The sequence below is a fragment of the Populus euphratica genome, unplaced genomic scaffold, assembly GCF_000495115.2.
Source record: "Populus euphratica unplaced genomic scaffold, PopEup_1.0 scaffold46.1, whole genome shotgun sequence".
NCBI classification, from domain to species: domain Eukaryota; kingdom Viridiplantae; phylum Streptophyta; class Magnoliopsida; order Malpighiales; family Salicaceae; genus Populus; species Populus euphratica.
Window position 1 is genome coordinate 1,497,764 of NW_011499852.1, and position 56,192 is coordinate 1,553,955.

Sequence of the window (56,192 nt, forward strand, 5' to 3'; positions counted from 1 at the left end):
GTTGTAAGCATAAGTGATTCTACCCCACCTAATGCCATAGATTTAATAAGACTTAATGTTCATTAAAGGCAACGAAACTTGAACAATAGAAAATGAAAGAGAAAAAAAGAATGCAGGAGGCTCATCTAATCGAGGAAACTGCATTGAAGATAGTGAAATGGAAGAAGCAAAGGCTAAGGCTGCAAATGAAGCAGCTTAGAAGCGTGAATGTAATCTGTAACTGTGTTCTCTAATTCTTGTAATATGTTTGGATTTCTTTTGCTTTCCTGTAAAATAATTTTACTGAATATCTATCAAGTTTTAAGGCTACTAGTAGATTTTAGTATTTCAAGCATGGTTTTCTTTTCCAAACATAACATTTTATGAGACTTGCATTGTAGTGAAGAAGATGTAAATATCATAATCATCACATTTTTTTCAATCTAGCTACAATAGAAGCATATTGCATGTGGCTTTGAAAAAGGAAAAAGAAACAAACTCAATTAAAAAATGTATAAACGTCTGAAATAGAAAAATTCTTTGATTAACAATTATATCTATGGATTCCAACAAGTTTCATACAACATCCACTCTCCATTACACTAAACTTCTTAAGAAAAGAAACTTATGACTATATATGAAGGTTTAGCACTACAACTCAAAGAATCTTTCAGATAAAAGAAGTTGGAAAACCTAAATTTTAATGGAAGTGAACAAAGTGGAAAATTAAAGATAAATGGTTGTACCTTTATTGCATTAGTGCTCTCTAATTTAATGATTTTACCATCTTCTTCATGATTTTCATGCAATGGCTCTTCATCAGCAGGCATTATAATTTCATCCCAACACTGATTGATCTATGTCATGTTGTCCTTTATTTTCTTCAGCCATTTTTGTTAAACATAAATTCTAAATTTTCATTATAATTAGACCTAATTATCTTAAAGAACAATTAAAATTAACCCAAAATCCAAAAAAGTAAAAAAAAAAAAAACCCACATATCTACTTCTCTATAATTATTTCAAAAACCCATTTTAACACTTTAGTTTGAGCTTACAACCATTAAGCCTTTAACTGATGAAGCAATAAATAGAAGGACAATGATTTGTTCTTCTTTATGTAAGGATTTTAGATAAAAGATGCAGGGAGTAAAAACAAGACAGAAAAAACCAAAGGCAAGATAGAAAAAACAAAGCTTGGGAATAAATTTTTACCTTATTCTCGATAACAAGCAAAACCAGAGGCGCTAAGAGAGTGGAGAGTGAAAAGTAGAGAGTGCAGACAATTAAATTCAGAATTTTAGATTTTAAATATATAGCAGACAATTAGTAAAAGTGGAGAATGGGAACTGTGGAAGGGGATTGGGGGAACTAAGGAGTGGAGATTGGAGATTTCTTAATCTGCTGATGATTTGGGGAAAGGGTGAACCGGGGAAGCGGAAGGGGAAAGAATGGAGGCGCTGCAACTTTTTTATATTTCATATGAAATCGTGAAATCGGTCCAAGTTTAATGTTTTTTACAAGTTGGACTAACTTTACACGAGTTTGACTGATTTGATTGGTTTTTGAGTTTTAAATCTAGTTTCGCATATTTTGTATGTTTTGACTCGTAAAATCATATGATTTTACAAGTCAAAACTTGATTTTGATAACCTTGCTATAAAAGGAAAAAAAATACAAATTGCAATAAATAAATAAAAGTGTAAAGAAATTGTATATAGGGTAGCCCTTGTTTTTAGTGGCTAGAAAACTTATTTATAATATTACAAACATCGAATTTCACATAAAATATAAATTTTAACCATGTACAAAGGTTGATTGCAGATAAGGATTTTACCATAAGAATCATAGTATAATTAATATTTTTTATTTGTGCGCCTCCTCCCAACAGTTGTATGTGTTAGAAGTCTAATTATACTACAACATTTACTAGCATTAATTGCTAGTTTTAATCGTAAATCAATAACTTAAATCCTTATCTTTTTTTTGTTGATAATCGATCTCAATCATCTTCACTAATTTGCTAAAATACACATAACAACAATTATTAATTGTCCTGAATTAATCAATACATGACTGTTTACTTGTAGTATAAGGCTATAAGCACCTCCATATCAATCTTTCTCTCTCGGAGCTAATGGTTTTGCATTCACTGCAGGTAATAAGTATCTTTCCATCTTTCTTAGAATTTTTCTCGAATGTATAAAGTAGATTTTTCTCTTTTTTGCTGCAGTTCAAATTGCATCTTTGCATGTCCTCGCAACTTTGGAATAAGATGGGAATTAAAAAGAATATCAGCTTCCTGTGGGTTTGTGGTAAACTGAGGAGAACCAGCAGAAAAGGTAAAGGTATCAGTTGAGGTCGATGTAATTTTATGCTGTATGGGCTGCCATTCGTTAATGAATTGTATGTAAAAGGCATCATTTTACAGGTGTCACAGCTAACGTGGTTCCTGATTACTTTGGCTTTTCTATTTGGAGAGGAAATTAAGCATGTGGACAGAAAATCATGGATGCACAATTCATGGCAGATTTGTGATCTTTTGATTCGGGGTTCCACAGCAATAGTGAAATGAATCTGAATGTCGAGATAATGAAAAACTATAAACCAACGTATTATAGGCCTAATTTATGGGTCTTCCCAGCCTCGACCATTGATTGCCGACAAACCTCATTGGGAATAAGCCATGTTGAATATTCTAGAAAAAACTTTTCTAAATCCAATAATTAGATAAAAAATTATAATTATTTTTGTTAGATGAACGTACCTCAATACTTTTTTATTATGCTTCTATTTGTTTAAAAAGCCTATTTAACACGTCATGTTAATATAATTTATGGGTATTAATTTCTAATCTCCTGCAAAAAAATTAGCCTAAATCAATAATGAGATTAAAAAATTTGATTGCTTTTGTTCTTGAGAAATGTTCCATTTGTTTATCAAGTTTGCAGTGACCATTTTTCGTGCGCGTCCATGAAAAGATGCGCATCACTATCTATCAATTTATTTAGGTTAGCATGAAATTAGAAAAGTAGGAGTGACATGAGGTGATTGGAGAATTAGGAATAGAGGATGCCTTCATTGATTAAGACAAAGTAGAGAAGCACAAGGAATTTGAGGAAGATGAGATTAAAAAAAAGGAAAAGAAGAAGAAGAAGGTGTTTTCTTGTTTGATTAGGAAGTGGTAGCAAATAGGAATCGAATCATCTCTCCGTCTTTTTACGTAGTGGTGGCTATGGGGAGGGGATATTTCTATATTATTATGAGGAGTGCAATGGCGGAATGGTTCTCCCTCCACTAAAAACTGAATAGCACTACTGCAAGTTGTTGGTAGCTAGCTAGTTGCACGTCGCTATCAAAGCACAACCCTTAAGCGTGTCTTCTCCCCTCTTATTTTCCTCCGTTTCAACGCCTCCCTTCATCGCACTAAAGCCCCCTTTTTCTTCTTCTTTTTATGGCCATAAAAAGCTAGAAACTCCTCCTGTTCATCGCCCATGTAGCGTCGACTACAAAGAAAGCAAGACTGTGGAGTATGAACTGAGCAGGCATCTCAAGCATGCTCTAGTCAAAACCCTAATAATCACATGCATTGCATTGTCATGAATAGCCGAGATGAGCCTGCAGGCCCTACTTAGCCAAAACCGAGAGGCTACCGTCCAAGACAATTGAGAGTAATGTTTTATACATATATGTGGGGGTGTGTTTATATACATACATACATACAGACATACATACATTGTGTTTATATATATATATAGCAGAATATGCACCATGTCCGCAGGTGCTATTTTGTCGTGACTCCTCGTCCACAAGCTTGTGAATTGGAATCAGAAGGAGATGGATCCTCTTTCATGTGACCTTTGACAGAGCATGTTATCGATTTTTAATGGCGCCATGGGATATCAGAAGCCTCGTGTCCTTTCGATGCTCGATCCTGATAATATATCAAAAGGCGATGAGGACTGAGGATAAGGACCTTAGAGTTTAAAATAGAATTCGCAAGGCCATCCTCTTTCTCCACTCTGCCAGCCAATGCGTGTCTAGATTGCACAACTCCAACTAAAATCGAGAGACAAATCTCGACATTATGTCGCTGTAAGCTTGAATTAATCAGAATTTATCCATATAATTAAAGAGTTTTAGTACATCTACATCGATCCTAAGTTAATAATAATAAGCTGAGGAAAGTATCTAAATAAAGAAATCAAATAAAAAACAAGAGGGTCAGAGGTATTCCTCATAGAAAAATGGCTCCGGGGCGACTGATGGAGTAGTAGCATAAACCGCCCCCAGCCAATCGGATTGTAATGATTGTGACGTAAACTCTAATTAATGATTGGATTAGCTTAGACTATTGATAATTCCCATACGTTGTCGTGGAGGATTTTTTTTCAAATTAATCCTTATTTATTAATTATACAATAAGTACAGAAAACAACTAATGATTATAGAAAAGAAATGTGTTTTTTTTTTCAAAATTTTTTTTCTAATTTTTTTTTTAATTCATGACAACAAAACATCATATAACCTTCAATAATCATATTTCAAATACCAGAAAAAACTTATAATCACTCTAAATTTTTTAACATCCGGTAGAATAACAAACAACTTTAAAGGTCTCAGTTTATTTTTTATGACTTGTTCCAAGAAAAATCACCTTCATTAAACATCATTTTCAAATATAAATTTATTGATAATAAAATTGATCTTTTGATAACTAGAACGTGGTTGACCGGGTACTTTGTCTCTTCTTTTTTATTTTTAGATTAATCTTTTTTATTTTTAAAATCTAAAAATCAAAACTTAAAATAAATAAAATTTGAGATTAAAATGTGAAACTCTCAAAACACAAGAACTAAAAAATAAAAAATAAAAATTTTGAGAATCAAATTATAGTTTTGAAACCTGAACCAGTCATTAACCTAGTCAAGTGATCCGGTCAGATAAGTTGACCCGGTAAAAAAAAAAAAAAAAAAAACCAAGCCGATGCACCTCCATAGTTAAACTCCTTCTAAAATTTTTTATAAGAAAGCAACAAAAACTACTTCAAACCGTTGTCGAATATATATTTTAAAAGCTCAAACACTCGGATTAGCACGTTAACTATTCCACACAATACAGACACCTCCACAATTAATTGCTTATGATCAAATGAGCAAAACCCAGATTGTGTTTTCAATTTAACAATTCCAGATTGCTTTTGATTAAGATTCAATGCCTAAGTCTAACAGTGATATGAGACAAAAAGAATGAAAGAAATAGTAGTTGAAAACTTGAAATACTAACTGGAAGAGGCAGCCGGCGCAATAGGCTGGGACGCGGAGGTCAAAGGAAGAGAAGAGGCAGCAGCAGGAAGTGGCGGGAAGGTGACTAACTGAACACAGGCTAGATAGAGAGATGGGTGCGTACACTGTAGAATGAGACTACAAAAAACGCTGCATTTCAGAAGGAGATTCAAAGACATCCTTTGCTCCTCAACGATCAATAGGTCGGGACGTCATTTGCTCATCTGCGTCCTCTGCTCCTCAGCGATCAATAGGCCGAGACGTCCTTTACTCCTCAGCTGGGTTTCAAAGATAATTAGGTTTGCCAATTGTAACTGATATTGCTTCATTCTTTGAAAGGCCAATCCTTCACTAAGAGTCTTCATCGTTTTGGCCTTTGAAAAGGCCAAAACGGCGTCTTCTAATGACTGTAATAAAAAAAAAATTGATCGAGTTTCACCCGGGTTTGACCGGGTCGACCGGGTTTTATCGGGCCAATTTCCAAGCAGGTTTTAGCCTCCACCGGATCAGTCACAGGCCTGGGTTCCAGATTGACTCGCTGGACCAGTCCGGGTTTTAATACCCTAGATCAAACTATAGTTTTTTTCTCCATGTAAACAATAATAATAAAAAAAAAATTATGTGTTAGATTTAATATTGATAAAATTAAATTCAATTTACAATGATGATCAATTTAATTTCAAGATAGTTTTTTATTTTATAAATACAGCATTGCACGTCTAATGAAATAAATTGAGATTTGAAACTTTATGAATATAATGTGGTCTTTATGAATATAATGTGGAAGAATGAAAAAATAAAAAATAAAAATTGAGTGACCATATTTAAATAGTTTTTCAATAACAAAAAAGAAAAAAAAATGAGGCTGACCCGGTTTCATTGTAATAATTCATGGTTGGCATATAAAAATCAAAATAAATTACCATTATTTTTTAGTTTTATTATTATTATTATTATTATTATTATTTGACTTGACTTGGTATAAGCAGGACACCCCAAAAAAAATATCTCTGGGAAGAGTACGGGTGTCACTCCTAGCACCGCTAATTAGCCCTCAGCCACAAGTTTACCATATAGATTTTTTTTATTTATTATATATAGGCACGTATGTGTGTATGTATGTATGTATGTATGTATAGTATTTGTTTGTGTACTTGCTTGCTTGGTATTCCATGAGTGATGATTATTATTTAATTGGCTTAGAAGAAAAGATAGCGTGGGGCTGCAATTGTTAAAGACTGAATTCTTATCATTGGTGTTGATCTACAATTAATTAATTAATTAATTAATGATTATCAAGCACATTACTTACCACCAACCCCATCGATGGAAGACTTTTATTTTTATTTTTTTAAGTGGTAAATAACTTCATAATCTCTTGCTAGAAGCTAAGAGATCGTTTTTTAGTTTAAAAAAAAATTATTTTTTTACTTTAAATTAATATATTTTTTATGTTTTTAAATATTTTGATACATTAATATTAAAAATAATTTTTAAAAAATAAAAAATATATTTTTAAATAAAAATATATTATCAAAATTATATAAGATTATTGAATTGGTTTAAATTAATATTTGAATTTTTTTTTAATTGCTTATTTTGCTCTAACTTCATTTTTTTTATTGTAAAAAAATGGGTTATAATCTGAGATATCGTGAGTTATCTCTATAATAAAAAATTATGAGTATATTTGTTTTTATGTTTTAAATATATTTTTGAATTTTAAATTAATATTTTATAATATTTTTATATTATTTTGATTTACTAATATTAAAAATAATTTTTAAATAATAATAACATATTATTTTAATATATTTTAAAAAATAATTATTACATTAATTTTTAAACGGACAGCCTTTCAATAACATGACCCAACCATGGTAGCACACCGATCCATTAAACCACCGGAGCGTCAAAATTACCCTTACATCTAATTCAAAATAAGAGCAAACCCACCTACTCAAACCCGAAAAAAAAAAAAAAAAAAAAGCCAGCCGATGCACCTCCATAGTTAAACTCCTTCTAAAATTTTTTATAAGAAAGCAACAAAAACTACTTCAAACCGTTGTCGAATATATATTTTAAAAGCTCAAACACTCGGATTAGCACGTTAACTATTCCACACAATACAGACACCTCCACAATTAATTGCTTATGATCAAATGAGCAAAACCCAGATTGTGTTTTCAATTTAACAATTCCAGATTGCTTTTGATTAAGATTCAATGCCTAAGTCTAACAGTGATATGAGACAAAAAGAATGAAAGAAATAGTAGTTGAAAACTTGAAATACTAACTGGAAGAGGCAGCCGGCGCAATAGGCTGGGACGCGGAGGTCAAAGGAAGAGAAGAGGCAGCAGCAGGAAGTGGCGGGAAGGTGACTAACTGAACACAGGCTAGATAGAGAGATGTGTGCGTTCACTGTAGAATGAGACTACAAAAAACGCTGCATTTCAGAAGGAGATTCAAAGACATCCTTTGCTCCTCAACGATCAATAGGTCGGGACGTCATTTGCTCATCTGCGTCCTCTGCTCCTCAGCGATCAATAGGCCGAGACGTCCTTTACTCCTCAGCTGGGTTTCAAAGATAATTAGGTTTGCCAATTGTAACTGATATTGCTTCATTCTTTGAAAGGCCAATCCTTCACTAAGAGTCTTCACCGTTTTTGCCTTTGGAAAGGCCAAAACGGCGTCTTTTAATGACTGTAATAAAAAAAAAAAAATTGACCAAGTTTCACCCGGGTGGACCGGGTCCCGGGTCCCGGATCCCAGGTTAACCGAGTTTTGCCGGGTCAATTTCCAAGCGGGTTTTAGCCTCCACCGGACCAGTCATAGGACTGGGTTCTAGATCAACTCGCCGGCCGGTCCGGATTTTAATACTCTAGATCAAACTATAATTTTTTTCTCCATGTAAACAATAAAAAAAATAATATTTTTTTATATTAATAAAATTAAATTTAATTTACAATGATGATTAATTTAATGTGAAGATAGTTTTTTATTTTATAAATACAGCATTGCACGTCTAATGAAATAAATTGAGATTTGAAACTTTATGAATATAATGTGGTCTTTATGAATATAATGTGGAAGAATGAAAAAATAAAAAATAAAAATTGAGTGACCATATTTAAATAGTTTTTCAATAACAAAAAAGAAAAAAAAATGAGGCTGACCCGGTTTCATTGTAATAATTCATGGTTGGCATATAAAAATCAAAATAAATTACCATTATTTTTTAGTTTTATTATTATTATTATTATTATTACTTGACTTGACTTGGTATAAGCAGGACACCTCAAAAAAAATATCTCTGGGAAGAGTACGGGTGTCACTCCTAGCACCGCTAATTAGCCCTCAGCCACAAGTTTACCATATAGATTTTTTTTATTTATTATATATAGGCACGTATGTGTGTATGTATGTATGTATGTATGTATAGTATTTGTTTGTGTACTTGCTTGCTTGGTATTCCATGAGTGATGATTATTATTTAATTGGCTTAGAAGAAAAGATAGCGTGGGGCTGCAATTGTTAAAGACTGAATTCTTATCATTGGTGTTGATCTACAATTAATTAATTAATTAATTAATGATTATCAAGCACATTACTTACCACCAACCCCATCGATGGAAGACTTTTATTTTTATTTTTTTAAGTGGTAAATAACTTCATAATCTCTTGCTAGAAGCTAAGAGATCGTTTTTTAGTTTAAAAAAAAATTATTTTTTTACTTTAAATTAATATATTTTTTATGTTTTTAAATATTTTGATACATTAATATTAAAAATAATTTTTAAAAAATAAAAAATATATTTTTAAATAAAAAATAACCAAAATGATACATTAATATTAAAAATAATTTTTAAAAAATAAAAAATAACCAAATTATACCTCTACACAAACAGTAAATAAACTCTTTTTAAGATTTTAAGTTTGAATTTCACTAGCGTCCGCGAACCGCAAAGCTTAACCTAATATTAAAACTGATATATAATCGTAAAAACGTAGTTGATAGGCACAAACTAATCAATACCCTACGTTTTAAAATAATAATAATAATAATAGCTAGGGGGTTGCTTTTCGTCGTCATACACGTCATGCAATTGAGGGGTCAGGGTGTGGGGAGGGGTGGCGCACTCTTGGACTTTCTTTTCACAATCGTGCGCCTTTAGGTGTGGTGATCTGATTCTTTGTCAAGGCATCCTTTATAATATTTTTCGATTTGTTTGGACACCTCGGAACCATTAATTAGCCGTAGGAATATTAACCTTTCAAGCCTCACCCCTTGGCTACCTCTTGATCTTGTTACTACTACGGCTACTATATATATATATATATAAGGGTGAGTGTTGAATATACGGCTACTATATATATATATAAGGGTGAGTGTTGAATATATATCAACTTGCCATAAACAACTCAAAGAAGAGAAACACGCCCCTCTTCCTCACTCTCCTTTTCCTCTCCTCTCCTCTCCAGGACAGGGTAAAGTTGCGAGGCTGGAATCGATTACTCCCCGCTTAAGTTCAGCGATGACAAAAGTATACCCTAACGTTGCTCCCGCCACCGCCGCCACCAATGAGAAGCAGCGCCAGCTGCTCAAGCTCAAGTCCTCTAACAATGCCTTAGACGCAGATCACACGGTTGTTTTAACCGTGTGGAAGAAGTCTTTGTTGTTCAACTGCAATGGCTTTACTGTCTTTGATAGCAAGGGCAACCTTTTGTTTAGGGTTGACAACTATATGGCCAATTCCGGTAGTAATGGTGAGATCGTTCTTATGGATGCTGCTGGCAAGCCTCTCCTCACCATGCGACGCAAGGTATATTATATATATATGTGTTCATACACCAGCTTGAATGATATTAATGGGTTGCTTACTTAGGCAATTATATTAATGGTCTTACTCGTTTTTATCTGATGTAATTAATAACAGAGGCTGAGCTTAGGAGATAATTGGTTGGTGTATGATGGAGAAACAGCCATCAACCCCGGGTTTTCTGTGAAGAAGCATGTTAGCATCCTCAACAAAAAGTGTTTGGCTCATATTAGCCAAGCCGCAGGTAGTAACAAGAACGTTATGTATGAGATAGAGGGATCGTATGCACAAAGATGCTGTGCGGTGTATGATGAGAAGAAGAGAAGGGTGGCTGAGATCAAGCAGAAAGAGAGAGTTGGTGGGGTGGCTTTTGGTGGAGACGTATTCCACCTCCTTGTTGGCCCAGAAATTGACAGCTCTGTGGCCATGGCTATTGTCATCCTCCTCGACCAGATGTTTGGTTCAACCAGACGACTTTCTACCTAATTATAACCAGCTAGCTATGACACTTGCCTCCTACATATAAAGGGGATTAAAGGGTATATATAAACCGTACAGTGCATAATTAATTAGCAAGGAATGGATCATCCCATTCTGATTTTGAATTTTGATCTGCTGCTTGAACGCTATGGGAACTGGAAAGTGAATAATTGCAACACCACATCCTCCCTGGCGGCCTTTTCCTTCATCGATTATAGCCCGACTTGCGTCCAAATCCTCACCTTTTATTTTCTTCTTCTATTTTCTTTTTACCGGTATGTCGAGCTTGGTTTTTTCCTTTTAAATAAAAAGCCAAAGCTTCATGTGAGGATGCAACTATCTATTTCAATAGAAAAACAAACTACAATAGCTTGCTGTCTCATCTTTTTTTTTTTTTTGCCCTTTGTTGGGCAAAGGGTACGGAGGTTAAGTCGGGGTGATGATGATCATCTGCTGTGGTTTATTTTTCTAATTTCCCCTGTAATTTTTGTTTTCCTTTCTAAAAATAAAAATAAAATTATATATATAGAACAATCAAAGAAAAACTAGTAGTTACATTTTGAGAATCTTGGTATATTATATTTATGTTGCTGTTTTAATGCTTGATATTTGAGCAAACTCTAACTTTGATCATTATAATTAAGTATAAACTTGAAAGAATCAAGTGAAATTAGGGGTCTAATGTGAGCTGGGCCCCTCAGCTATAAGGTATGGGTTTAGGCCATCAACTTGCGGGTTCGAAGGTCTACTGGGTGGCCTGACATGGACTGGTATAAGGTGCGGGTTTGTCTTTCAACCTGCAGTTTAGCATATTGTCTTCTCAGTGTGACTAAGAAGATATACTCGATTTTAATAGTTTTTTGAGTTTAGATCTTCAAATCGAAAGAATTTAATAAAAAAATTAATTGCATCAAAATAATATCGAGAATATCTGCTTAACATCATCTAATTAAGATTTCTAACTTAGTAGACGCATAAACTCCTTGTTATCGAATAAAAAAATAATATACCAAATTACCATTTAATGAACAAATCCCATAGGAGGGTATGCCATCCAATGCCTAATTAGAATCTAGATCCATACTAGCTAGCTTCATTGTCCGCGCTCCGCTATACTTTGCAGTGTTTTACACTGGTTTCTGCAATCTGACATTTGAAAAAAAAAAAAAAAAGATGCAAGCCTGTAATTTTCAGTAAGGGAGTGATAGTTTTAGTTGGCACAGTGCCTTTCAATATACTAAATTCGTGAATCGTTAAGTTACAACACTAGCTTAGTATAGTGGCATTAAGAAACATGTTTGAAACAGAGAACTAAGCAAGACAAAAAGGCTCCATGGATTCTAACCAAACTAATGTTATCCTAGTATTTACACGTGTTTTTTAGCATATTCAGTCCACCAACATTGAAAGAGTTGTGGCAGCCTACATGGTTAGCGGCAAAATGGAATCCTGGTGGACATCGTAGTTTGTCAAATGGCTTCACTACTTCTGCAAAAGATAGTTGGAGTTGGTTCTAGACACCAATGACAGGAAATACAAGGAAACAATATCTGAATATTGAAGAACTTGAAATGTGGGCTGAACGGAAAGAAAAGAATGCAGTCACGACTAAAATTTTTGAATCTGTTGCAAAATATGACTGAAATGCAAGTGCATAGCTTGAAAAAAAAAAAAACAGAAAACCATTTGGGAGATAGCTTATGATAATCATCTAGTTATTTGGGTTTTTTTGCATAGGAACATGCAGTCATGGAGCTGAGTTATTGTATGAACCATCGTATGTGATGCTCTAGACATGGTCAATATGCATGAAAGCTCAAAAAAAAAAAAAACATAGAACAGATGCCATATTTAAACATCAATCAAACAATGTGCAGGACCAATATGAAAAATAAGGAGAAAAAAATATGAACTCAAGAGTACGCTCATTGTGATAGTCACAAAGGTGTCAATTGTAGGCTTTAGAGCAATCGAGGGTTCTTCGCTTTTTCAAAGAGCTTAAATAGTCAGTGCCAAAAAAATCAAACACAAAGAGTGCTAACCCAAGGAGGCGGCAGCCGAAATAACTCATTCTAAAGTCAACAGTAAAAAACTACATAGATGAAAGTTCACGAAGTGGTTGAAGGTATTTTACATCTTGGAGTTTCCACCATTTTAAAGGACTGTTGTCGTAATATTGTATGTGTAATTTCTTAATTTTTTTTTGGCATTGCTACATGGAACCATTAGGCTTACAGTAAATACATATGAATCTTAAATGTGATATTGTATGTGTAATTTCTTAAAAAAAAATTGGCATTGCTACATGGAACCATTACGTTTACAGTAAATACATATGAATCTTAAATGTTGAAACTAAGCTTCCATAATCTCAATTAAACATCACAAACCTTTGTGTTCATGCAAAGATGCCTCGTAGACAATTCTAGTCTAACGCATAAGAACTAACAAAAAGGTTTTTTTTTATAAGAGAGAGAGATGTGTGAGAAGTACTAGAATCAATCGAGATAAACTTCTATGAACTTCACTTCAAAAAATACAACAATCTCTCAAATTCATGATATAATTAAATTTGGAAAAGCAGTTTGAATTTTGGGTTATCCAAAGACATAAAACCATCCTTAAACCAACCAAACAAACAAAGAATCTAATCTAGAGCTACCGAGAAGGCAACATCGCACCCAACACTTAATACACAACATCAATCTCATTTTGAAAACTAAAAAAGCATAACAACATCTCCGCAACTTCAAAACAAGAAAAAAGTGCGAAGAGAATAAGAAAAGTAGTATATATAGTTGCAAAAAAGATCCTGCAATCACCACAATGATGTAAAAGAAACAATGCGTGAAAAATCAAGAAACCATTGTACTTTGTACATAATCTCAACAAGCTTTTCAAAAATAACAATCCTCTATGAATTTGTCCAGTGTGAAATGATATAAGCCAAAGAGAAACAGAATCACAGAGCAAACCTTTAAAAATAGAAAAGGTAGCAATATCAGGATCAATTGTTTGAAACTCTAAACAAGATCTTTCTAAAAACAGTCATCACCTCTCAAAGGCGTGATGTAATTGAGCCTGGAAAAAGATTCAAAAAATCAAGTTATTCAAAGGCCTTAAACTAGCACCAAACTAAATAAACAAAGAAATCATGACGGTTTTAAGCAACATGCAACATTGTATTGAGCATATAACACACAACTTATATCTCATTTTTTGTTAAAAAAAAATCATCACATCTCTCTAAATGCAAAAGGACAAACACAAAGCAAATTCATCTAGAACAAACATACAACTGCAGGACTACAAAACAAGAGACAACACAATCTTACCTAAATAAACAGCAGAAGCCATTTGAGAAACCAAAGGAAAATCCCGTAAACAAAAACACAGGGATGTAGATGAAAAATCAAAAGATAGCACAAACAAACAAATAAACAGCTCAAGCTATCCAAAACATCAAAGGCCCAGCTCGTAAACAACGACCCCTTACATATAATTGAAAAACAAAAAAAAAGTCAATAGTCATAAATTCAAAAGGATGAATCTTGTAACATCAATTTCCATCTCTAAGAAAAGAGCACAGACAACACATACACCTAAGAAAAACCAATGACTTCAATAGTAAAAATTGCAAAATGAAATCAAAACCAAGCGAAGTCAAAATGATAGAAAAAACCAACACAAAACCAAGTTGACTTCACAGAATATCGTGTGAATGTCAATAAGAAATCAAGCAAGAGTACTAAAGACTATATCATAGACTATCGTGAAAAAACACGTAAAGAAAGCAGCTCCAAGTAATGAAAGGAAGACCATAAAACTCCACTAACCTCCAATATAGATCAAAGGAAACGGAAAATAAAGCGACAGTGGCAAACAAAAAATAGAGACAATATTTCCAAAGAAAAAGAAAAGATTCAATAATTGTTCTCACAACAACAGAATCAAAAACCATCATGAAAGAGTTCAAGCACGAATCTAAATAAAAAATCAAAATTAAATCAAACCATTGCAACGGAGAAGGAAAATTCACATTCATAAAAAGCAAAACATAAATTCAAAAAGCCAATAGAGGAAGAAAATCTCTTCCTTTAAAAGCCATTTTATAGGCAAAATAGCTAGTGTCCACGCCATAAAAATGCATCAAACCAAGACAAAAATAAAAGACAGTGAAACAGAGAAAGTCATCATTATAAAAATAATTAAAGCTGCCTAAAATCAAACCATAATAAAGGAGAAACTTACCCGATTACAATCCCCTCCCCTCCTAGGAGAGGTGTTGGAACCCGACGCTCCTAGTCAAGATTGAACTAAAAACTCCAAACAATAGAGCAGCAACCCTCTCAATATCGCACAATAGTGTGCGTATTAAAATGCACAACGATGCCTCTCTAGCCTATGTCGCATAGCAGGGCACCAAAGACAACTACAGTAAGGAAAGCATGGCCCATAATTGTCAATCAAAAGAGTGAGAGACTGCTGAACAAATGTAATAAAAAACCCACCTAAAACCCAGTGGCCAGGAATAAATTGCAAGAGACTAAACTTGATGCCCCTCACAGTACACACACTTAAAACCCAACCCAACTAGAATCAAAGCCCAACAAGTTGTGCATCCGCTCGACTATCCTATACTCTCGCTCTTTGTCCAGATCATATAATAATCAGGCAGGGGTTGTAGTTGATCGATCGAGACGAAGTTGGGAAACAAATAGAAATGTCTGAATCCACGGTGGTTTTGAGTCTGCATGCACAGCAGAATAAACAATGGCATCCACAGTAGTATTAAAGTTTCACTGTGTAATATTTATTAATGTCTAAATTTAAAATATTATTCTTCATTTCAATATTTAGTGATATCAAAGTTAAGAATATTAAATCTTTTTTAATATAATATTTCATTAATATTAAAATTAAAAATATTATTTTCAGTTTAATATTTTTTAACATCATAGTCAAAAGTCAAAAATATTAGAACTATATATAACAAGTAAATCTTATTAGACTCATTTTATGGATCTTTCTTATAATAACTAGGTTTAAACTTCAAACCATTAATAAGGATTTAACTTAGCATAGTAAGTAAACTTGTTAACACCATATAAATATTTTACATGTACATTATATGCAATAAATTATTATTAATTTAAAATAAAATTAGTAATACAACTTATGTAAGATATTTTAAAATAATAATATCTTTTTTTTACATATTATTAACTATAATACGAAGTAACAGATCTTTTTCACAAAGTTAAAACATTCCCCCCCCTTTACACATAAAAAGATGAATTAAAATGATGGTATATTTCCTCTAACATAACAAGTCCGTTATATTAGATCTCTAAACATCATCAATGTAGCTTATTTCAAATATAATGTTTTGGGATGATAATATTTTGCATATTTAATATAACTAATTTCTTATCTTAATTCTTTAAACATTAGTTAAAGATTTTCTGTGATTATAATATAAAATGACAACTTCTTTTTACAAAATTAAAAACACTCACCCCACCAAAAAAAAATCCTTTCTTCTTTTATAAAAAAAATAGGATGATACGATGTTGGGTGTGATAATGCTGAGTATGGAAAACATATTTTAGAGGTTTTGCATTGTTTTTCAATAAAGTTTTTCACTATTTTTTAAATTAAAAAAATGAATAATACGTTTTTTTCCTTTTACATACAAGCACTTTTTAGAGGTTCTGCATGCACAGTAGAATGGACAATGGCATCCACAGTAGTATTAAAGTTTCACTGTGTAATATTATTGTGATATCAAAGTTAATGTCTAAATTTAAAATATTATTCTTCATTTCAATATTTAGTGATATCAAAGTTAAAAATATTTAAAAAAAATAATATAATATTCATTAATACTAAAATTAAAAATATTATTTTTAATTTAATACTTTTTAATATCATAGTCAAAAATATTAGAACTATCTAACAAGTAAATCTTATCAGAGTTATTTTATGGACCTGGTTTAAACTTTAAACCACTAACAAGGATTTAACTTACTATAGTAAGTAAACTTGTTAACACCACATAACTATATTATATGTACATTATATGCAGTAAACTATTATTAATTTAAAATAAAATTAATAATACAATTTATTTCATGTAAAGTATTTTAAAATAATAATATTTTTTTTAACATATCAGTTCATTATTTTAGATGTTTAAAAACCAGTTAGTTTTTTTATTAATTATAATACTGTAACAAATATTTTTCATAAAGTTGAGATATTTCCACCCCTTGCACATATAAAAAAATGAATTAAGGTGATGGTATATTTTTTCTAACATGACAAGTTTTTTATGTTAGATTTTTAAACATCATCAATACAATTTATTCTAGATATAATGTTTTGGGATGAGAGTATATTGCATATCTAGTATAAATAATTTCTTATCTTAATTCTTTGAAGATTAGTTAAAGGTTTTTTAAAATTATAATATGAAATGGTAACTTCTTTTTACAAAATTAAGAACCCCCACCCCACCCTAAAAAAAAAAAAATCCTTTCTTCTCTTATAAAAAAGAATAGGGTCTGGAAAATATATTTTAGAGGTTTTATGTTGTTTTTCAATACAAGTTTTTTGCTATTTTTTAAATTAAAAAAATGAACAATAAATTTTTTTTCTTTTACATACAAGCACTTTTAGCATGTACAAGATTAAAATATATTTTTTTAATAAATGAACCTGTTTTTCAATTTTATAATGAAAAAAGAATATAAAACTAGAAAAAGGAAAAGAAAACCGATTCCATGTTACTAAACGCACCCATATATTCTACAAATATATTAGCGTAAGAATATGTATTACTTTTTTAAGCAATAATAAAAATGAATTTGGTTTCCTCGTGTAAAAATTGGCTTGTCCAGCTAATGATTTTACTGCTAAAACTTCGTGGAATGAGCAAATTTACTTACCTTTAGTTTGGTACAACTTTTTTGCATGTGGTTGGAGTTTAACAAAGAATATAAATTAAAAAGAAATTATCATTATCAAAGAACATTAATAAATACTTATGACGGAAACAATATAAAATGCGCCGGGGGTAGGCGAACAAAAAGGGTAGCCTGTTAGGTGTGGAGTGTGGATGGGGGCAGGTAAGGCTTTCTATTCGATCTAAAGAAAATTTGTTTTATTTTCTTCCACGACAGAGACTAAATAATTATAAGGTCAAAAATGATTTCTCTCTCCAGTCTTTCTCTCTCTAGAAACACGTAACACCTAACAAAAACACTAAATTTAAAGCAAGATCTTTCTCTGTATACCTAATCTTTTCGGACGAGTATGGAGCTAAAAACCTCGTATGAATAATGGATAACAGTGGAGAGGAAAGTTTTTTAAGTGAATCTCGATTGAATGGCATGTGTGTCGATTTATTTTCTATTAAATTAGCAGGTAATAGTTAAAATATTATAAATATACACTTGATTTAACAAAAAAATAAATAATTTGTAAGTTACCCTGAGCCGAATCTTGAAGTTTTGAAAACCCTAAACTATTGGATTTTAGGTTGGTAATTAAAAAATTAGATTGTTCTTTATATGTTTTATACTAATTATGAAAGTTGTTTATCGAAGTAATGAAAACCTCAATATGATAAATTAAGGTTGCTATTCCTAAAGCTATAAGAACCCTAATTAATTGGTTTGTGGCTTGAATGATTACAGGAGTAAGCATTTTAGTATTAGTTACATTATATACTTGTAATCGTGCTTTGTGCATTAAGTATCAAGACCCCCAATTTGATAAATTAGGATTAATGTGAATAATGGTATAAAAACCCTAATTAATTGTGTTTTGGTAATATTTAAACTATTGTTTATACTTGCTGTGCATATGCATGTATGTAATTAGGTTTGTATGTTTTTGTAATGGCAGAATATAAAATGTCTTTATTATGGTGGTCTATCACACATTAAAAAAGATTGTTGCTATGCTATATAGTCTATATAGACATATTATTCATATGCAAAAAAAATAAAAAATTCACTGTAAATATGTATGGTTTTAAAATAATAGATGATCAAGAAAATCAATATTTAATGATGAATCAATACTAAAGATATTGAAATATATATATATATAAGGGAAGAAGAAATACATATTTATGTTGATGTGGATGATACTGTTGCTCCTTTAACAATAAGAAGTTTGATTTAGATGATTTGGAGACTTTTTTAATAATAATATTGTTTTTAAAAGGAGTTGTAATGACGTGAGTTTAGGATGTGAAAAGAATTGAAATGGATAATATTGATACTAGTAGTGTGTATTATGATAAATATATAAATGATAAAGAGGAGGATGAGGTAAATGATGATTACATTTTTTTCCATGAGAAAGAATTTAAATTTGTTAATAAAAAAACATAATAATAATTGAATTGCTAGCTTATATAATGATGCATGTTTTGGTCAAAGTTTGGAAAGTAGCTCAAAATAAAAAAAAAATAAAAAAAAAGTGGAAGATAAACAAGATTAATAATGATGATAATATTGCATTTAGTGTAAAACAGATAATAGTTTTAAGGATTTTGAAGATAAAAGTGGAAAGATTTGGAGGAAGAATAAGAAGCTTTAAGATGTTTAAAGTGTGAGTTGATGGATTAATCAAGTTCTATAAATATTACATATTTCACAATGTCAATTATTTTAGAAAAGTATTGAAAAAATATCAAACATGACTATAATCTAAAGAGATACATTAATTAAAAGATGAAGATTGCATTAACATATTCAAGTGTTTGCTGTGAGCGAAGGATTCATGCTTCGTCTATTTTTAGGAGTAATACTTTCATGGTAAAAAATATTAAAGATATGCATACTTGTATTAAAAAAATTTATTATAAAAGCTTTTAATTTTACTTGAGTTACAAATAAAATACTATTTATTTTTAATGTTGATCCAAACATATTTAAAGAAGCACTAAATATAATTTTAGAGAAAAATTATGGTATCAAAATATAAGAGGTTTTTTTTTTTTTGTAATTTTTTTTTGGGCTTAAATTTTGAAATTAGTATTTAGTAGAATTTATTAATTTTTTAAAAAATATATTAAACAAACGTGTAAGATGCATTTTTAAAATTATTTAACGAAGGATCCAGTCTATACTAACATGTAAATTAGTTTGTCAAATAAATGAAATACCTGTAAGGCCCCGTTTTATCTTAATTAAATAAAAAAAAAACCAATACGGGGCGGGACATGCATTGAGAAGCAGTAGGAGTATAATAAAAGGGATAATAAAGAATATTCCATTTGCCGACGATCAAGCCTGAGTTGTTAAATTAAAATATCGTTGGGAATTTTGATTTTTTAAAAAAATTTAAAATAATATTTTTTAGTCTTCTTTAATTATTTTAATAGGGTAATATAAAAATATAAAAATCATTTTAATATATTTTTAAAATTAAAAATTAAAAAAGTGACTTTTATTTCACTCCTAAATATCTGAAACCATAAAAGAAAAGGAAAAAAAATCTCGAGAAGAATCGCGTGGCCGGCTGATGCACGTGTAGTTGAGAGCGATTGGTAACTATATATGATTTAGTCCCTGAAATCTCAATGTGATTACAACATAGCTCCTCATATTTTAAAATATGTACATTAGCTCCTTAACCATTATTTTAGAAAAAGATATGTTGAATTCTTTTACATACCAAATGTAGTCTTTGATATTTTAAAATTGATAGAGAAAAACCTAATAATATGGGTTTTAAAGAAAAAAACAAGTTTTACTAGAAAAATGAGCAATGAGATTTGTTAAATAATAATAATAATAATAATAATTTTAGATTTACAATTCAATAAGCTAAAATATAAATGTGAACAAAATTTATTTAACCAACCATTTAATTGATGAATTAAATAATATTAAAAAAATAAAAGCAAAATTCAAGCCTAACAAATTATCGAAAGAGATAATTAATTCACAAAACAAATTTGTGTAAAAACTTATAATTTTATTAATTTTAGATTAAAAACTCAATTTATTGTGATAATAAAAATTCCAGTGCTCAAAGTTAAATAATTATAATTTAAAATTTTGAATACTAGAAGATATTATTAGCAATTCTATTTTAAGCTTTGTACTTAGTGATGTTATTGTTTAGTGAGAAAGTTAATTGCAATTTTTTTTTTTTTTTTGAGATTATTGCCTTTTTTCCCCATCAATGAAGAATTATTTTAATTTTGGTGTACTAGAATTAAATATAAGGTACCAAGCTATAACCAGGGACTAAGTTATAAGTTATCAAATATAAAGCACCGAGTTATAATCAGTCTTAAAATTTAGAGACTATAGAATATCTTACCCCAGCCTACCAACTACGACCACTATTTTCCGTCAGAAAAGATCACGGGAGATGTAACCAAAGGCAAAAAGCCAGGTGTAACCCTTGTTTGCCATAACCCTAGAAAAGTAGCCATATAAACGGCGTTTAAGATTGATTAATGGACCGTGCCGTTTGAAAACACGGAACAGGTAATAATTCATAAAAAAATATTTGTTAGTTAAAATTAAAATTTAATATTTTTATTGTTTTAAAAACTTTTTCACTTGGTAATTTTAAAAAATAACTTTTGAAATTATATTTACAAACAAAAAAAATATCTTAAAAATTAACCTCTACCGCCTGTTAAACACCGTCTAATATGATAGCAAGAGTGGTATTGTATGTATAAATAGAACCAACGGCCACTGAACAGGTTTTCGTCACCACCGAAACCAATCTCCTAAACCATCGCCACCCACTCAGATCCAACTTCAGTTTCCGAAAGAAAAGCCTCGGTTTCTTCTCTTCCTCTTCATCCTCCATTGCTAGCTGCCGCTATCTGTGTTAATCAAATTGATTGAATCAAGCGAATCAGAAGCCGGATTTTATAAAGAAATGGGGAGCGCAGGACAGAACGCATGGAAATTGGCGGATCATCCTAAGCTTCCGAAGGGGAAGACTATTGCTATGGTGGTTTTGGATGGTTGGGGCGAGGCTAAACCTGATCAGTATAACTGCATCCACGTCGCCCACACTCCTACCATGGATTCCTTCAAAACTGTACTATTTTTCTCCCTGTTTTTTGTTGTTGTTATTGTTAATAATGTAATCTAATCTTAAAAAACATTTCCCCCCTTAATTATCACCTATTATTCTAATATTTAATAATAGTTTAAACAATAACTGTGTGTTCTTGTTGTTTGGATAGACTGCCCCTGAAAAATGGAGATTGATTAAGGCCCATGGTACTGCTGTTGGGCTTCCAAGTGAGGATGACATGGGCAACAGTGAAGTTGGTCACAACGCTCTTGGTGCTGGTCGCATCTTTGCTCAGGGGTATCTAACTTCTCCTTTCCTGTTTCTATTCCAATAGTTTCTTATGCAGATGGTTCATTCTCTTAAGAGTTTGAGAATAAAATACGATAACTAACATAACATGTTTTATGTTTATTTACTTGTGAATGTAGTGCGAAGCTTGTTGATCTTGCTCTTGCCTCTGGAAAAATCTATGACGGAGAGGGATTTAAGTACATTAAACAATCTTTCAACAATGGCACATTGCATCTCATTGGACTATTGAGCGATGGTGGAGTTCACTCAAGGCTTGATCAGTTGCAGGTAAGATTTGTTTTTTATTACTTTCATCATTGTGCTTGCTCTGTTCTCCTGAAATCATGTAGTGTTTTCCCTGATACCTTTTTCCTTGTCCTTTCTCTTTCTGCAGTTGTTGCTGAAAGGTGCTGCTGAACGCGGTGCTAAAAGAATCCGTGTTCACTTTCTTACTGATGGCCGTGATGTTTTAGACGGGTCAAGTGTTGGCTTTGTGGAGACTCTTGAGAAAGACCTGTCAAATTTACGCGAGAAAGCTGTTGATGCACAAATTGCATCTGGTGGTGGGCGCATGTATGTCACAATGGACCGCTATGAGGTATGGCTGTAAATTCTTTTCTTAATTAAGGGGAAGAATTCCAGTGATGGTTCCCATTTATGGCCATTCTCGTATGAATTTCTGTTTTTTTCCTGCTTCATATTTTGTAACTTAATTTCTAAGGAAACTCATCACTAAGTATATATTTCACACCATTGGGGGCTCAAAAACCCCTATTCCACTCCAAAAGAGGTGCGGCTTGGACAGAGGAGAAATGACACCTAGGACCTAGTCAAACAAGATTTTGGGGAGGAATGAAGAATCATTCTTAGCCACTTTGGTCTTTTTGGGTGGCAACCAGTGGCCTATAGCTGGTATATTAATGACGTGCCTGCATGCCAATCTGATGCAAATTAAGATTTCCTTGTAAGATGAAGGTAAAGAGGTAGAAGGAGACTAAAAATTGTGGATGGAAGTGGCATCAAAAAACAAAGGATTAAACTATCTTTTTATTGAAGAGGATTTATTTTATGATCATGCTGAATGGTTAGCCAACCCCGAATAGTTTGACAATAAGGCTTTGTTGTTGTTGATAAGATGAAGGTAATGGATATCCTTCCTTTATAAGTTAGGAAGAGCATAGTAATTACCCTCTTGGTGATGTCAATTATAAGTAACTTGCATAAATTACAAAAGTGATCTTTTCCTTGAGTGTTGTTATAGATATCAGTTTGTGTGCTCCTTTAGGGTTATAGATTTAGCTTTATTCCTTTATGCATGCCTGAACCCTTTCTGCAAATCTTCTGCAGAATGATTGGAATGTGGTGAAACGAGGATGGGATGCCCAAGTACTTGGTGAAGCCCCATACAAGTTTAGAAGTGGTGTTGAAGCTGTCAAGAAACTGAGAGAAGAACCCAAGGCGAATGACCAATACTTACCTCCTTTTGTCATTGTTGATGAGAGTGGAAATCCCGTGGGACCAATTAAGGATGGTGATGCTGTTGTCACTTTCAACTTCCGAGCAGATCGCATGACTATGCTTGCTAAGGCTCTTGAATATGCGGATTTTGACAAATTTGATCGGGTTCGAGTCCCTAAAATCCATTATGCTGGAATGCTTCAATATGATGGTGAGTTGAAGCTTCCAAGCCACTACCTCGTTACTCCTCCTGAGATAGAAAGGACATCTGGTGAATACTTGGTGCATAATGGTGTTCGCACCTTTGCTTGCAGGTGAGCTAGCACCATTGATATCTTGATCTGTGAATACTCTTTGCGTGCTTCGCACAGCCGTCTTTTTCTTGTTTCTGTATCTCTGGGCTTCTTTTGCTCTTTTAATTGTTCTGAAATGCAAGTAGATTTATAATAAATTGACGACTTAACTCATTTCAGAGCCATATTTTGGCAGAATGATGAAAACACTAGTCAGTAAATTTACTCCTTGAGGGTGGCCTGCAACTTATAGTCTGTATGTTCTGTCAATACTTATTCGCTGGTTTCTCCCAAGTAGTTTGTTTGGATAATGCAATTATTCTATTTTACAACTCTTTGATTACTCGGCCTAGCCCTTCGGTCGGCTTATCTAAATTTGGCCTGACTTTGGCAGAGGACATTTGGATATTTAGGAAGGTATTAGGCATAAAGGATTCTTTAGGTGGATAGTATTTGTGCTGCGACTTTTTATACTTTTGCTTCAACTTGATTTATCAACTGTTTGTTATTGAGCATAAAATCAATTTCCCCTATTTGACTCCATCTTCTGCAAAATTCAAGTCCTTGATATTTTCTTACATATGATTGGCTTTTTGTACAACAGTGAGACTGTTAAATTTGGCCATGTCACTTTCTTTTGGAATGGAAATCGTTCTGGTTATTTCAATGAAGAAATGGAGGAATATGTGGAGATTCCAAGTGATGTTGGAATTACATTCAATGTCCAACCTAAGATGAAGGCATTAGAGATTGCTGAAAAGGCAAGGGACGCCATCCTTAGTGGAAAATTTGACCAGGTAATTAATGCCACATATCGTGTGATGAATGAGGTCTCATTTCAAATAGAAATATTGACTGATATGTTGTTTCACATGCTTGTTTAGGTTCGTGTCAATCTACCAAATGGTGACATGGTGGGACATACAGGAGACATTGAGGCCACTGTAGTGGCATGCAAGGCTGCTGATGGTGCTGTTCAGGTACAACTTCATTGCTGTTATATCTTATTATTTTTGTTCTGAACTTCATTGCTGTTGATCTATGCTAAACATTATTTCAGACTTACTTACGAACTGGTCCATTCGGTGTCACAAATTCCTGAGTAGTGAAAATCTTAATTAGGTGTTGAGATTTGCAGTTAATTGGGGTAGGGTATGTTGTCATGCATTAGTGTTGATGCTTTTATTCTTATTAATTCCATTCTCTCATCATTTGGTTGGTGACAATGAATTAGTTTACTCAGGAAATACCATTAGGTGATTTATGTTTCATCAGATTAAAGCTAACACAATTAAATGAAACAATATTTACGAGAACCAGCACACACAGCAAACATTGTATCACTTGGAAAATGGTTGGAAGTGATTTTGCTGCTGCCAATTTTTTTCATTTTAGACTGGACCTTGTGAAGGTCGAATAAAAAGTTCTGGTGCAATTTACAAATGTGAATAGCAAAGCTGCCTCCCAGTTTTGAACTAACATGCAATAACTGAGGCAGAGCCCTAGATGCATGGAAAGGGGAAAATAAGAGTTAAAAGGTTATACACAATGCTTAGATAGGGATGTGCACATAAATAATTGATTGTTTTGCCCATTCTGGTCAGGTAGCATGTGTATTTTCCATGAGTAAGTTGTATAAACAAGACTGGATTCCTTCCTAATTCCTGGCATGTTGATGCCTTCTGGCTGACCAGAGATACTTGTTTAATGTAGATGATCATCGATGCGATAGAGCAAGTTGGTGGAATCTATGTAATTACTGCTGATCATGGCAATGCTGAAGACATGGTTAAGAGGGACAAGTCTGGTAAACCCCTTTTGGATAAAAGTGGCAACCTCCAGATTCTCACATCGCACACTCTTCAACCAGTAAGTAACATTGCCTTTTATTTTCTCCATTGAAGGACTAGAAGCATGGTGCTTGCTTCTTATTCTCTGTTTTCTTGAATTAATAAGAGTCAACATATTTAATTTGCTTACTTCCTGTGTAGGTGCCTATTGCAATTGGAGGCCCTGGATTGAAAGCTGGTGTCAGGTTCCGCAATGATGTTCCCACTGGTGGACTTGCCAATGTAGCAGCAACTGTGATCAATCTTCATGGATTTGAGGCTCCTAATGACTATGAGCCCACCCTCATTGAAGTTGTCGATAACTAGAAGTGATGTTTACTCAAAACACACCAGTATTCCTTAAATTTTGACTATTAGCAACTATAATTGCGGAAACCTGTTGAGTACAGTGTATTTTCCGGTTAAATAAGTTCTATCTATTTTTGATTCTGGTCGCTGGGCTAGCGGACTTTACCATTCTCAGTTCAGAGTGAACATTTCAATTTCTGCTCCATCGGTGTAATGACAGAATTGTATTTCAAATGGCCATTTAATAGTTGGCGGACTACTTTCTTCTTGTTTGTGATGTTTTTCATCCAGTTGCCCTTGAGTTGCGAGAGCATCTTCTTTTTACATTATTTCGGAAACTCAAGGACGCAGGAGGATGGACATGGAAAATATAGGATTTCAAATCCTACCAGGAAAAGAAGGGAAACAGATACAAGGCGACTGATCAGAATTCCATTCTTCGGTGAAAGTTATATGTACAGCTTGGAGGGAGGTCTTTCATAAAAAGGTTTCTTGAATTTGTTTGATCTTAGATAGTTTCTATCTTTATTTGCGACTAGGGTTTTATAACAGTTCATGCATTGCATTGCTTATCAGCTGGGCTTTCCCTAGTAGAGGTTGGCCAGAGAATTGAGCTTAATACGTAAATTTAATTTGGAAAGAGAAGGGAGGGTATTTTATTTTTATTTTGATGCCTGGGTTTGGCTACTTGTTTGTGCTTTTTAGGCAGCGGTTCTTGCTGCATGCCTGGTAGGTTACGGAGGTGCCGTAATATTATAAAACTTTTGGGTTATTTATTTGTTTGTCTATTTATGTGAAAAATTTGTTAAAATTTATTTGTCCCATTCATTTTTACGTTGGACCCCACTTTAGCAATTGGCATCCCTCTCCAACGTCCTGCTCACAGGGAGCTTGCTTCTACCAGTCCATTCCATCATGGCTTTTATAAGACCAAATTGGAAGGGTTGAGCATTCTTGTAAAAATTTTAACCTTTTTGTAGGGAAAAAAAAATCTTTTTGTTTTTTTTTATTCCGTGTATTTAAAAATTAGAAGGAATCATCATATAATTGGAAAATAAAAAATCTAAGGACTAAAATAAAATAAAAAAAGGAAAAACCGTTTTCCTTGGACAATAAAGGGAGAGGGAAATCTTTATGTTTTTTTTTTATTCCGTGTATTTAAAAAAAAACCTTCTTGAATTCTGAATTTGTTTTTTTGTAAGTGTTTCTCTCATTTGAAAGAATTTCCTACAATATCACCATTATTTCCCTGCAATGATACTCTAGAGGCTACATGTTTTTCTTTAACATAGAAAATAAATTCAAGTTTTTGCTGCTATTCCTTTTCTTTAATAGTCGTACCCTTTCCTTTTATTGTCTGAAGGAAAAACCTTTTCCCTCCCACAATAAAATACAATAAAGGGAGAGGTTCATGCCCTCAAAAGACATGTAAAATATGTATTTAAATATGAGAACCAACCACATGTGTGGGGCTTCAAAAGTCAACCATAAAGAATATATCCTCGATCATTAAGTTAAGATACCAACCATTGACGGAGATATTTGTCAAATATGAGATAATCATATAAATGGAATTAATAGAGATGATATATATATATATATATATATTATATATATATATATATATATTGGCAAGATTGTTTGAGTAGAATTTAAATTGTTTGTTCAGTTATATAAACAAATAATCAAGTAAAGATTGAGAATTGGACTTGGAAAGAAGATCTTCTATAAAATTAATTAGTAAAGATTGAGAATTGGACTTGGAAAGAAGATCTTCTATAAAATTAATTAGTAAAGATTGAGAATTGGACTTGGAAAGAAGATCTTCTATAAAATTAATTAGTAAAGATTGAGAATTGGTCTGGAAAGAAGATCTTCTATAAAGTTAATTATTAATGTGGAGAGCACCAAATTCAAACCTAAGACCATATGACATATCTTGGCCAAAAATTTAGGGTTTAAATATTATATGAATGATTCAAATGGTTTTAGAAAGAGTCTTTGAAATGCTTCTTTTAGAGTTATGTTGTTAACTTAAAAACCAAACTAAGGATTGATATAGTGCTATGTTGCTGTCATTTGTTGTGAAGTTATATAGTGTAGCTTAAAGGGTTATATGTATCATGTGTATTTATATGAAAAAAAATATTGTTATATGTTGAATTATTAATGTTGTCATATGAATTTAATTAATATCCTTATTATTTTGTATGTTTTGCTTTTGACAAGTTCGTCATATGCTCCTCAAAACTAGATGGTTTATTATTGTGTTTGGTTATATGAATTCCTTAATGGATTTTATATAGCTATAGGATTTCTATGTTTGTGATATTTATGTAGCTCATGAGAGTTTATAATAAATAAAATAATAGAGTTATTAAAAATTATTATTTTATTTATGATGAATTTGTCTTTGCTAGTAATGGATACTTATTTTCACTATTAACATAAGATTTTGATGTTTTACTCTTTTAAGTTCTTTTTATTATTATTATTATTATTGTATCATTGTATTTAATGATGTATTTTTGTTAGTTAATTTGAAAACATTATGAGCAATTATGGATAAAGTTTTGGGTGGAAACGAGTCATCAAAAGGTTGTGTTTTTTTTTTTTAAAAAAAAATCACATTACATGTAGTATATTATCGATAATCTTGTATGATTGTATATTGAGTATGTGAGGTTATTGTATTTTTTATGCATGGTTTCTTATCAATCAGGTCATAGACATAGATACTGACATGAATCCATAAAAGGCTCATGTTGGTTGTTTAAAGTTCATGCTGAAGTCAATGAAGAATTTGTAAGAAAAGAGAGACTCACAATTTGAGTGGGCTATTTCAATTTGTCAGGTTATTTTAGGCTTATTTTATCCAAATAAACTTTAAGCTCATTAAACCCTTGTAATAAATAAAGCGTTAAGAAGAAAAAAAGAAAAAATTACATTATGTTTTCACTTTGTCTTTATAATTTTAAAAATAACACTTTATATCATTGATCAACTCAAAAATTAAAATAATATAAAAATATAAATTTACTTTCACATATAATATAACACGAATACACATGCCATGTCAATTTCTTTTCCCAATCTCTTTCCCGTCCTTCTCTTCTTTCTCTTCTCAATTAGGGTTCTATAACCAATAACAATTAATTTAGATTTTTTTTTAGTGTTTTTACAAATCTCATGATAGCATATAATATACACTTTTAAAATCCATAAAAAAAAATAATTACTTCAAAGTCATTTGTTTATAATATTTATCAAAAAAAGACATATTAACAGAAAGTCATTAGAAATTAATCTTCTTCTCACTTTATTTTTTCTCTACAAACTCTCTATTTATTTTTATTAGAAACAAAACAAAAATTCTTAAAAATTTATAAAAGTTGCTGTCTATAAATTTAAAGCTTTATTCTATCCTGAATGTATATTACCTTAATCTTTCAACAAATATAGTGGGGGAATTACTACTTCAAAAATTATGATCTTCATGTCTCAAAATTTGTTTGTTATAACCATTAACATAACAAATATGACCACAACTTCCTCGTTGTTTAACAACAATAAATTTATAAATTAATATTGATGATTTAAAATTTTATTGATTTGAGTAATTAAATTCCAATAAGTATGGTGAAAAATGATACAACTAGGATTTTATGTTTGTCATAAAAAGAATGAGCAAGAAATTCATAATTTGAACATGATATAATTTTTATTTATTAATTGAAATAAAAAACAATTTGGTAAATAATTCTAACTTTCTTGTTAACTTTTTATATGCTTATACAAAGTATCATATAACTTAAAAACTATAAGATATAAAGTACAATTTCTCAAAAATCATAAAGATAAAAAAAACAACATCTAAACGTTGTAATTGGGGGTTAATTGAGAAAATGGTTTGGACATGGAAACTCCACCTCGAAATGGGTCCCAAGTGGCAAGAAAGGTAATTAATTTTCTTGCTTTTGTTTATCAATTATTAAATCAACAATGAGAATATAAAAATATAAAAAAATTCAAAAGAAAAAGGAGAGCCTAGAGAGGTGGGTGGGTGTATAATTACCATGTTGGACCTCCACCGATATGGAGAGACGCTCCGATCCGTTGGATTGGATCTGGTACAACCAACCAACCAGCCCAGCCTCCCTCCTTTTCTTCCAAATTTGAATTTCAAACTAAAGCACACAAGTTTCTCATTCCGATTCCCTAAAACAAACAGAGGGAAATAACCGTTGTTAGTCCGAAGAACTCATTCTATCCTATCTAGGTTTTGCTCCCTCCTCTGCCCTCCCCTCCCCTGCAGATCGGATCGGATCGGATCATCAACAGAAAAGATAAAAAAAAATGGAGAAGTATGAGAAACTGGAGAAGGTAGGCGAAGGCACATACGGCAAAGTGTACAAAGCCAAAGACAAAGTAACAGGGCAAATAGTCGCCCTCAAGAAAACACGACTTGAAATGGACGAAGAAGGCGTTCCTCCTACCGCTCTTCGCGAGGTTTCTCTCCTTCAAATGCTCTCTCAATCTCTCTACGTTGTCCGCCTCCTCTCCGTCGAACACGTTGACGCCAATAGCACCAACTCCAATCTTGATGATTCCAATCCCTCTAAGCGCAACCACAACAACAACAACAACAAATCCAATCTCTACTTGGTTTTCGAATATCTCGACACGGATCTCAAGAAATTCATCGATTCTCACCGCAAAGGTGCCAACCCTAGGCCTCTCTCGCCTTCGCTGATACAGAGTTTTCTCTTCCAGCTTTGCAAGGGAGTTGCTCACTGTCACAGCCACGGTGTGCTTCACCGCGATCTTAAGCCTCAGAATCTGCTTCTTGATCAGGAGAAAGGGATTCTTAAGATTGCTGATTTGGGATTAGGTCGTGCTTTTACTGTGCCTCTTAAGAGTTACACCCACGAGATTGTTACTCTTTGGTACAGGGCTCCCGAGGTGTTGCTTGGTTCCACTCATTATTCCACTGGCGTCGATATGTGGTCCGTCGGTTGCATCTTCGGTACTATTACTAATCTAATCTAATATCAACTTTTTAATTTTTAATTTTTTCTTTGGTATTCCTTGAAAGTATTTGTCTTTGTTGTTGCAGCTGAAATGTCAAGAAGGCAAGCTCTGTTTCCCGGTGACTCAGAGTTTCAACAGTTGCTTCATATTTTCAGGTATTCAATATTGCGCTTTTTATTTATGGATAAAAAGAATGGCTGATGTAACTTTCCAACCAAACCAACACCACATCGTATTTAGTGTATTAATTAATTGGATTCTAGAAGTTATGTATGCTAATTTCTACCACTTAATTGGAAGGCTGCTGGGAACACCGACTGAAGAGCAGTGGCCAGGAGTTACTGCTCTCAGAGATTGGCATGTCTATCCGAAATGGGAGCCTCAAAACCTTGCACGAGTTGTCCCGTCACTGGACCCTCAAGGGGTGGACCTCTTATCGGTAACTATTACTGCTACATTTCTTTTTCAGCTGTAAGCTTCTAGTTCTATGGATGGGAAAGCGCAACAAAAAATCTAGATTGTCTTGTTGGGTTGAATTGACTGTTAACGTGTCACTCACCATATCTTCTGCACTGGAATTGTTTTCGCCCTGATTCTCATGCTTCGTTTTTTTAATTGGTTTATAGGCAATTGTGATTTTGCATGTCTAGTTTGCTGTGCTTGAACTAGTTCCCCAATCCAAAGACTTGGAATATCTACCGTCGAGTAGGGTTTTTTTTTTTCTTCCTGAATTTAGGGCATGGATGAAGTCAGTTTTATGTTTCATAATTATCAAAGTATGGTTTACAGTAAAGCAAAACAATTAGGACTCGGCGGGCTACAGCGTGTTAAGGATTATACTAGTTTAGATTTTGTTCACAATTGGCTTATGTTGTCATTTCATCGTCATGCTCGCGCTAACATTTTGCTTCTCCTTGGTTTGCCATTATTACCTCTATATTGGATTGCTTATATAATTTTGTTTTGGATAATGCAGAAGATGCTCAAGTATGATCCAGCTGAAAGGATATCCGCCAAAGCAGCCATGGATCATCCCTATTTCGACAGCCTTGACAAGTCTCAATTCTGAAGTTGATTACCTGGCTATAAGATTTTGGGAGCTGTAGCTTTCTACCCGGCTATAAGATTTTGGGAGCTGTAGCTTTCTGCTTCCATCATGCATTTTATAGGAGAGCTTCCCCGTGGTGAAGCTTTTCTTAAAAGATGTTTGGTTCATCCTCTCGGTGATGTAACATTTGAACTTTGTCATCACGCATATGATGTTTGCAATTTATGTTAAAAATCTCTATGGCATGCCAAGTTTGCAAAATTTCATTTGTTTTAAGAATGAAATTGATCCCTGGTTAACTGCTGATCAAGATGATTTAGAACTGTTCTGTAAGAAATCACGTTGTGCCCCTCTTAAGTAGCTGGTCGCTACGAACAATCAAGTGTAGAGCGTTCACTGGTATATGTGAATGGCGATTCATTTTCATATGTTCGAGCTTCTTTCCATGTTTTATATAATAATCAAATGTTCATTGCTGGAAGGAGGTGTTTGAAATACAACGGGCATTCATGCATTCTACACCTCTTGGAAGGAACTTACAATGACAAAAGAAATTTAAAAAGAGAATATCGAATACAATATCATCTCCTGGCAGCATAATTGGATAGATCTGCGCCAAAAATGTAACCAGCAGGTTATGAATTATGCAGGACAATCAGATTTGAAGAAATAAAAAACAGAGAGGGAGAAAGAAGAGAGGGATAGGTTGCTATCATTTATATATAACCAAGCCCTTTATATTATAAGTAGAACTAATATTAAATTTAGTAGTAGGTTGATGACATAATTATTTGATCTGATTATTTATAACACTTTGAAGGTATACCACTACTCATCTGCGACTTTTTTATTGGTTCAGAAGGATACTTCGTTTTTCACACTCCTTTCCTTAACAAGTCACTCTCTTTTGGGGAGAAGACTCGCTTAACTCTCTCTCCACAAAAAAATCTCATGACCTTTCTCTCTTCATGTTTTCTTTTCTAACAAAAAATCACCTGTAATCACAAAGTTTATCTTATCTCTCATACAAAGAAATGCATAATTTACTCAAGCTCACTGGATGGTTTTTTTTCAAGAAATACAAAGTGTTTTTTCTTTTAGAAATCAAAGATTAAAAAGATCTTAGTGTTGAAATATCTTAGCTTTACACTTTATCTTCTTCTCTACTAGTCCAACCAGCCTCTTTTTTTTTTTTTTTCAAAATAATAATAATAAGGTTAGGTTGGTGGTAGATGCATAGCTGGCTTGGCTGGTTGGTTAACAAGTGGTGTTAGGTTTTCAGTGGTGACTGCTAGGTTGGTCTGGGCAATTGAGATTTTGGTTTGTAACGCGAAACATAGAAAAGATTTAGAATTAAGAGGAAGGATTTAAGGAAGGCTTAAACATGGGGATTTGTGGTTGTTTTTGCCAGTAATGGAAAACATAGAGATTTAGAATTAAAGGGATGGTTTTACAGTCCATTAAGTAAAATATATATATAGAAGAAAAAAAACCCAATAATAAAGCCGAAATAAAACGAAACAACATAGGTTTGGATGTATCTAACTTCTTAAAAAAAAAAAAAAGAGTGACGGTTTAAGTTATTATCCATTTTCTACTATCGAATATGGATGCGAACTATGTATCTTAGGGTTGGTGCCCTCGCCGGCAAACTCAAGAAGATCCATACATGCAGGACGCAGTATGAAGCAGTCGCATGGAGGAGATTTTATGTACATTTCTATTTGATAGCTAGTGACGCAGTCAGCATGGATATTACTCATGGGAGGACGCCAAAGTTTGTTTCATTTTGAAGCTGAATCTGTACAATGAGAGTAGAGGCATAGTACTGGCCAGAAAGTCTGTAGTGGATGATGATAGATATCTCCTCCTTCGTTGGGCTTCTGACATTTCCCCACCTTCACTTGCGAACTATTCAGGATGCTCTTCTCTACCTCTCCATGGCTTCAGAATCTGAAACGAGCAGAGCAAACTCGCATCAACCCACATAAATGCACCTGCATTGTTGAACTCTCCACAGTAGTTTGGTGCTGAGAATATGGTATCCTGCTGTCTGTCTGCGAAGAATTCATAGCCATCCTCAACAACCTGTCAATCATTTCCCATGGAAGAACATTTTAGCTTATTTATTACATCATTCCTAGTGCAAATATTGGAGCGGAAAGGAAGGCAACAACTTGAACTGAAGAAATAGCAAGACCTGGTGAGCTCGGCATATGAGATCGAGGTCATGTTTCTTTAAGAACTCAGCGACCTTATCGGCTCCAAAGGTGTAGGAGACACCCCTATCATTATCACCCCAGCCATTGATGTTTCTATCAGGATCTGCCCAAAGGAGGTCACACAGAATACCCTGGTCTGGCACATCTGCTGGCCTTTCTATAGCTCTGATCTGATCCAAGTTATCCATTTCTGGTGAGAGTCCACCATGCATGCATAGGATTTTGTCATCGACAACTGCAGCCACCGGTAAACAATTGAAGCAGTCTGTGAAAATCTTCCATAGACGGACACTGAAACGACGCTTGCACTCATCATAAAATCCATATATTCTGTTGATAGAAGCACACTCATGGTTCCCTCGAAGAAGGAAAAAGTTGTCTGGGAACTTGATCTTGTAGGCTAGGAGAAGGCATATAGTCTCTATACTTTGTTTTCCTCTATCTACATAGTCTCCAAGAAATAGATAATTGGAATCTGGTGGAAACCCACCATACTCAAACAATCGCAAGAGATCTGGATATTGGCCATGTATATCACCTGCGTACAACCAAAACACTAATAACAAAATGCATTGCAGGAATATTGGCATGTGATTCTGGGAGTCCAAACGGCTGGCATTTGCAGGTCAATTTGCTATACGTTGTCTTATTTCTATGAGATAACCTTACATCTATGTAATGTACATGAAAGATTGAAATGGAAGATCATAAGAATTACAAATACAGTTAATTATAAAGATGGAACAAAATGAAGCATGTAATTATGAAAAGGGCAAGCAAATTGATACATTGCATAAAAAGGTGAAATGGGCTGTAGTAATAAGAAAATGTACGCACCACAGATATTGATGGGAGCTTCTAATTCAAGAAGAACAGGTTGTGCAAGAAAGACTTGCTTGGCGGTGACACAGAGTTGGCGTATTTCAGGTTCAGTCAGCTGGATGCGTTTCCCTCTATTACTCCTTGCTTCCAACAGCCTGAGTATAAGCTCTTCCAATCCATTCATTCCAGCCCTTTCTTCCTTCCCTCCCTTCTCCCTCCTTCTATCAACTAACATTCGCCTCCAACACAATCTATATTATCTAGGCAATTACGAGGATGGAAAGAAGTGAGCAAAAACTAACTATCCCGTCATTGTTGATAATAAAGCACATGAAAAGAGAGATTCTCATCTTCATGGATGACAGACAGTTGGCTAAAGAAGCGCAAGAGTTAGAGACATATTTGGGGCGAAGAAGCAGCTCCATCCATTTTGTTTCTACTCTGTGATGACAATGCCACCTGCTGCCTATCTGCTGGCGAAGGCAAAATGCGATCCACTAAATTAGGCAACTTTCTTCTTTCAATTAATACATTTATCTCTGATTGGACTTCTTTCCATTTAATGTTTACCCACGTTCACAAAATCATTTAATAATAAATAACAATCTTCCAAGGCATCATGCAGCCCTGTCTCTTCTTCTTCTTCTTCTTTTGAGAGTAGTTAAATGAGCACCACCACCTTATGGACATCGTGGGTAGGCACTACCCCCAGAGGGTTGGAATATCGGCAAAGGCTTGGAGACAATTCATTTAAAAAACGAAAGTCCATTAATATCAATTAAACGTTGACAAACTCAACCTTCCCTGGCCTTGCTAGCTAGTGAACCCAAGCTCTTGAACCTGAGACCAGGGGTTGGGTGCTTATGCAAAAAGTAAGACCTGCTGTGGTAACCATTCTTTAGAGCTTTTAAATCTCAAAGCACATACTACCACCATTCACATCACATGACTTGACAATTTCTTGTCGTTGTTATATATATGTTGTCGGTTATCATGTAATTTTTTGATAGTCATTAATAATTCTAGTTATTCTCATTTCTTGTCTTGCTGCTTTCCTTTCCATTTTGTTTCTTTTTTTCTTTCATGTCAATGTCATCAATAACAGTGATATTATATAATACTTACTAAAGTTTGATAACGTATGATTGCTTGACTTCATTGTAGTCATCAATTGAACACCGAATAAGAAACACAAATTAATAGAGTTTAATTCCAGTATGCTTTAAGGGTAATTTTATGCTATCAATTCTTAAGATTTTCACGGATCCTTATCTTAGTATAAAGATAAGTCTTTGTTTTACAATTAATTCTAAGACCGGAAGTAGTAGTTATAACATATGATGGTTTCTGGATATTATGGTTATCAGCCGGTAGCTTTTTCTTGATCATACAAAATACTTCTATAGTTAGCGACTTCGGATAGCTTTTAGAGCTCAAATTGATCAAACTCAAATGAATAAAACCAGAAATTGTGCTATATTGATATTTACTATTTGTGATTTTACATGCCATGTCAACGGGAAAAAAAAAAACATTTTTGATAACCCAAGGCATTTCATTTTATTTTTAATTGTAATGTAATTGTAATTAAAATTATACAATTGAATTACCAAAGGATAATGAATGTACCGCAGCAGCAGCAATACAGTTCTAATTTTTACTTGGGAATGCAAACCAACAGTTTTGATGGCAATTTTTTTAAAAAAAACTACGTCTCCCCCCTCCTGCCTCGCCCCTCCTCAAACCTCTCTGGCCCTGCCATTGCAAACTACCACTCCTCTCTTCCCTGAACATCCTTCTCATCACCCAGTTATTGGGCTTTAGATGGTTTTTTCGGAATGAAGAATGCCAGAGATATCAAAAAGATGGCCACTCCTTTGGTTTGGTTCTAACAAGTTAAGGAACTACGTTGCGAGGTTACCAAGAACAGCAACAAAATTGCGACCAGCCATCCCACATATAGCAAAAACTTTACCCCTAGTAACAAGATATTCTTCGCATCAATATAACCATCATAAGTTTTTCTCATTCAATGCCAACCGTCCCTGTATTACCAGCATCAGGAGCGGAAACTGATAATTAACAAGCAAACATTTTGTTTACTCAGCAAATACAAATGAATGTTACAAAAAATTCTTGTCCGGACATTTTAACCTCTGAATCTCAACCAAGTAGCCTGTTTACTAATGTACAAACTGCTATATGACAATCCAAGTATATCTACAGAATCAATAATTCTGATGCAATCTAATGATACAGTGCACTAAAGATATGCAGCGCAGTCATGACAACATCCTATACTTGCAGTTTCCATGTTCCTAAATCAAAATAATGAAAAACTTATCTTTAGTTTGACCACACATGAACCAGTCCATGCCTATTACCGGTGTAGATTTCATTGCGATCTTCATCGTAGAAAAGGGCAGTGATGTCTTCCAAAGCCTCTGCAACTGTGCTTTTCATCAGAGAGCAGCTCTGCTTTGAGCTTCCCGTACTGCTGCAGCACTCCTCATCCTTGGGACTGCCATTGGTGGCATTTATTTTAGCTAGGCATTTTCCTGTCAGGATATTGCTGATATTGATAGAACCAGCTGAGTCAAGAATCAGACAGTGAGATTTGATAATTGCCCAGTCAGGTGTTCTCTTCACAGCATCACAATTAAGGTAACTGCCAAAAGATCTTAAACTAACAAAGGTCCAACAGCTTATTGGCCTTTCCACAAAAGCAGTTCATGCAGAAACACCATCAAAGGGCATAGGCAGACCGCTTAGGTTGTCCTCATGGACACCACAGACCAAAATATTTGCATTCAGGTGTCAGGAACACAAGTGTTCCAAATTCTTCACAATTATTTGTTCATCTTGCCAACAATGTTTTCATCTCGTCCAAAAATCAAAAGTTGATACAGCATCGTGCCATCTATACATGCATTTAAGATCAGGATTTGTTCTTCAGAGTATATCAGAGCTCTTGATGATATCAGATCTAACTCTTAACCAAGTCAATTAAATTCCATAGTTAATATGGACTGGTTAAAGCATCAAAGTCACTCAAAACAGTGTCTGAAATAACAAAGTAAATTGAATGGTTGGAAACAAGACAGCGGTTCAGAAAAGTCACTTCATTACAGTTAGCCAAAGCCCCAACTCAAACAAAGTTAGTCACTATAGATGATAAAATTTTGCATAATCTCTTGGATTAGTTCTAAGCAGCTTATTTAATTAACACAAACTGAAGCACAGAATTCACATGGAATTCTAAATTATTGTAAACTCGCTTGAAATGTTTAGGCCCACCACTGTTTCAGAACACGTTTTATTTCTGTGGACAACCTGAAAGTATCTGACAGCATTCTAGCTGTTAAGAGGCATTACAGCTAGAATTGACAAAGATAAACTGTAAAAAACTATCTGCTTAAAATTGAACAATTATAAACATAAATGTTCTTTGGGAAAACTCCAGTATAATATGTTCGGTTTTATGTTTAGTAATTGAATTCTAAAAAACTAAGATCGGTTTTTTCTCCAAGAGAAGAGAACAAAGCTCTTAAGAGGTAAAACATGCAAAGTTCTACTTAGCAGGATTCTAGGCCTCAGCCAGCATCAGCCATAAGTATTTAAGCATTAGTTAGTATTTGCTAACCAGAAGGTTGATGAAAAAATTACCATTTCCTTCCGTCCACTGGTCATCAGATTCAGCCTTGCAATATGAAATGATAAGATCCTGGTCACTTGTTATGTATATGTTATTTGTGTTACAGTCAGGATGCCATAAGAGATGATCCTCGAATGACGTAACAAGCTCTCCACGAAAATTCCAAACAGCAACAGTTCTATTTCTGAATGTTAAGAACAACTGGTTTTCGTACAGGAAGATAAATGCTGATGGTGTCAAGAACTCAGTTCTGCTAACTTCCCTAATACCGGTATGTCTAACCTGAAGAAGGAAGATACAATTACTGGAGCAGACAACAAGCCAAGCTGAAAGATAGACGCTGAAAAAAGACAGATAACTCACATCAAGAATCTGGAGATTCTCATTTTCCTGCTTGACAAGAAGCTTTTCATTAAATTGCTCGATGAAGTCCACCTTCTTATTTCGATGAAGCAGATGATGGAAATCTTTGAGAATTGTGCCATCTTCTATTGACAAAATCTTAAGAGGAACATAGCTGCTTGATCTATTCAAAATCAATAACATGATGCCTGGACTGATGCAGAAGAAGCTAGACATAAGCAAACTTCGAAGGCACTTATGAAGCAGAACAAACAAATCAAGAACCAGCATGCTGGTCACATTTCAGAAGTAAAGGTAGACAAGATGCATAGTATTATATGTGAAAGTTAAGTGAATGACCATACAAATTGATTGCCATGATGAGTATATTCTATTGTCATGCATCCACACTAACAAAATGCTCAAAGGAAAAGGCTTCCATCATAATAACAGCATATTATAATTAATAAGGTAATGACGTGTCTTGAGCATGTGTGCATGCAATGAGAGAGAGAGAGAGAGAGTACCTGATCTTGATTTCTTGTACATCTTTATCTGATATAGAGTACAGCATAGTGTAGTTTTTTAGGTCAAAAACCTTGTATATACTGACAATAAATAACAGTAAAAAAAGAAGTTAGGAGTGATAATTGGAGCACACATTTGGTGATCTCATAGCAGATCAACTGGAAAGGTACCTATCTTGTGCTGAGTATGTTAGCACCTTTCCATTGACATCATCAAACTCTACAAAACCAGGCCACTTCAAGGATTCAGACTCAAACAGAGCAAAACCTGCATCTGGATTACCCCTTCGAATGTACCTAACCATTTAAATACAAGGCATCCATCACACAATCAGGATACATGGATTATGTAAGGCTTGAAGTTGACAAAGAAGAGTGAAAAATAGGAGAAGTGTAGACACACTCAATTCTTGTTGATCTGCATTTCAAGGAGCTGAAGTTGTCTGATGCATAGACCGAAACAGTGATGAGTGAATCATTGTTTTTATTGTAGAACAAGCTTCGAATGACTTCATCAGGACTCGCATTCAAAAAACATATCCTATGATTTGTCACTGCATTTTAACAGTCAGGAGGTCAGGTTTGATGCAATCATAGTCTTTAGCAATAAAAAAAGATCTCAAATGCAAATGAATTTCTTAAAAATAAAGATCAAAACTTCTTTCTCATATCAGAGCTATGTCTGTCACTACCTCTACTAAAAGCAGCACACACACCAGAATGTGCAAGAGCAAAGATGATGTCTTGTGCGGCAACAATCTCAATAACTTTTGTTCTCTTCATCAAAAAAGGTAGCACCACTGAACAATGGCTCTTCGGATCATGAGTATCGTATTCTTCCTGAGGAAGAATAAATAAATCAAACATTTAAAATCCTTCTTGGAAAAAGGAAACACTGAACATGCTACTACAATCACCATTCCAAGTATTAAAAAAGAAAAGAAGAAGGCTACAAAGGGGTTTGTCATGCACATCCCTTTTGATGTTAAAATAAGGCTACAAGATGTTATATCACATTTTATCATTTACAACTTGCTTTGTATGCCTGAGAAATGATGAATCGGCCTATCCATCAAAGAATTCGGTATAATATATAAAGTATTTACCGCAAAAATTCACATCAGTCAGACCCATAGGTAGAGGATGATTAAGTAGAAAACAACATGAATCAGCTATTTGCTCACTAGGGTTTTCAAAAATTGATGTCATTGTTATTCTATGGGTTTTCATTTCTTTTAGGAGAAAAATAAATCAATAAATAAAAGAAAATCCAAAGCCGAAAGAGCTTCTTCTTTTTCTCTTTTTTCCCCCCTCATCTCCTACATGTCCATAGTACATACCAAAGTAGTAGCACTAGCAATATTAACTAAGAACCCTAAAAACGATCTGCCAACCATTTTCATCAGCAAACTAAGAAAAATAAATTTAAGCTCAATTGAAAAGGAAAAGGAAATTAAATTGTAAAATAAATCCCAAAAAGAGAAAAATTAATTGAATAATAAAAAGACTAATACCATCAAACGCATATTGCGAAATCTCTCTTGGGCATTGGTGATGCTGAAAGAACGATCTGGTTTAGAAGAAATCTCTCTTCTTTGAAGCTTTTTAACACTGTTTAAGAACCCATCAGAACGACCCCGTTTCTTCGCTGCTAATATCCTTCTCCCTGAGCACGGCCTTGGATTCGCTGCTGATATCCTCCTCCCTTCCATCATCTTCTCTTTCTTTATTTTTATTTTTCCACGCGCGCGCAAGTACGCACAGAGAGATTCAAATTCGCAACAGTTTTACCAACCTCTCTTCGTTGCAAATTTGAATTGATTTTATTAATAATAAGAAGAATACTATTAAAACCCTAATTTACAGAAACTAATAGGCTAGCCAGCTAGGTCTCTTTCTCCTCCGCCTTCAGTATCTTGCTTCTGAAGTGGAACACCAAACCCTAGAGAACGAGTATTCACAACAACAATAGTAGTAATGATGGAAGAAATAGAAATTGATCTCTCTCTCTGTCTCTTTTCTTTCTCACTGTAATAATAACATCAACGACATGAGGAAAGATTGGGGAATGAGAAAGAAGACGGAGGAAGACCCCACTTCTTACCATGCGTTGCATATAATATATACATGACTCCTCTACGTGATGTATTAAATGGTATTTTTAAAAATAAAATATTGAGAATATAATATATTGAATTGATATGTTTCAATAAGGTTAATCTGTAAAATCCATAATTTTAGATTATAAAAGTGTAATAACTCTAAATTTGTTATTCAAGAGAAACTTAATCAATCAAAATCTAATTTATTCCTTCTCTGTTCTATGAAAACATCATCACCAACCATTAGCCATCCCCTTCTTCATTCTTCCTGTCACCAACTAGATCCCCTCTCTGCCTCATAATTCATTGTCCAAACTGCAGAACCAGTCTCTTTAAGAAAAAAAGGAATAAATCAAGACCAGAAAATGGATACAGACTTTGGTAAAACTATAGTATCTACTAATAGATCGAAACTCATCATTCACCACGGTTGTTGACACCTTCAACACCCTTGATTACTGTAGTTCATCGCCCTTGTTGGTGTCTTCGTGCTACCTTTCAAGTACAAATTTTACTTTACCTTTTTTTTTTAATGTAATTATGACTATTTTAAACATAAATTAACATTTTAGATTATTGAAAATCAAGGATTTTCTTTTAATACATACACAATTGTGTGTGTGTGTGTATAGACACACACACAATTAACTTGAGTACTATATTTCAATCCTCATTATCTTATCAAATATTTAACAAAGTTTTACTATACTTAATTATAGTATCAAATTATCGACATAAACATAAATATTTCCAAAACCATTTTACAATTCTTGATCCAACCTTCTTGAAACATATTTCATTATCCCAACATAATCTCCATGAATTTTTTCACATATCATATCAGCATTGATGTTAAACTCAACATTATAAAAACAATCGGCTGATAAGGAAAATTTACATTAAAGTTTAAAAATCATGTTATACATATTAAATAAACATTAACTAGCTATGATATAAATACTATAAATAACTTCTCATAATTCACAAAAATAAATCTATAAATATATTTATTTACGGTTTAGAATCATAATTCATCAAAATTATTTTTCCAGTCTCAAAACATTTTTATTTTAAATTTATCAAATTCTTTTATCCACCGAAACTTGTTAATACTTTTGCAATTATATTTATTATTTCAACTTTAACAACACTTTTAAATTTATTTATGAAGATAATCTCCTCCACTAAATATTATATTTATTTATTTTTATTTTTATCTTTAGTTTTTATTTGTCAAGATCTTATCAATTTTTATTCTAAATTTATACCGAGGTTTACAAGCTAAATTTTTCAATATCTCACCACCTACATTGTGAAATTTTCACGGGGTGTTATAACCTGAAACTTTATCACCTTTTTATCTTTAATGAAAAAAGTAAATATTTAATAATTAAAAATATCATCCCAACTATTTACTTTTATTTTTATTTTCTCATTATTCCATTAACACAATAAGATTTTCCGTTAGATTTTACAAGCCCCGTAAAAATTATTGATTGGGAGTTTACATTTAACTTATTTATAAGTTTACATTTAACTTATTTATATTGACGGATACCATATTCTATAAAGTCTGATAAGAACAGCTAGCTACAACTTTTGTTTTTTCCCTGCTTAGGAAGGTAAACTTACAGCAATGTTTGTCTCTGTGTAATTAATTATTCGGCTCCAAATCGTAATCAAAGAATGGATTAACATAACCCCGTTAGCCTAATCCAGAATCCGCGCCACTCTACCGCTAAGCATTTATAGCATAGAGCTTGGCTGCCAATGTGGTCTTCAACTCCTGCCTAACCACCAGCACTTAACACCATCATTTAAGAGTGCGTGTTTGTGGCAGAGTATACTCTCTCTCTCTCTCTCTCTCACCTAACACGCCCTCTGCAAAAATTCTCACGCGCTTTGTATTAGTACCGGGCACCGCTGATAGCATCTATTATCTAGACTCTCTCTCCTTTGATTTTACTCTCCTTGGATCATATTCTCAAATCGGGTTTTACACTCTCCTTTTTAATTTAATTCAAGATATATATATATATATATATATATATATAAAGAAAAAACTCAAGAGAATTTTTTATTTTTTTTAATCATGCCCCTTCATGCTAAATTCATAACCAACCATGAGGTTGATTTAATATAGAAACTATGAACATACAAAAACTCCACAAAATGGAGTCAAACTATGCATCCATCAAATCCCTTTTGATTTATTTTTTTTAACTATTATTTTAGCCATTTTGCTATATAAAACAAAACCAAAATATACAAAAATAATAATAATAACAACAATAATAAACAAACAAACAACTCATTTCGCCATTTTTTTTTAAAAAAATTAACCTGTTGAAACTATAAATACGGCATACCCACCCCTGTAATTACAAACCCAAAGCACATGGAAACAAAAGGGGAAATTTAGAAAGGAAAAACAAAAGATGGATGTGGAATCATCAAAAGCTACTGCAATGATACCTGAATCTCCGAAGAAACACAAACGCAGAAACGTTTGTTTAGGGGTGACAGCTGCAGTGATACTCGTCATCTCTCTGGTCTTGCTGATCTTGGGATTAACGGTGTTCAAGCCCAAACAAACGACAACCACCGTGGATTCCACCTCCATAAGTGACCTGAAGGTTTCTTTAGATATAGCCAGGCTAAGTGTGCATGTGAACGTGAGTCTTGACGTGGATCTCTCAATCAAGAATCCAAACAAAGTGAGTGCCAAGTACAAGGACAGCTCTGCTTTCTTGAATTATAGAGGTCAAGTTGTTGGTGAAGTTCCGATCCCTGCAGGTAAGATTTCAGCAGACTCAACACAACCCATGAACGTAACTCTTACGCTTGTGGCAGATCGGTTGTTGTCTGATTCACAGCTTTTTTCTGACGCCATGGCTGGTGCTATTCCCTTTAATACTTGGACCAAGATTTCTGGAAAAGTAAGCATTTTCAATCTTTTTAAAGTACAATTCACTTCCACCACTAGCTGTGATCTTGTTATTTTTGTTTCTAATAGCACTATTGGGGATCGAAAGTGCAAGTATAAGACAAAATTGTAGGACCCCTTTTGTTCTTTCATTGTTTCTTCTCTCCTGGGAGTCCTATTTTAGATTATAGCGGTAGGTTATCTGTTTCTTCGTATTACTAATTCTCAGATGTATTTGATAAATCTCTTGTTTATTGATAGAGATATTGATTCTGCATTAATAGAGGAACATATTACTGTGATTCTGATTGCTGTTGGGTTGGCCAGATGCAGGCATAGTTCTTGACTGTGTCTCATGTTTGTTTATGGCAAAGGATTCAAGGCAGCTGTTTCTCTTTACACACTCGCACCCATCTGCAGCTTCCTGGAGAAGCCTCGTTCATTTTTGCGTGTTTGTTCAGAACAAAATATTGACCTAATCAACATTTATTCACATGACTTTGGTTTAGGAAGCCCTGATGATGTTAAAAACAAATATTATTTTAATATATTTATAAATAAAAAATATTTTTAAAAATAACATTTACCAAATTTCTAAGCAGACATTTTGTTAGAAGCTGAATTGGCCATGTTCGTAGAAGCATTTGATTATACAGTATATATCCACCTGCCGATACCATACATATGTGTAAACTATTCATAATCGAGACATCCTCTGGACTTCAAGGCCCATAACTCAAAGTAATAAATTATTTAACTACTTAAAAGTGAAAAGGTTTGAAAATCATAAAGCACACCATAAAAAATCTAAATCAAAAGGTAATTAACGAAGGGGAAGCAAGCATGGATCAATACAAGAATCTCATTAGTTCACTTATCACCGTAATAGATGAAGAAGCTTTGTCCGCCAAGAAAAGGAAGTTAAATTCAAAGCCTATATAGCATATTTCGTATTGTGATAGCTATTACAATTATGATTATAATTATAATTTTAAAAAAATTATTTTATAAAAAATATTTTTAGATGAGGTTGGTTTAGAAAAATATATATTTGGTTAAGACTATAGTTGAAATTGAGATTGAACAAAAAATAATTTAATGTGTTTGATTAAAAAATTCTTTTCAAATTGAGGTTATAAAATAATTAAAAAATATATATTAATATTGATAATTTTTAATTGAAATAGTAACAATTTAACTACTACTATTAAAATAAACAATATTTTATATAAAATATTTTTATTGTTAGATTAAACTATGTTCAATTTCATCATGTATGAAATCTATTCAATAAGGATTACAGTTTCTATAGTTTCCTGAGCATGCAACAACATAATATAAAATATCATCAGGAATAAAATTGGGATTGCGATCAAATTCTGTAAATGTTGCATTTTCATATGATCTCTTTCAAATGTAATTATATAGTGTCATTGAATCATGTTAAATATTAGTTTTCAAATAAAACACAATATTGAGAAAAAAATTTAGATTTTTTTTTTATGTTACTGAGTCATATCCAGTTCAATGCATTTAGGTTAGAGACGAACTACAGTTTTTATAATTTCCTAAGCATGTAACAACATAAGATAAAATATCATTAAGAACAAAATTGGGATTGCAGTCAAATTCTATAAATACTGCGTTTTCATATGATCTCCTTCCAATGTAATTATATAGTGTCATTGAATCATGTTAAATATTAGTTTTCAAATAAAACACAATATTGAGAAAAAAATTTAGATTTTTTTTTTATGTTACTGAGTCATATCCAGTTCAATGCATTTAGGTTAGAGACGAACTACAGTTTTTATAATTTCCTAAGCATGTAACAACATAAGATAAAATATCATTAAGAACAAAATTGAGATTGCAGTCAAATTCTGTAAATACTGTGTTTTCATATGATCTTCTTCCAATGTAATTATATAGTGTCATTAAATCATGTTAAACATTAGTTTTTCAAATAAAACACAATATTAAAAAAAAATTAGATTTTTTTTTTATTTTACTGAGTTATATCGAGTTGAATACATTTAGTTTAAGGACGGACCTAATTCGATTTAGGTTAGGAGCTAATCCTTACTGTTTACATAGCTAAACAGTGGAGACATGGAGAAGTGCAAAACAGGAAGAAGAAAAAGAAGAAGAAGAAGAAGAAGGAGAAGGGAAAAGGAAAAGGTAAGGGGCGGCGGCCCTGGACGGTGGTGAAGGAGCTGCGCTTCACTGTTCTTCAATATAAACAGTGGAGACATGATGCAAAAGAAAGGAGAAGGAAAAAGAGAAGAAGAAGGGACGGTAGGCCTGGGCAATGCTGAGGGAGCTGCGCTCCACTGTTCTTTAATGTGAATAATGGAGTCTCCAGTGTTCACGTTGCAGAACAGTGAAAACATGATGCAGAAGAAAAAAGAAGAAGAAGAAGGAGGGGGAAGGTTAGTTATTCCTCTACTGCAAGACATGTCATTGTTACTGTGTTGTAACACAGTTGCAACAAAAGCAGCTCCAAGCTGCTTCAAAGAAGGAGAAGGAGGAGAAGGAGAAGGAAAAGGGCTGGTTATTCCTTTGTTGTAAGGCGTGCAATTGTTTACTATGTTGTAACACAATTGCAACAAAGCAATTTCAAGCTACTTCGATCGTCCTTGCGTTCCAAACATAGTAAAAGGTGAGCCCTGTAAATAGTAAATCCTTTTTTTCTTAACTAAATATATAGAAACTGCGTTTCAAGTGAAACGCAGCCGCAGCCACTAAATAGTCTAACTGGGTAGGCTCTTGTTTATTCTTTCTTCTTCCCTCATGAGATTTCATCTTAGCCTCTCCCCTTGCTTGCTCTCATAAGCGTTCTTTGAGGCTATGAGAGAGAAGAGAGCGTGATGGCGAAAATTAATAAAAGCCCAACCCCCAACACCCTGTGCAAATCTTCAATCAAACAGAATTAATTAGGTTAGATATCTGGCACATCCCTGCATTTATACCTCCTCCTCACCTGCCCTGTCTGTGCTCTGTACAGCTCTCCGGATTCCCTTGCTATCTTTGAAAATCTCAAACAACTAGCCAAACCCTTCAGGCATCAATGATAGAAACTAATGACCGAGGACATGATCCCAAGGCCAGGAGAAGAAGGTGTTTCATTGTTGGTGGGGTAGTTCTCCTCTTGCTGCTGCTGCTATTCATTATTGTTCTCATCCTTGCCCTGACAGTTTTCAAGCCTAAAGAGCCCAGAACCGAGCTCGTATCGGCTACCCTCGAAGGCATTTCTCCTCGCATTTCATTCTCTCCTGTTAGTATCCAACTTAACGTCACCCTCAATCTCTCACTCCTCGTCAAGAATCCTAACCATGCCAGCTTCAAACATGGCCCTGGAAAGAGCTACCTTCTATATCAAGGCGACCAGGTGGGAGAGGCTGACTTGTGCCCAGGCCTGATACCCTCTAAGGGGACTCAGACACTTCCTTCCCAGCTTACCATAGAGGAAATTTAAATTAATTTTCTCAGCATGTAAATTGAGTTTTGCCCCCAAATTGACTCTCTAGTTAGATTTTAAAATTATAAAAATAATAATTTTTATTCTTTAAGTTGATCCTCCCAGCCAGCTTGTGACTTAAGACACTTGCACTTTGCCCAGAAATATCCCTTATATTTTAAAATTATTATAATAATTATTTTTATTTTTATATTGATCCAAATCAATATAAATTAACTCTTTTACAGATAATCAAACAAGCTTCACCAACATTAAAATATTTCTCCACTAGAACAAGCCTTGAATAGAACAAAAATTAATTTTTATACTGTCAAAAAATACACCAAACAACTTCACAAAAAAAAAAAAAATTATCCTATGGTCATCTTTGTCCAGCATACCAAACACTGCCTATTAGATAGTTTTTGTGTTTGCAGTACTGTCTCTATCACCTTTAGTTTCCGACCATGAACACCTAAAGATCAGGTTTCAATCGGAAATCTTGGCATGTATATCATGTCAAATGTTCCACTACTTCAATGCTTACTTACAACCCTGATAAAGAATCCACAAACTCAAGTGAAAGAAAACAAACCCATAGCCATGTCAAAACAAAACAAAAAAAACCAAAAGAAAAACCGAACCAATGTTAGCTCCAAATTAGTGGGTATCAATCAATGCATCCTTCTATTTCTTCATGCAATTATCACGACCATATCATTATCAAACCGCGAATATTGGGGGGGTTTGCTAAAAAACAGATGCCAACAGTTCCTCAGCAATGACCATCCGGCTTGGACTTTACACAAAAAACTTGGCGAAGTACATGTACATGTGCACAGACAACTCAAACACATGCACATCCACAGCTGCCTCCCAGAATCCATACAGTTTTCAAACTCGTTATCGACTTAACATATGAGCAGTTTGAAGCTAGCCTTTAGTAATTGTTATTAGCATTCAAACTTTACCTATTCAATCACAAAAAATTATATCTCAAAGTCATGTCGCATCATCAAAACTTGATCAGAAATAAGTATCTCATTCCATTTTAAATAGCAGTGAATACTGCCTTGTTTCAGCATAGTTCATTCTTCTAAGAGGCAAATGCATAAATTTGGAGAAATAAAAAAGGAAAGTAGAAGGATATTGTAATCACTCTGAAAGCACCTAGCAACATGCTAACACTTGCGTTTCCTACTTTCTAACATTTTGATGTGATTTCTTATCTAATTTGAGAAATCAGAGAAGCTAATCAAGACTGGATCTCATTCGTTTATTGTGAAGCACAAAATGCCAAAACCATTCTGAATAGGTAAACGTTGATCTCTCTATCCTATATCCTATGTAATGCAAATTAGCAAAGTAAACATGTAAAGTAAATAGCATGTAAACTATTGTGGAGCACAAAATGCCAAAACCATTAGATACTTGAAAGACATGGAAAGAGTAAATTAGCAGAGTAGCTTATCAATGCACAAGTGTCTAAAAAGTACGTTAATGAGACAGAAATTCAGTGGTGATGTTCGTGAAAGCATGAGCAATGAGATTTCGGATACAAGCTCACCTTTGTCCATCAGTACTTCACAAAAACAAAGTGCCAGAATGTGCAGCATTTTATATCTTGCCTAAAAAACGACATCTGAACCATCATGTAATGCTTTTGCACCATTCATTTTGGCACAAGGTTAAATTAAGTCCAGCAAAAAGCCAGACAACAAAGACAAATGAAGGCATTCATTTTTATTAACTCAACAAGCCACATAATGAGATACATGTAATGTACCTCCATGGGTAGAGAAATAATATAAAGAAGTACACTTGCTGCTGTCTAAGAAAAGAACAGTTGCTAATTTCCAAAAGTAAATGAGCGTCAAGAATTCCTATACAATGCTACTACTACACTGTGATCTTGGTCAGAGGAAATCATCCCTAGTAATAGTATCTGTATAGACCACAAGTTATGACTTAGAGGCACATATGTTAACAGCTTTCATACAAAATACAAAACGAATTCTTATAAAATTAGTTGGCAGCACAGCATCCTACCATCAGCAGATCAGATAAGCACAATTGAATCACTCTTAGAATTCAAGCTTTCTGCATAATCCCAAATCAATAATCCTCGATTTACCTTTTTGCTTCAGAGGAGCGCCAGGACAAGTATCAGGAACTCTGGTTAGTTTAGGAGCTGCAGGAGGTGGTGTGCAATCATCAGAACCCCATTCCAATTTTGACATTTCTTCAAGAGCACCTTCAGTTTGCTTCAAAACAATAGCTTCCAAAAGACTTTCATACACAGATTCAAACATCTCTTCATCCGATAAGAAGTCCACATCATCACCAAAACTCCCATTTCTGAAGGCTCTAAGGGAAGAAGTAAAATTAAGCCGGCATGCAACACCGGCCCTAGCTTCATCGTAGTATTTCTTACACTGAGGAGCCAAGGCGTTGTCTTCATGACTCGGAGCGAATGGGTCAAAAACACCATCCTGGGGTGTTCGTGGGCTGCTAAAATTGTCAAAAAGGTCCTCATTTCTGTTGCTTTTAGAAGTGAAGGAGAGAACTTTGGGCAGTTTTTTAACTAGAGTAACTGAAAAGAGTGGAATATCCCCACTCTCTTTGCTGGAATCAGGAGTGATTGGACCTAGAGATGGCTCAACATTGGCCTTGTTAGCCTGCTCATCTTGGGTTTTGTTTGTTTTGTCCGTACAAGATTCAGAATCCATGAGAATATCTGTCTAAGAAGAGCAAAAATAAAAAACAGTGACAACTACTAATTAGCTAATTATCCAAGAATAATAATAATAATAATCAGAGGGAGGGAGGGAGGGAGGGAGAAAAAAAAAGGTTGCTTCACAACTCCTAAAGAAAACCTTATTCACTAAACTGTATACATCCTAATTAAAACCCTAGATAATTATTCATTAAACCATGCCTTCACATGCACCAAAGTCGGTTATTTTCCACCATAGAAAGAAACGAAGCAGCGAATGAATTGCAGTGAAATGTGTAGAATATGAGAGAGATTAGAAATTGAAATAAGGGCTTACCTGATTTCGATTGAAAGAGAAAATTGTGTGAATTTTTGTAGAACCGGAGGCGGCGGCGAGAGGAGGCGGGAGTGTAGCAGGTTGAAGAGGAGGGAAGTAGGAAAACGGCAAGCTTTTTTCCTTAAAAAAAAAAAGAAGAAGAAGAAGTTATTACAGCTTCACTGAGTCAGTCGTTTTCACGTTCCTAGGGCTTTGTCTAATCCATGAAAAATCAAGCAGGGGTTGAGTTTGGGTTGATGAGTTGAGGTTGTGAACGTGCGCGAGTGCGTGTGTGGACAAGAAGATATCTAGGAGGAGCTCCGGTAGTCGTGCGTGGGTGTCTTATGCTATCATTATTGCATCATCATCTATGAACTTGAATTGAACCCACGTCCGTCTCAACACTCGTGAATTATACCTTAGTCTAGTTATTTATACAAATTAATAAAACTAATTAAACAGTTTGTTTTTTATTTTAAACATGCCTTCTTCCTGGTTATAAATAATAATAATAATAATAATAATAATAATAAATTCTTCTTTCTTTATCACATTTTTATCTGACTTTTTATCCTTTACTCTTCTATTTTTTTCAAAAACAAATATATAAAATAACATCGAAAATGAAAAATCAAGTATGTGTAAAACAATGTTACATTTTATGTAAATATACACTAACGATGTTTTCTTTTCAATGATAATTTAACTGAGGTTTTATTAACCGTTTGCTAGGACACGTTAGTAATCTTTATTTTTTAGTATTTGAAATTATAATAATGATTATTTTTTAAAATATTTTTTAATTATAAGTATTTTTTATTTTTTAAAAAAAAAATTGATATTAATATGTCAAACAATCCAAAATTATAAAAAAATAACTTAAAATAAAAATAACTTAATTTTTTTAAAAATGTAAAAACAAACACATTCTAAATTCATAGCATAAATTTAAAAAATATCATACTTCATGTACATTATATATTATATAAACAAACTAAAAGAATATACTATTGGTAACTATGCTTCCTATAAAAAAAAATGATGGTAAATGACATTTTTTTATAAACAAAGTAAAAAAAAATTCATTCATTTTAGCCTCCAAATTTTATTATTTTATTATTTTATTTTTACATTTATATTGATCATATTTTATTATTTTCTTTGCTCATTCTTGTAAATACAAGGAGTTTCCCAATTTTAAAATTTTAATTAGAAACCAATTTAATGAGATAGGATTTATATTTATGGTTTAAAAATAAAGAAGATGGTACAAAATAAAAATAAAAAAGGCCTTTCCTATTTTGCACAAAAAAACTTCATTTCCATCCAAAACAATTCCACACATATTTGATCTCTTTGCTTTTAGAATTTTATGTTTATATCCTAAATTTTTATTTATTTTATGTTTTAATCTTTTAGTTTTGAGAAAACAGTCGAAGTTTGGTCACAATACAAATTTATTTTAGTATTAAAAGATTCATCTTGATGAAAATAGTGCTATTAAAGTGTTTTTAAAACTTTCATCCATTTCAAAAAAGTAGCTCAGGGTTTGAGGTTAGAAATGGATTTATTAAAGTTATTTAGGTGTTGTTTTGGTGTTTTAGATAGAAAAAATGTTTAAATTTGAGTTTTTAAAATCTTGAAACTCAATCTTTTATTTTCTTGATTTTTTTTCCATTACAAATAATATGTCATTTTTTTATATTTTAAAATAGGATGGACATAAAAAAAAGACGAAGAAGAAAGAAAAGTCTAGACATGCAAGCTTGGCCTCTTTTGATACATGCCTTTAGTTTTTCTAATAAGATTTTTTAAATTTTTTTAATTAAAATCCATGATAAATAAAATAATCAAAATATTACTCTATTAAATATAATTTAATTTTGTACTTATTTTTAAATAAAATTGTAGCTTTATATAGTAATATCAGCAATAATTTTATTAATTCGTTAATTAAAATTCACTATAAGTTTTTTTTTAAAAATGTTGTGCTCGTAAATATTCAATGATAATATTTTTTTATAATTTTTTAAATTAATTATTTTTTCTTTAATTGTATATAAAATATTGAGACATAATTTTTATTTTCTTTTTATTGAAACTTGGTGTTTAGATCTAAGTTTTCTTTATTTAAAAAAACAATATGCTTGATAAAAAAAATATTTTCTCATAAAAAAAATCATCAATCAGGAAACGAAGTCTCAATTGAAGATATGCATTTATTTGCATGTTTAAAAGTTACTGAAATTCTTACAAAAATTATTTTACTTACCTTGATTTTCTTATTAAAAGAATGGCACCGATAAATACTATTTTGATAAAGAAAACGTAAAAATAATAGAAATCATTCATTTAACAAAATATATATTTTTCAAAGAATTTTATGTACAAATACTTATTTTATTTATAAAAAATAAATAAAATAGATTTTGAAAACTGTCTCCAGAAACAGTCACGAAGAGCAAGATAAACGAGAGAGCGTGCGCGTATAACTCCGTCAATGCGCAAGTGGAGGCACAAGTCAAGATGAAACGGTCTCCTTGTAGCTTCCTTGACCCAACACGACGCCGGACCATTCAAAGACCGACCCACCCCACGAAAAAACTCTGCTTGGTGATTTAAAATTAAAATCATTTTCCAAATTCAATGGCTGAGGCTGGCTCTTTTTCTCTCATTTATTTCGAGAAAAGCAAGTTGCAGGGAGAATATTTGTTATGTGTGCACCACAACAGCCCACGTGTGTTAGGAATGCATCCACCAATGGGACGAGCAGGCTCGATGGCTTCGAAATTTCCCATGCCATGCAATGAATTTTGTGTGGTTATATAATCTGCGTAGTGATGAAGTTTGAAAATTCAAAAGGCTCATGAACGAGAGTTTGTTAAGTGTTTGGATTGAGATTGATTAGATGTTAATGTTCTACTAATAACTAAGATAACCAGCAAAGTTTGTCAAATAGTTTTTTTCAATTCTCATATCCAAGCGTTTTTTTTATTTACATCTTTTTATACCTTTTAATTAAAAAATCAAATCATATTTTTATTGGTTATTTTAATTATTATTTATTTTTAAACCAATTAAATTAACTAAATTATATTATGATAAATTTTACATAATTTTATTTAAAATTTAGACTAGATAAATGATTATACTGAAAAATTATAAGATTGATTTATTAGGTTAAATTTAAAAATACTATTAAAAAATTTCTTACAATCTAAATTTTTTTTTAATTTAATTTTTTTTAGATCTAATCCATAGCATAAGATAAACGGGTTATCTAATTATTATGGGTTGTATAGTCTTGCCCATTGAAAAACTAAAAAAAAATAAAAAAGATATTTCAAAAAGAAAAAGAGAGAGGGTACGACTTAGAACTTGCGAAGACTTTCCCTGGGCATAATAAAGAACATTCGAATTGAAGTTCTAGGAAATGGTCAGGAGTCATTACTGGTTGGCCAAACAACCTCGCCGCCGCCAAACGCGCTTTGTCGCTCACCTTTTCGACAATAAAACCACTCATTGTCAAAGCAGTAGAGCTATCCTCTCCCCCCCTCAGGCCCTCAAGTTTCTGTTGCTGCAATAGAAACAACCCAAGAATATATAAAACAAGCCATGGAAGCAGCAGCAGCAACCTTCACTGGTCACCAGAGAAGCTCCTCCTTTAGTCTCCGTTGCCCCAGTCTCAATTTCCTTCGCCTCCGCCGCATCTTTGATCTTTTCGACAAGAATGGCGATGGCATGATCACCATCGAGGAAATTAGTCAAGCACTCAGCCTACTTGGCCTCGAGGCTGACTTCTCTGACCTTGAATTCACCATCAAATCTCACATCATGCCTGGCAGCTCTGGCCTTTCTTTCGAAGATTTTGTCTCCCTTCATCAATCACTGGACAGCAGTTTCTTTGGTTACGATAATATTGCATCCGAGGAGGAGGCTGCAAATGATATCGGAGATCAGGCTAGGATGAGACAGGAGGAATCTGATTTGTCAGAGGCATTCAAGGTTTTCGACGAGGATGGGGATGGTTACATATCAGCACACGAATTGCAAGTCGTGTTGAGGAAGCTGGGATTGCCTGAAGCCAAAGAGATTGACAGAATTCATCAGATGATCACCTCTGTCGACCGTAACCAAGATGGTCGTGTTGATTTCTTTGAATTCAAGGACATGATGAGGAGCGTTCTTGTTAGGAGCTGATCTTGACGATTCATCTTCACGATCTTAGACCTCTCCGAACTTCCTTTTTTATTTTCGTTTGGTTTCTTTTGCTTTCTTTTCTGTTGTCAATTAGTCCTATGATTTCCATATGCATGAACTAGAAACGTACATGAATCAATCACTGGCATGTCGTCCTAATGGTGTTCAGACTTCAAGTTTGTATATGTTAATAATGAATGTGCCGTGGCTGGTTTTGATGTTTCAGGATTTATTTCACCATTCCTACGCAGCTTATCTTTTAGATCCCATCATGCGTGCATAAGCAAATTTCTCTCTCGGCATTGCATCTTCTAAGATGAAGTTCAGGCGCACGTAGAGAGACAGCCAAGTTTTATATGTTTAATGCCCAGAGCATCGGGCCCTGTTCGAAATGCAACTTTAAGGTTGTGTTTGTGTTTTGATTAAAATGCACATTAACCTGTTTGGTAAAGAAAATAATAATTTATTATTTATAGGTTTTATAGTATTTTTATGTTTGGAATACAAGGGGAAAAAAACATGTAATTATCACTTTTTGTACATGTTTAATTAGCAGTGTAGCTAGCTAAACTTTCCACTTAACAATATAATCAGCTCTACTATCTCGGTGGGATCAATTTTGATAGGATGAGGTTCAATCTAAAGCTTAATATGGATTGAATCCAGTCCGATCTAGTAAAATAAAAAAATAAAAAATATTTTTTATTTTTAATTATGTATTATTCAAAAAATTAGTGTTTAACATTATTCAATAACACTATATAAATTAGATAGGGATCGCTTGATAATGTAGCATTTGCATAATTTAATTGCAATTCCAATTTTGTTCCTAATTATATTTTACTTGATATTGTTGCGTGCTTAAAAAACTTAAAAAATCAAAAAAATTATAGTTTTTATCGGATATATTTTATATATGATAGAATTATGGATAATTTAATAGAATAATAAAAACTATTTTATACAAAGTATTATTTATTTTATGATGTAATAATAATAGTTAAATCTACAATA

The 56,192-nt window shown here is 33.2% G+C and overlaps 8 protein-coding genes and 1 long non-coding RNA gene across 14 annotated transcripts; 5 read left to right on the plus strand and 4 right to left on the minus strand.

The window, feature by feature from the left end:
- Positions 1 to 9,773: 9,773 nt before the first annotated feature.
- LOC105121813 (protein LURP-one-related 8) lies at positions 9,774 to 11,130 on the plus strand. The gene is made up of 2 exons (XM_011020615.1): positions 9,774 to 10,087; positions 10,202 to 11,130. The coding sequence occupies exons 1-2, from the start codon at positions 9,800 to 9,802 to the stop codon at positions 10,568 to 10,570; spliced, it is 657 nt and encodes a 218-aa protein (XP_011018917.1). The 5' UTR covers positions 9,774 to 9,799; the 3' UTR covers positions 10,571 to 11,130.
- Positions 10,949 to 15,326, minus strand: LOC105121812 (uncharacterized). Of its 2 annotated transcripts, XR_841609.1 has the most exons (3): positions 14,816 to 15,326; positions 13,540 to 13,645; positions 10,949 to 11,710 (listed from the first exon to the last, which is right to left on the minus strand). It is a non-coding gene; the product is annotated as an uncharacterized LOC105121812 (long non-coding RNA). The 2 variants fall into 2 exon arrangements; XR_841608.1 differs by lacking the exon at positions 13,540 to 13,645 and having other exon boundaries at positions 14,816 to 15,288.
- A 5,975-nt stretch (positions 15,327 to 21,301) lies between these two features.
- Positions 21,302 to 26,101, plus strand: LOC105121814 (2,3-bisphosphoglycerate-independent phosphoglycerate mutase). Its single transcript, XM_011020616.1, has 9 exons — positions 21,302 to 21,652; positions 21,801 to 21,928; positions 22,060 to 22,210; positions 22,317 to 22,520; positions 23,270 to 23,694; positions 24,278 to 24,470; positions 24,558 to 24,653; positions 25,387 to 25,542; positions 25,665 to 26,101. The coding sequence occupies exons 1-9, from the start codon at positions 21,488 to 21,490 to the stop codon at positions 25,827 to 25,829; spliced, it is 1,683 nt and encodes a 560-aa protein (XP_011018918.1). The 5' UTR covers positions 21,302 to 21,487; the 3' UTR covers positions 25,830 to 26,101.
- A 3,792-nt stretch (positions 26,102 to 29,893) lies between these two features.
- Positions 29,894 to 32,196, plus strand: LOC105121815 (cyclin-dependent kinase B1-2). Its single transcript, XM_011020617.1, has 4 exons — positions 29,894 to 30,837; positions 30,928 to 30,997; positions 31,143 to 31,281; positions 31,819 to 32,196. The coding sequence occupies exons 1-4, from the start codon at positions 30,168 to 30,170 to the stop codon at positions 31,909 to 31,911; spliced, it is 972 nt and encodes a 323-aa protein (XP_011018919.1). The 5' UTR covers positions 29,894 to 30,167; the 3' UTR covers positions 31,912 to 32,196.
- A 1,224-nt stretch (positions 32,197 to 33,420) lies between these two features.
- LOC105121816 (serine/threonine-protein phosphatase alpha-3 isoform-like) lies at positions 33,421 to 35,563 on the minus strand. 2 transcript variants are annotated; one of them, XM_011020619.1, is made up of 4 exons: positions 35,302 to 35,563; positions 34,950 to 35,194; positions 34,091 to 34,650; positions 33,421 to 33,978 (listed from the first exon to the last, which is right to left on the minus strand). In XM_011020619.1, the coding sequence occupies exons 2-4, from the start codon at positions 35,167 to 35,169 to the stop codon at positions 33,802 to 33,804; spliced, it is 957 nt and encodes a 318-aa protein (XP_011018921.1). In that variant the 5' UTR covers positions 35,170 to 35,194; positions 35,302 to 35,563; the 3' UTR covers positions 33,421 to 33,801. The 2 variants fall into 2 exon arrangements, with proteins under 2 accessions (XP_011018921.1, XP_011018920.1); XM_011020618.1 differs by having other exon boundaries at positions 34,950 to 35,562.
- A 1,390-nt stretch (positions 35,564 to 36,953) lies between these two features.
- Positions 36,954 to 41,556, minus strand: LOC105121817 (uncharacterized). 3 transcript variants are annotated; one of them, XM_011020620.1, is made up of 8 exons: positions 40,973 to 41,556; positions 40,151 to 40,298; positions 39,862 to 40,012; positions 39,630 to 39,755; positions 39,459 to 39,539; positions 38,953 to 39,145; positions 38,601 to 38,871; positions 36,954 to 37,525 (listed from the first exon to the last, which is right to left on the minus strand). In XM_011020620.1, exons 1-8 carry the CDS (start codon positions 41,171 to 41,173, stop codon positions 37,281 to 37,283), a joined length of 1,416 nt encoding a protein of 471 aa, XP_011018922.1. In that variant the 5' UTR covers positions 41,174 to 41,556; the 3' UTR covers positions 36,954 to 37,280. The 3 variants fall into 3 exon arrangements, with proteins under 3 accessions (XP_011018922.1, XP_011018923.1, XP_011018924.1); XM_011020621.1 differs by lacking the exon at positions 36,954 to 37,525 and adding an exon at positions 37,532 to 37,854; XM_011020622.1 differs by lacking the exon at positions 36,954 to 37,525 and adding an exon at positions 37,861 to 37,997.
- Positions 41,557 to 43,922: 2,366 nt separating this feature from the next.
- On the plus strand, positions 43,923 to 44,812 carry LOC105121819 (uncharacterized). Its single transcript, XM_011020623.1, has one exon. The coding sequence runs from the start codon at positions 43,999 to 44,001 to the stop codon at positions 44,617 to 44,619; it is 621 nt and encodes a 206-aa protein (XP_011018925.1). The 5' UTR covers positions 43,923 to 43,998; the 3' UTR covers positions 44,620 to 44,812.
- A 4,850-nt stretch (positions 44,813 to 49,662) lies between these two features.
- On the minus strand, positions 49,663 to 51,370 carry LOC105121820 (uncharacterized). Of its 2 annotated transcripts, none has more exons than XM_011020625.1 (2): positions 51,000 to 51,370; positions 49,663 to 50,683 (listed from the first exon to the last, which is right to left on the minus strand). In XM_011020625.1, the coding sequence occupies exon 2, from the start codon at positions 50,673 to 50,675 to the stop codon at positions 50,031 to 50,033; it is 645 nt and encodes a 214-aa protein (XP_011018927.1). In that variant the 5' UTR covers positions 50,676 to 50,683; positions 51,000 to 51,370; the 3' UTR covers positions 49,663 to 50,030. The 2 variants fall into 2 exon arrangements, with proteins under 2 accessions (XP_011018927.1, XP_011018926.1); XM_011020624.1 differs by having other exon boundaries at positions 49,663 to 50,687; positions 51,000 to 51,369.
- A 2,997-nt stretch (positions 51,371 to 54,367) lies between these two features.
- On the plus strand, positions 54,368 to 55,410 carry LOC105121821 (calcium-binding protein CML42-like). The gene has a single exon (XM_011020627.1). The coding sequence runs from the start codon at positions 54,594 to 54,596 to the stop codon at positions 55,176 to 55,178; it is 585 nt and encodes a 194-aa protein (XP_011018929.1). The 5' UTR covers positions 54,368 to 54,593; the 3' UTR covers positions 55,179 to 55,410.
- Positions 55,411 to 56,192: the final 782 nt, after the last annotated feature.

Bases quoted from the DNA above. Each gene is read 5' to 3' on its own strand.
- LOC105121813 (XM_011020615.1), top strand. From the start codon at position 9,800: ATGACAAAAGTATACCCTAACGTTGCTCCCGCCACCGCCGCCACCAAT. The intron at 10,088-10,201 runs GTATATTATATA...AATTAATAACAG, and splicing joins TCCTCACCATGCGACGCAAG to AGGCTGAGCTTAGGAGATAA.
- LOC105121814 (XM_011020616.1), top strand. From the start codon at position 21,488: ATGGGGAGCGCAGGACAGAACGCATGGAAATTGGCGGATCATCCTAAG. The intron at 22,521-23,269 runs GTATGGCTGTAA...AATCTTCTGCAG, and splicing joins TCACAATGGACCGCTATGAG to AATGATTGGAATGTGGTGAA. The intron at 23,695-24,277 runs GTGAGCTAGCAC...TTTGTACAACAG, and splicing joins GTTCGCACCTTTGCTTGCAG to TGAGACTGTTAAATTTGGCC.
- LOC105121815 (XM_011020617.1), top strand. From the start codon at position 30,168: ATGGAGAAGTATGAGAAACTGGAGAAGGTAGGCGAAGGCACATACGGC. The intron at 30,838-30,927 runs GTACTATTACTA...TTGTTGTTGCAG, and splicing joins GTCCGTCGGTTGCATCTTCG to CTGAAATGTCAAGAAGGCAA. The intron at 31,282-31,818 runs GTAACTATTACT...TGGATAATGCAG, and splicing joins AAGGGGTGGACCTCTTATCG to AAGATGCTCAAGTATGATCC.
- LOC105121816 (XM_011020619.1), bottom strand. From the start codon at position 35,169: ATGTTAGTTGATAGAAGGAGGGAGAAGGGAGGGAAGGAAGAAAGGGCT. The intron at 34,651-34,949 runs GTGCGTACATTT...GGTTGTACGCAG, and splicing joins AGCTCCCATCAATATCTGTG to GTGATATACATGGCCAATAT. The intron at 33,979-34,090 runs GTCTTGCTATTT...AATGATTGACAG, and splicing joins TCATATGCCGAGCTCACCAG to GTTGTTGAGGATGGCTATGA.
- LOC105121817 (XM_011020620.1), bottom strand. From the start codon at position 41,173: ATGATGGAAGGGAGGAGGATATCAGCAGCGAATCCAAGGCCGTGCTCA. The intron at 39,756-39,861 runs GTGTGTCTACAC...TTAAATGGTTAG, and splicing joins TGCAGATCAACAAGAATTGA to GTACATTCGAAGGGGTAATC. The intron at 39,540-39,629 runs GTACCTTTCCAG...ATTTATTGTCAG, and splicing joins ACATACTCAGCACAAGATAG to TATATACAAGGTTTTTGACC.
- LOC105121819 (XM_011020623.1), top strand. From the start codon at position 43,999: ATGGATGTGGAATCATCAAAAGCTACTGCAATGATACCTGAATCTCCG.
- LOC105121820 (XM_011020625.1), bottom strand. From the start codon at position 50,675: ATGGATTCTGAATCTTGTACGGACAAAACAAACAAAACCCAAGATGAG.
- LOC105121821 (XM_011020627.1), top strand. From the start codon at position 54,594: ATGGAAGCAGCAGCAGCAACCTTCACTGGTCACCAGAGAAGCTCCTCC.